Below are 72089 nucleotides of genomic sequence, written 5' to 3'. Positions count from 1 at the left end.
AGGCATGTTTTCAAGCGCAAGCGCCGATCAATGTGTGCCTCAGCCAGCCCACGAGTTACGCCATTCGGCTTCCCAAGCTCGCGCCCTGGCTAAGGCAAGGGCAGATTTGATCGGCCAAATACCTAAGCTAAGCAGCCGATCTAACCATAACCGAAAGCAATAACATTCATCAACATTTTCCTTAGCCAGTTGAGCACAACTCTGGAAATTTTACATACTCAAGTTACCAAACAATAAGCTACAAGATGAAAATTACTAAATTAAAATCGTAAAAGTACATTCAAAAAACAAACACTGACTGTAGCAAAAGATGAAAAGTACTAAATTAAAACTGTAAAAATACATTCGACATCCTAAAAACTGTCAATCGGCCGGATTAGCCATCGAAATCAGACTCCAATGGCTCAACATCCACTTGCTCATATGGTATTGGCACAATCAATGAAGCATTAGCAGCAGCAAGGGCTTTGTGCCAGCCATGTTTGAATCCCCGATTTTCAAACTTGGGGACTTGGTCTACATACTCCGTGAGTCCAGCATTTTTCCCGGCCTTGAATACTTTGGAAGACTCCGATTCGGCTGATTCATTCGCCGTCTTCATTACAGCCAACTCAGCCTCCAGTTTGGAGATTGCTTTCTGCGCCAACTTGAGCGCATCTTCGCTCACGCTCGCCTTCCTCTCGACATCTGACCTCAATTGATCTGCGCAACGAGCCTTCTCCATCTCGGCGTCGGCCCTTGAGGCTTCCTTGTCGGCCCTCAAAGCTTCGACCTCAGCCCTTCTCCTCTGGCCTTCAACTTCCTCGCGTAAATGACCAATCTGTTTGACGGCGTCGCGATGGCGATGACCCATATCGGCTATCCATCCGACGGTCTGTAAAACAAGAATTTAAAATCATAACTTTAACAGTATTTGGATTAAGTGAAGCTAAGTTCGAATATGTACCAAAAGTGCCAATTGGGCGGCCAGTGCTGTCGCATCCAGATCCGTTTCCACCCGGAAGGCCTCCTTGTCAGACGGCAAAGACACAGACGTAGCCAAGCTGAATGCGACTTCTGGATCTTTAAGCGCCGAAGCATTAGAAGAAACCGGCACGTTTTTTATCATCGGCTGAATGACAAAAGGAATGATCACGTCCGATCCCTCTAATCGAGGACGTTTGCCGCCATGTTCTTCTACGCCGGCTTCAAACTCGGCGGAGCGTTTCTCTGCCTCGACTTCTTGGCCGGCCTGCACGATCCAAGTAGATTTGGCATCCTGGTTTTTCACCATCTCCACCTCAATAACGCGGAAAGACTCTGATTCGCTAGCAGGCAGGGAGAATTGAGATATGGTGGCGGGTGGTGCTTCAAACGGAAGGGCCTCCGCTCTTCGCCGCGCGGCCAACCTTTCTGCATTCGCCTTCCTGGCAAGTTTTGACAGGCTTAACTCGGCCATGTCTTCGAGGTTTGCGGCGGGAATATCCTGTAAGCCGTGAAAAATGCCGTCAAGCGAAAGATCCCCTCAGCCCGAAGCGGATGGGGGATCGGCCGAATTCAATACCGCGTCAGATTCGGTTTCGGACTGATCTGATTCGGTAACATTAGCTACACCCCGCTCTGAATCCGACCCTTCAAAACCAACCTGCCTCAAGTTTTTGAAGTCGGACAAAATGAGAGCGATGAGAGAATCTTCACCCTCCGGAACCGGGATATTTTCCGCCGCCGAGAAGGTCGTATATGTTGGCTCGTAACGAAACAGAATGTGGGCCGCCCTGCCTTGTTTCTGAAGACTTCGACGGCCGAAATATTTGAGCGCGACTTTGATATCTGAAAGAATGGCGCTGTCAGTTGAAGACAGAACTTTCTTCAAATTTCTCCTTACACAAACCAAGCCGTAACATTTCAAAAAAGAGGCTTTACAACAAAAACGAACAAATAATAAAAGCGAGAAGCAATTAGCCACCTGGCTCGCCCCTCCGTCTAGGAATATGGTCGACGTGATCCTCCCCTTCGCCAAATTCCCAATTACCCCGGACAACGACCATAGCATCATCAACTCGTTTTCCAGAATTGGAAAGCATATTTATCAGCTGATGGTCGACATCCTTGGCCCTAAGGAAGAAACGCCAATGCCGACCAGAAGACTTAGCCAAGGCATAACAATGCCGGATGGCTGGAATGCCGAGGTTAATTCTTAGGCGACGGTTGAGCGCAATAACCCCCATTATGACCCTAAAGAAATTCACATTAGGTTGGGAAGGGATTAAACCCCAATGGCGAAGCACAGCCCTAAGAAACGGGTGAAGGGGGGAACGGACTCCACCCTCTGCAATTGACAAAATAGGAAAGACAATCGTGGTTTCGTCCTCCCTCTCCATATCAAGAGTGTCGTCTGCCACAAGCGACAAACGGACATCATCAGGAACGGAGAAATGGCGTTTAAAGCCAGTAATACGATCTGACGAGAGGAGGTCTTTTAAATGTTTCTCCATATCCTACAGTCTATGAGAATATGCCAAGGAAGGAATAAACCAGAAAGAGTCCTCGAAGCAAGGGAGGAGAGAACTTACAAAGGACGAACAGGATGTCGGAGGAGAGTTTCAGGGACGATCCAGAAGGCAATCCAGCAATGAGCATCATAAAATATATACTTGAAAGGATCTCGAAATTTTAAATCGCAATAAATAGACACGTACGAGGGGGCGGGAAGTCGACACGACAATCGAAAGGGGTGCGCTTAGATGTCCGCAGGAGGATGAGGCCAACTGCCGAATTTTGGCTCCGACTCTTAGGAACTCAAAACCAAGCACTTCAGCCAATTGTCGTCGGTGAAATGCTTGGGGGGCAATTGTGGGAGCCGAATAAATAGAAGAGTCGGAGAATGCGCACTTCAGAAATTAGATACTATCCGGCTTCATATTGCGTGACCAGGATGCCGAATACGTGAGTAAAGCTGAATAGATGGAGATCAGTAGCTCCGAATGAAAGAAAGGACAATGATCAAAAAGTAGGCCCTGGCCCCGAGGATCAAAAAGAACAGCTATACATACAAGAACAACGGTTATAGAAGGGTAGGTAAGAATCACTTCACAAAACTTAGTAAATAAGCTATCCTGAGTATCTGAACTAACTTGTCCGTCGGAGTGCTAATTCCGGCACCCCTGACCGGAGTGCTTGTATCCTTTCAGGTGACTAGCTGAGGATCACTAGCGTCTCCCGGGATCCGAAGAGTATTTCCAAACCACTTCCCCACATTTGCTAAACTAAAAAAATGTGAATTTTGGTTGGATGAAGTAATCTTTTTAGGACATGTGATCAACACGGAAGGAATTTCAGTTGACCCACAAAAAATAGAGGCAATTGTGAATTGGCCTACACAGACAAATGTAACGGAGGTCCACAGTTTCATGGGCTTAGCTAGGTACTACAGGAGGTTTGTGAAAGATTTTTCAAAAGTAGCTGTGCCTCTTACCCAACTGACACGCAAGTGACAACCATTTGAATGGAATGACGAAAGAGAATCTGCCTTTCATGAACTAAAAACGAGATTGACCACTGCCCCAGTTTTGACACTACCATCAGGTACGAAACATTTTGTGATTTTCAGTGATATATCTTATAAAGGTTTGGGTTGTGTGTTAACGTAGAATGGGCGAGTAATTGCTTATGCCTCCTGACAATTGAGACCACATGAGAAAAACTACCCAACACATGATTTAGAATTAGCCGTAGTTGTATTCGCTTTGAAAATCTAGCGGCATTATTTGTATGGGGCAAAGTGTGAAGTCTACACAGATCACAAAAGTTTGAAATACTTCTTTACATAGAAAGAGTTAAATATGCGACAGAGAAAATGGCTCGAATTGATAAAAGACTATGACCTTAAGATTCAGTATCACCCTGGGAAAGCCAATACAGTTGTTGATGCCTTTAGCAGAAAATCAATGGGGAATTTGGCTTGTTTGCTTATTGAACAGAAGGAAATCTTGCAAGATTTTGAGAAGTTCGAGATAGAAGTGGTATCACGTGAACAGGGCGGATTGATAGCTGCCATTTCAGTTGAACCAGCAATAATCTCTGAAATTAAACAGAGGCAAAAAAAGGATGAATTCCTCAAGAAAGTGATCGATGAATTTGAGACAAGTCTGAAGGTAGAGTTCAGCCTTGAAAATGAAGTGCTGAAATTTTGAAACCGAATATGTGTCCCAAATGTTCCAAAACTGAAGAAGAGAATTCTAGATGAAGCCCATAAATCAGCGTTTGCTATGTATCCGGGCAATAATAAAATGTATCGGGATTTGAAACAAAGCTATTGGTGGCCTAAAATGAAGAAAGAAATTGCAGAGTATGTGTCCAAATGTCTTCAATGTCAGCAAGTAAAAGCTGAACATCAGAAACCGGGCGGTCTATTTCAACCTCTCCCTATTCCTGAATGGAAGTGGGAGCATGTGACTATGGATTTTGTTGTTAGTCTACCTCGGACTCCTCGAGGTATGGATTCTATCTGGGTTATAGTTGATAGACTGACTAAATCTGCACATTTTCTACCTGTTAGAACTACATTTGATGCTTATAAACTGGCTACTATATATGTTGATGAGATTGTCCGTTTGCACGGAGTTCCAGTATCTATTGTGTCGGATAGAGATCCGAAGTTTGTATCTAGATTGTAGAAGAGTTTGCAGAAAGCTATGGGGATAGAACTAAGGTTTAGTTTTGCATTCCACCCACAGACAGATGGGCAATCAGAACGGACCATACAGACGTTAGAAGATATTTTGAGAATGTGTGCTTTAGATTTTCAAGGGAGTTGGGAAGATTATTTGCCACTCGCAGAGTTTGCATACAATAACAGTTTCCACTCCAGCATCAGTATGGCACCATACGAGGCTTTGTATGGTAGAAGGTGTAGATCACCAATTTGTTGGACAGAAGTCGGGGATAGAGCTCTTCTTGGGCCTGAAATTATGCAAGACACTTCCAAGAAAATTAAAACTATTCAGCAAAGGCTCAAAACAGCTCAGGACCGACAAAAGTGTTATGCAGATATTTGAAGAAGACCTCTTGAGTATGAGGTTGGTGACCATGTCTTTATCCGTGTGACTCCGATGAAAGGCCAAGTCAGGTTTGGAAAGAAGGGTAAGTTGTCGCCCTATTACATTGGGCCGTTTTAAATTCTAGAAAGGCTTGGTCCAGTTGCTTATAGAGTTGCTTTGTCACTGGGATTCGAGCAAATCCATAATGTGTTTCATGTGTCAATGTTAAGGGGTTATCTTCGAGACCCGTTTCATGTGATTGAATATCATCGGGTAGCTCTTGATGAAAATATGGAGTATGCCGAATGGCCGGAACGAATCATTGACCGGCAAGTGAGACAATTGAGAAGCAAGTCCATCTCAATGGTGAAAGTGGAATGGAAAGAACACTATGGGACGGATGCTACATGGGAAAAGGAAGATGATATGCGACTACGCTATCCACATTTGTTTCTTGACGAAGGTAAAAGAAGTTTGGAGGACCAAACTTCCTAAAGGGGGGAAGACTGTGATAACCCTGCTCCGTATTATGCTAATTAATCTTAATTACGAATGTGATTATGTGTTTGATATGATTTTGAGTGCCATTTATATGGATATATGTGGTTTTGAATTTCTATCTGTTCATCGTAGGAAAATCTATTTGATTATCTGCTTTAGAATTTAAATTGAAGGCCCTATCGGCCACAAAAACCAAAATTGACTACGTCATTGTGATTAGCGTAATTTTTAGAGCCTACGGTGAAATTTAATTGAAAATTGATTCGAATCAAAATAATTAGATTCATAATGATTAATTAGGGCACTATTATTAACCTTAATCAATTTGATTAAGTGGGGGACTATAAAAAGGGGCATTACACTCACATTCATTTGTTTTTGAGTTCATTTCACTTATTTGGCTGAGATTAGCTCTCTAGAGAGAGAGAGGGCCGAATTTAGTGAGAGAGAGAGAGGGGCCAACATTGAAGAATTGCAAGAGGATTCAAGAACTAAGGGGGATTAGCTCAAGATTTAGATATAATTGGAAGAATTAAAGCCCCTAGGTGAGTGATCAACCCTTGATTCATGAATTTGAGTTTGTGATCATGTAAATTCAAGTAATTATGTGACCAAGAACAAGAATGGAGTTGTAATTGATGAATTTGAAGTCAAAGAATGCATGCATGAAAGGAATTGCCATGAATTTGTATGTTTGAGTATGAAATACATGATCCATGTTGAATCTTTGATTGAAGTTCATGCTTTTGATCATCTCTTCATCTTTTAAATTGAGAATGAGAGCTATATCTCACATGCATGTACAATTCATAAGAGTATGAGTTTTGAATGCATGAACTTGTTATGTTGGAAATGAGTTTTGTGTAATTTGAAGCAGGCATGTAATTAATTCATGTAATTTGAGCTTCATAATGTGGTGAATTGGTGTTGGCATCATGTTAGTAGATGTAAATGAGAATTATGAGTCATAAAATGCAAGACATGTTAATTTGGATGCAAGTTTGAGGCTCAAAATGGTTACTGGAAAACCTAGGATTCGGTATGTCCGCTTGAGCATGAAATGCGAGCTCCCAGAACTTTGGCAGACATGGATGTCCGCTCGAGCGGGAATATTCACGCTCGAGTGGGGAGCCATGTAGTTCGACTTTCAGCTCGACCGCTAGAATTCACGCTGTAAGAATGAGGCAACCAGTAATTTTGCAGACCATGAGGGTCCGCTTAAGCGGCGGAACCCACGCTCGAGCGGGGACCCCTGTTTCAAAAATTTTGTAAAGGTGTTCTATGTTTCGTTTTTCGTTCTCTTTCATTTCTAAGCACTCTTAGGAATGCATTAAGCATTATGAATGAATTAAAAGAATAAGAAAGAAGCCTAAGAGGAATGTATGAATTACGAACGGATTGAATCGTTTGTGACCCATTATGTTCATGGAGTGTGTAGGGTCGAGCTCTAGGGCAAATCATCCCACCGATCACTGTGAGTAATATCTTAGTAAAGATATTTTGAAGTATGTTATTTTTCCAATTGCTTATTCCCATAGAAGTCTTATAAGTTTGTTAATTTGAATTGTGGATGAATGTTTGTTATGACATGAAAGAATGGGCCAAAGGCCGTATGACATGAATGAATGGGCCAAAGGCCGTATGACGCGCATGAATGGGTCGAAGGCCGTATGATAGGAATGAATGGTCCAAAGGCCGTTTGACATGAATGATTGGGCCAAAGGCCGTCGGATACGAATGAATTAGGCCCGAGGCTGTTTGATGTGTTTGGAACCGCAGTCACTTGACCTATATGTATAAATATACTAGATAGAAATATAAATTGGGCCCAAGGCCATCTGATGTACATTGTTCTAAATATCGTTCGTGTATCTTCTTTATTTGATATTATTCACTAGGCTTTCGCTCACGCTCATTCATGTGTCTGTAGGTGAGGCAAGGGAGGTCCAAACCCAACCTTAGTGAAGTTTGTGTGAAACAGTCAAGGTTTTGAAGAGTCAGCCCATACGTCTCACGCACGAGACTTATTTTCGCCCTTTTGCTACCTTGCTATGTTTTGTCACGTTGGCAAGAACTTTGGATTACGGTTGTACATAGTTTTGATTGGCTGACGATGACTTGAATGATCCTGTTGTGTAAAGCTTATGTGTTAACTTCCTTGATGTGAGTTATTAATGTATGTTTGTGAAATGTTATGGCATGCTATGTAAGCACAGCTCTATGGACAAAAGTTTGAAATTGCTTCTGTTTGGCCCCCTTAACTCTGTTAAAATATATCTGATTTGGTTTAAGGCCATAGGTAATCTCGTGATTACTGGCCAGTTATGTCCTTAACCCATGGGGGTGGGTTCGAGTCATGACAAGCTCATCCATTTCCCAACGGAACACAGAGTAAAGCAGATCTCAGGGGATCAAGTTACGTCCAAACATTGCTTGATGGCGGCATTAAAGGCTAAACAACTTTGCAACCGAGTACAGACAGTGGAAGTAGCTGAACAGCCAGTCTTGGAAGATGTAGGGGGAGCCCCAGAGGAAAAGATAGTAGAGGATTTGGAGAAACTCCTGGTAAAGGAGGATGATCCAGAAAAGTACTTTCTTATCGGTACCTCGCTAAGCGCTGATGAGAAACTTCAGCTGCTGGAACTGCTGAGGGAAAATATGGAGGTATTCGCGTGGTCAGCATATGATACTCTAGGGTTGAACCCAGAATTTGCTTGCCACCAACTTAACATCAACCCTTTCGTTCGGCCTGTCGTGCAGAAAAGTCGGAGATCCTCAGTTGAGCACACTGAAGCAGTAATTGCTGAAGTCGAAAAACTCCTAGCATCGGGAGCGATCAGAGACGTTCAGTACCCATAATGGCTATCCAACACAGTTGTAGTAAAAAAGAAAAACGGAAAATAGAGAGTCTGCGTTGACTTCACCTCTTTAAACAGAGCTTGTCCCAAGGACAGTTTTCCTCTATCTCGCATCGATCAACTAGTAGACTTAATAGCAGGGCATGAGCGTATGAGCTTTCTGGATGCTTATAGCGGTTATCACCAAATACCACTGTTCGGTCTAGATCAGGAGAAGACAACATTTATCACTCCAAGGGGTACTTATTGCTACAAAGTAATGTCGTTCGGCCTCAAGAACGCCAGAGCAACCTACCAGCCAATGATCACTCGAATGTTCAAGGTTCAACTCAGAAAGACCATGGAAGCTTATATAGATAATATGATAGTAAAAAGCAAACTCATTACAAACCACCTTGCAGACTTAAGAGAAGTTTTTGGTATCCTGAAAAACCATTAGCTTCGCCTTAATGCCTCGAAATGCGCTTTTGGGGTAGGAACAGGGAAGTTCTTGGGGTACATGGTTACTTATAGAGGAATCGAAGCAAATTCGGATCAAATCAAAGCAATACAGGAGCTTGAAGTACCAACAAAGGCTAAAGAGCTACATAAGCTGGCTGGAATGGCGGCCGCCCTGAATCGATTCATCAGCAAGTCTTGAGATCGGATGAAGCCTTTCTTCCAACTATTGAGAAAAAAGGCAGCGTTTGAATAGAGTCCCTAGTGTACCGAAACATTGCAAAGTCTCAAAAGATACCTCAGTACACCACCTCTTTTGTCCACTCCAAAACTAGAAGAGGAGCTGTACCTATATTTAGCAGTCTCAAATCACGCCATAAGCGCGGTATTGATTTGAGAAGTTAACAAGGAACAGAGGCCAGTATACTATGTTAGCAAGACTCTACCAGATGCCGAGACACAGTAGCTACCCTTGGAAAAGTTAGCTTACGCATTGCTTATCGCCTCAAGAAAGTTGCAACATTACTTCTAGGGCCATAGCATCAATGTCCTCACTGAATTCCCCCCCAGATCTTTATTCAGTCGAACTGATTTCTCTGGCCGAACAGCAAAATGGGCGGTAGAACTTGGTGAGTTTGACATTCGGTATCAACCCAAGACAGTAATCAAAGCCGAGGTCTTGGCAGATTTCGTCGCAGAATTCGCTCCCACCCAGAGTACCGAGCATGAGAATCCCAGTTCGGCACAAGCGCCATGCACCACCGAACAGGGAAAGCAATGCGTTTCGGAAGCATGGAAACTCTTTATTGGAAACATCTGGCAGCTCTATGTCGACAGATCATCCAATAACCGAGGCTCGGGAGTAGGGGTAGTACTTATGTCACCAGAGGGATTTATTTAGAAGCAGGCTCTTAGGCTCGGCTGGAAGGCTTCTAACAATGAGGCGGAATACGAAGCACCATTGGCTGGCTTACGCAGTGCCGAACATTTCAGTGCAGAACAACTTCTTGTTTTCAGCGATTCCCAATTGGTGGTAAACCAGCTTTCTGGGGTCTATGAAGTACGAGACGAAAGAATGGCTATGTACGCAGGCAAGGCCAAGGATCTACTCAAAAAATTTCGATCCATACGAATGGAACGAATCAGTCGGGACAAAAACAGCCATGCTGATGCTCTAGCCTGCCTCTGCTCATCAGTAGATACCAAAGATGCTAGAAATGTTTAGGTTGAGTTTGTGCCAGAACCAAGCATTGCATCTCCAGTCCTCTACAGTAACTTAGAGTCAAGCTGGATGGATCCGATACTTGTTTTTCTAAAATCTGGCACTCTCCCTGAAGATAAAAAGGAAGCCAACAAAATCCGACATAGGTCAGCTCGGTTCTGGGTCTCACCATCTGGGAAGCTATACAGACGTTCCTATCTCGGTCCTTATCTTTTATGTGTGCATCCAAATCTAGTCGAAAATGTTCTCTATGAAATTCATGATGGGATTTATGGATGTCACGTTGGCGGAAGGTTACTGGCGCACCGAGCCCTCACTCACGGGTACTGGTGGCTACGGATGCAGCAAGATGCATAGCAATTACGTTCAGAAATGCGATAAATGTCAGAGGTTTGCTCCACTAATTCATTAACCAGCCAAAACTCTCACTCTACTCACCAGCCCATGGCCTTTTGCGCAATGGGGTCTGGAAATTGTTGGACCGTTGGCACGAGGCACTGGGAACAGGAGATTCTTCATCGCTGCAACCAACTATTTCACTAAGTGGGTTGAAGTTGAAGCACTGGCAAGTATCAAAGAAGCGGACACAAAGCGATTTGTTATGAGGAACGTCGTGGTCCGTTTCGACATCCCGTGGGTACTGATTGCAGATAATGGAACACAGTTTGATGGAAAGATCTTCATAAAGTTTTGTGTTGACCTCAGAATCGAGTATCGGAACTCTTCTCTGGGCTACCCACAAAGTAATGGGCAGGCAGAAGCGTTGAACAAAACCATCATCAACAGAGTAAAGAAACGGCTCAAACATGCAAAAGAAAAATGGGTTTAAGAGTTACCCTACGTGCTATGGGCCTACCAAACCATAGCACGGCGCTCAACGGGGGAAACACCTTACTCCCTAACTTATGGAATGGACGCCATTATCCCACTCGAAGTAGGTCTCCCAACCCTCGGGTCTAAATTGTTTGAAAGCACAAGTAATGAGGAAATTATTGCATAAGCATTGGATATGGCAGAAGGCCGAAGAAAAGCCGCACTGATCAGACTTGTAGCATATCAGCAGTAGCTCATCAAAAGTTTCAACCAAAAAGTCTTCCCAAAGCAATTCACACTTGGAGAACTGGTTTTGAGGAAAGTTATGGATCACAAAAGGGTGCCTGGTGAAGGAAAACTTGGGCCTAACTGGGAAGGTCCGTACAAAGTCACAGTTGTTGATGGAAATGGAGCTTACTACCTAGAGGATCTTAAAGGCCAAGCCATACCTCAGGCCTAAAATGTAGCAAATCTCAAGAAATACTATCAATAGAATTATACCCCAACTTCTCTATCAGAATGCAAAGACATTTATCTTTTGACCAATGCAAATGCCTCCCCACTTCTCTTAAATTTATCAAATTCTTGTAATTAGCTTTGGTGTTCACCAAACGAAAATAGCTTTGATGTTTATTAAACGAAATTAGCTTTGGTACTTACCAAACGGAAATAACTTTGATGTTTATCAAACAGAATTAGCTTTGATGTTTATCAAACAGAATTAGCTTTGGTACTTACCAAACGGAAATATCTTTGATGTTTATCAAATGAAATTAGCTTTGATGTGTATCAAACGAACTCGGCTTTTGTCTTAACCCAAACGGACTTAGTTTCAGAACGACTGAACGAAATTAAATTTTAGTTAGCACTCAAACATGCCAAGTGGAATTACTTGGTAGAATTATGTTTGGCAACTAAATTGAACTTTAGCCAAGTGGAATTGCTTGGTGGAAACCGCACTAACATATTTTAAGTAAACATCTCTGAGTCCACAGAATTTCTCAAGTATCGTCACATCAATACTTCAGTATTGCTACGTGCAACCAAAGTTGGAACAAACTTGGCTAAACTCTATCTGGAGCAAACTTCCAACACTAGTCTTACTTAACTCCAGGTGGGGGCAAACAATTGTTTTTTCAAACCAACCTGGACCCGAGTAAGACACCTCTTCATACCTTTATCCCATTCAAATACACTTATGCTATCAAAGTTGCAGCAAACTTAAGCAGCGCTGCCTAGAGAGCACAGTCTTCAGTACCGATCTTACTTAGCTCCAGGTGGGGGCAAACAATTGTTTTTCAAAACCAACCTGGACCTAAGTAAGACCCTCTCATTTTCATTACAAAACCAAGCACAACCATGCAACATATTCGTTAACTAGACCAAGCATCTGTTCAGCCCTGAGGTCCTAACAGTGTTTGGCCGGGGGAAAACAGTATAGATAGCATTCAGATATAGAAGTAAGAAAACATCAGATTGCAAAATCGAAAGGAAGATTCCATCATCCAACAAAGGCACAGCTGACCTAACAAACAGCAACAAAAAAAAGAAAAGAAAAATTGTGTTGGCAAATATAAGGAGACAACTCGTCAGGAAGACCAAGCCGCAGTACATCAGAAACATGAAAACAAAAGAAAGTCAGAAAAAGCAGAAACTTCGAATCATTCCAAAGAAGACTTTAGCTCTCATCAACAGAAGGAACCTCAGGAGCAGCGTCCACAATCTTGTCCAGGCCATCTTGGGGAGGAAAAGTAGAGGCAGCTCCAACTTCTTGAGAAGTAGAAGCTTCCTTAACCATATCTCCCATGGCTCCAGTCTCCAGGGTTTCACCCCCTTCAACATTCACCGTCTCAATGGCAACGTCACTCTCCTGAGTCTTGTTCGCAAAATCACTTTCCGGGGAAACCTCAACCGAAAGAACTACAGGGGTAGAGGCAATCTTTGAACCCAAGGACCTTGAGGGAACAGGGACATCCTGAAACAAGGGAGACCCTTCAGGACCCTAAGTAGCGGCCAGAGCACTTGACCAACCCTTCAGAAATAGCTTGTCTCGCAGCACCAGCACCTCCTCTTTATATGAAGCCCCAGTCTCATCCCAACCTTGTTGCCAATACTTGGCCTCCAACGCAGAATGTTCAACGGCCATCACCGCAATAATAGCCTCCAACTCTGCCACTTTTCCTTCAAGTTAAACCTATACCCCAATGGTAGCCTCATTTGACTTTTCAACTGAGGCAACAACCTTGTTCAGACGGAATGCCTCCCTCTTGGCAGTTTTGTGTCCTTCTTTCTCGGCCTTCAGGCTCACTGTTAGTCTCTCAACATTCATAGCGGCCTCCAGTACGCCCTTCTCCAGTTCCTTCGCTCTTGTGATGGACAGATGCATCCTCTGAATACACTACAACGGATTGCAATGTATTAAAGGAAAGAAAGCAGTAGCATAACACCAAAAACAAACACACAAAACAAGAATGCACTTACAGCAGTCATTATCTGAAGGGTTGCCTTCAGAACTAGAATATCGCGAGGCCCGTTATGATCAGCCATGTCAGCATCAACAGAGTCTTAGTCAGGTCAAAAGCAAAATCTTTGGAAGCAACAACCGAATCAGAAGAAGAAATGGGCCTACCTTGATACAACATTGGCGGCTCCCATTTCTTAAATGCCTCGTCCATAATAGGATCTTCAAAAGCTTCTCCAACTACCGCCTTACCAGTCTCCCTCCTCATCTTCTTCGCTCTTGCAGGAACCGAAGCAGAGGGTTCGGCAGCAGTAGTATTAATTCTAGAAGCTCCTATCACCAATTTCACATCCATGAGGCTTTTCGCTTCGGCCTTCACCAAAGGAGCCTCTAAAGCATCAGAGGAGCCAAAAGCTTCAGCCTCCAAATCCACTAGCATTCTTCTTTTCGACATAGACCCACCCCCTGCGAAACTGGGGGCAAGAAAGGACATCCTCTCAGACAGTGCGCCCTGGCTTCGACAGCGATTCGTAACCAGAAGGGTGAGGGATGTATCAGTCTTAGTGTCAGAATCTAGAAGGGATGCAGCAAGCATCGCTTTCTTCGGAATGGTGGAGTGGTAAGTTGCTTGGTAGTCCAACAGCTTAGGCGCGGACCTCTTCTTGTACCGCAAAACAGCTTTGATAGCCTCAATGTTCTCCCGGTTCGGCCTACGCTGAAAACGGGAAGCCTCTGCAAAAAACAAGTGCCACATTAAAGCAACATTCAAAACAAGGCAAGAAATACAAAAGACACTAAAGGGAAGGACTCGAACCTGGGTAGCCATCCTTTTGGGGCATCCGTTCGAACTGGAACTCAGTCCCAGCAGGGAACTTCCAGTTACCACCGACTTGCAAAAAATCATTATTATGTTTGTCTAAATCAAGCAAACCAGTCACCAGATGACAATCGATCGAACGAACATGCAAGTAGTACATGTTGTGGTCCTTGTTGTGCGAAAGAGTATAGCAGCCTAAAATGTCCCAGATGTCAAGATTCAAACCCAACCGCTTGTTAAGAGCGAACACACCGCAGACGACACGGAACAGGTTAATGGACACCTGCATTGGGGTAAGTTGAACTTGGTGCAAAAATCGGTGCACCAAAGGGTCGAGGGAAAATCGAACCCCTCCCTCAACAATGGCCGCAATCGGAAAGGCGACAGTACTCCTAGTGTCCATACGCTTGGCATCGATCTTTGCCAGCGAAAGGGTCACATCATCAAGGATATTATAGTCTCGGAGAAACATGGTCATGGCCTTAGGGGTATCAACTAATAAACGAAACTTCCCCATTAAACAAACCTAATGGGACAGGGGTAGAACTCAGATAATAAGACGCCGAAGACAATGGCGAAGGGGCCAAACGAGACGATCAAAACAGAAAAAGATAGGGAAAAAAGAATCACAGGAGAACTTATGGAGATTAGAGCAGCAGTGGCGAGCAGGCAGCGTTGAAATAAGAGCAGCAACGGAACGTCTGGACAGAGCACCAACGAGATTGGCTCAGGGGAACGGAAAGGGTTTTTTGTACTCTCTAAAAGAATTGAAAGCAGATAAAGGGTTTTGGATTGATAGCCCCAGAGCATTTATTGCACCAACCGGCGTGAAGATACACAAAGCACGACCATCAGTAGGGAATCGACACACTATCTCTGTGCACTTATCCCACGCCGCCACGTGTCATCACGAAAGGACACATGGAGGGGGTGTGCGTCAAGATTGAAACGTCACCAAGGCCAAACTGGGGCAGATCCGAAGCGGCGCGACGCTTGGAGTACAGAACAATAGCTCCTCCCAAGGGGAACCTTAGCGCGAGCTAAGGGCAAATGAAGGAGCTAAATATGAAATAGGTCGGATCCAAGCCTTGGGCCAGTCCAATCTCCTAAGCCCAAATCCAAATGGGTCAGATGAGCATGTGGGCAACCCAACTAAGCCCAACTCCATTACTAACAGTCCACCCAAGTCCTCAAGCACTTAGGCTCAACTCGCAGTGGAAAGGCCAGTCCAGCTGCGATACTAGGCTGGGGCCGAGCTGCAGTATTCATTCTATGGGCCGAACTGATGGGTTGAACCCATCATCAGAACCAAAGTGGGCCGAGTCCATACACAAATATCCGAATGGGCCAGCCCATCCCTAAAGTGGTCTCGCAAAGGGTCGAGCTGAAGCACAACGGTACCAAGCTAAAGGAACCTCTCAGAGAAACATAGAAGCTGTGAGTATATGCATGTGCAAATTGCCACCTTAGCTGGTCCCCTACACCTGGAATCACGGAAAACAGTTAAACTAGAAGAATATGGTTTGTTATCAGCATGACCACAATCAGTATACGCACCTCTTTGACAACTACCAGATGGTCCACCACCCTGGGCAACGCTAAAAGGAAACTTGGCAGCACCAGAGCTCCATGAAACTATCTTGGGCAACAAGCAAGGAGTTCTATATAAACCACATAATTTAATTTTTATCGATCATATATTGATTGAAAGGGTTCAGGGTTAGTCTTGTTTTCTCTCATCTTTATATACTGATCTGGTAATTTAATTTTTATTTTTATTTTTTTGTATATCCTCTGCACTATTCAAACCCTAGTGGGTACCAATTTGGTTACAATAAGTTGGATTGTTCTTTCTAGTGGGTGTGAATTTGTTGTTGTTGCTGATGCCTTTGGATAATTGGGCTTTGTTCTATCAGTGATTCCTTTAATGGGTTTGAATTTTTGTTCAAAAAGTAGTTTGTTTTGTTCATCTTTGTACAAGTGAATAAAGTTAGAGAAAGCCAAAGAAATTTTTTTGTTTCAATAATTTTTTATAGTTTGAACCCAGAGGAATTATCTGTGAATAAAGTTAGAAAAATTTCAATTTTTTGTGAACAAAGCCAAAGAAATTTGTGAATAAAACTAGAAAAATTTCAATTTTCTTTGAAATTCTCTAGTTTGAACCCAGAGAAATTCTCCTTTCAGTCTCTCTCTCTCTCTCTCTCTCTCTCTCTCTCTCTCTATGTATATATATAGATTGTTGTTGTTACTTATTTAGTTGATATTGCTTATTTAGGTGATCGATTTTGTGTATTGCACTTCTTGATTGGCAAGGCAGATAAATTTTCTAGTTTGACCCTAGAGAAATTTTTGCAAAAACCAGAGAAATTCTCTGGAAATTCAGAGAAAATCTCTAAATTGGAATTCAGAGAAATTCTCTAGAAGGTCTAGAGAGATTCTCTTAATCGAATTTTCTCTAGATTAATGTTGAGGAACCTTAGATATTATGAAAATATTAGATGTTCTCTATGTCATAAAATCTTAATATTAAAGTTCTTAAAAAAAATCCCTAAAAAAAATTACATAAATAAAATGAAATGTATGAGTGAAGTTGATATGAATAAAAAATAATAATATGAATAATAAATTATTGAAAATTACTTAATTAAAAAATTATTTAATTTTTCAAGTAAAAACGTAGAAATTATAAACAACACAATTATATCATATGCAAGTGAAAAAAAAAAAAAAAACCTAAAATCAAGTGTAATTAATAAAATCAAAAAATAAAGTTTAAAAAACTCATCATTTTTTATATGGTTGCTTTTTCTCTCTCGCCTTTTGTTTTGGGAGTGAAATAAGTTTTTAAAAATTAAAAGAAAATTATCTTTTCATATTAAAAAAGCCAGCGGAGCTAAAGGCCCCCAATTTGCCTCAACAACAATTTTTTTTTTTTTTTTTTTTTTGGGTGGTGGCTGTGTTAGTTTTTTTTTTTCTTTTTCCTTTTTTTTTTCCTTTTCTTTTTTTTTTAAGGGTGGTTAATGTGTAGGAATGTGTCAAAAAATTAGACATTTCACACTAATTCATCGTATAAAATTATATAAAATTAACAAAATTTAACCAACAGCCTAACTGATCAGTCAATTTTATCACTCAACCAGTCTAACCTAATTGACTGATCAGTTAAGCTGCTAGTTAAATTTTGTTAATTTCATATAATTTTGTACGATGAGTTGGTGCGGAATGTTTAGTTTTTTAGCACACTCCTACACATAACCACCTCTTAAAAAAAATTACCAAACAAACATAATCCAACAAATAAAATAAAATAAAATAAAACAAAACTAACATAGCCCAACAAATAAAAGAAAAGAAAAAAACTCAGCCTATGTAGTTTGATAAAATGAGTGAGTGGATTAGACTTTATCAAATCATACTGACTGAATTAGCGCGAGATGCCTAATTTATATAACCACCCTTGCAAAAAAAAAAAACGAAAAAAAATGATAGAAAAAATAAATAAACAAATAAATAAACCAAACACATAGCACCAAAAAAAATAATAATAATAATTAAATTTCAAGGGAATTTCGAGGCCTCAAGCATTAATCTATAAAAATATCTCTACATGCTTCGGGTTGCAAATTCAATTTGTGCCTGAATGAAAATCCAATTTGTATAGAAGTTTATGTAGGGTGCAAGTAGTGGTGGATCTAAGAAAGACTTGGGGGTCACGTCCCCCCCCCCCCCCCCCCCCCCCCCCTTCACTTTCTCAAATTTTTTTTTTCTTTTTAAACTCTGCAAATTTATACAAAATTATTATAAAAATAATATGACAATACCGTTTTTTAAATTCAACTCATCTTTATAGGTGTGTTTTATTTTAAAGTGAAATGTCCACTTTGAACCACATCATTTTATGTGAAATTTTTGTATGAATTTTTTATTTATATATTATTATTGTTACTAAAATTAGAGATTTTGATTTATGATTATTTATGTTAAAATTAAACAGTTTGATGTGTTGAATTAAGAACTTTAATTTATGTGATTTGTATTAAAATTATAAATTTCTAAAGGGATTTTAGTTTCTTTATTTTTAAACAATAATGAAAAACTAATTTTATTTTTAAAAAATCATGAAAAAAAAATATTTTTAGTTATAAGTATTGTGAATAATCAATTACGAAATTAAATAGGTGATCAATGAAATTAACAATAGCTTAATTATATATATTGAAAGAGAATTTTTTATAATATTGATAATGGAATATTATTATAAAAAAACTTTCGAAGCATAAAAGTTTATATAAAAAACTTTTGTAAAGAGTATTTAAGTTTTTATGTTTAAAATTAGCTCAAAATTTTAATATTATTTTTTTATTGATTAAAAAAAATCTACATTTTAGTCAATGGGTGTTCTTCATGAATTAATTTTCTAGTTTCGCCATTGGGTGTAAGTCCTGTATATGTGGAGGTACAATGTGGGGTGCAAAGTGCAAGTTTATTCGATTTGCACCACACACAAACTTGACTTGCACCCTATACAAACTAGACTTCCACCCCATAGTAGAGCCATAAAATCAATTGAGGGACACCTATTGACTACAATGTTGAATTTTTTTATATTTTTTATTTTTTTTAATCAATAGTAAAAAGATAATATTAAAAATTTGAGCTAATTTTAAACATAAAAACTTAAATAGTCTTTACAAAAGTTTTTGATATATACTTTTATGTTTTGAAAGTTTTTTATAATAATATTCCATTATGGATACTATAAAAAATTGTCTCATTTAATAGACATAATTAAGCTATTGTCAATTTCATTCACCTATTTGATTTCGTAACTACTTCTTCACAATACTCATAATTAAAAAAGAAAATTATTTTTTCATGATTGTTTAAAAATAAAGAAACTAAAATTTCTTCAAAAATTTATAATTTTAATACAAATCACCTAAATTAAAGTTCTTAATTTAGCACATCAAACTTTTTAATTTTAATACAAATAATCACAAATCAAAATCTCTAATTTTAATAACAGTAATAATATATAAATAAAAAATTCATACAAAAAATTCACATAAAATGATACGACTCAAAGCGAACCTTTTACTTTAAAATAAAACATACCTACCAAGATAAATTGAATTTACAAAAATGGTTTTGTCATATTATTTTTATAATACTTTTGTATAAAATTATAGAGCTGTAATAAAAAAGAGAGGGGGGATGGGGGGCATGTGACCCCTAGACCTTTCTTAAATCCACCCCCAACAAGCACTACAAGCACCCTACACATACTGGACTTCTATCCTGCACAAATTGGAATTTCACTCCGGCATAGATTGATCTTGGCCTATTTTGGCAACATGGTTTGTAGTCATTTTTTTTGGTTAGTAGTAAAAGTTAAAAGTTGGCTTTTTTGTCTTTTTTTTCATTTGGGATGTTGGTTTTTAGCCAACGGTAAAATTACAATTTTACCCCTCATGAGTCAAAATGTGTTACATAAGTGAAATTATAAATATTTTAAATAAATGGGGGTAGTGTGGTCATTTTATTATGATTTGACATCATAAACAAACATTAATCAAAAAAGTCAAAAGTCACTTTTTACCAACTTCCCAAATCATTTGTCTAAAAAAGCCAAAAACTTGGTTAAAAGTCAAAAAGTCACTTTTTACCATCTTCCCAAAACAACCTTGTACCTCGAAACATGTAGACATATTTTTAACAATAATGATAAGTGCCCTAAAAGATCGTGACTTGAATAGCTGGAAACATCTAAAATATGTAAAATAACGTCGTTTTGATACATTCAAGCAATAAAAATTCGAACCATCAAATATTTCTATTTTTAATACGAAAAGATAATTTTCTTTTAATTTTAAAAAAATTATTTCATCCCCTCTCCCCTCCAAAAAATAAAATAAAATAAAAAAAGAGAGAGAAGAAACTATGTAAAAAATGATAAATTTTTTTAACTTTATTTTTTGATTTTGTTAATTATACTCAATTTTAGTTTTTTTTTTCCCACTTACATCAGACACAATTGTGTTCACTGTGTTTAGTTTGAGTTTTCTGGATTAAATTTTTTAAAAATTGACTTTTTTAATTTTTATGTTTTTTTTAGTGAATATTTTTTAAATTTTAAACATTTTTTTTACTTTTTTTTATGCATCTTACTTAGATGTATCTAAAAAGTAAAAAAAATTGTGAAAAAATATTTTAAAAAATTAATAAATACATAAAAATACAAAAAATGTACTGAATTCTTATATTTTTTTATATTTTTGGTATTTAGTGAATTTTTAAAAGATTTTTTTTACAATTTTTTTACTTTTTAGGTATATTTATGTTAAGTGTGTCTAAAAAGTAAAAAAATTGCTTAAAATATTAAAAAAATTCAGTAAAAAATAAAAAATAACGAAATAAAATTTTCTGAAAAGTGTTTTGGAAAACTGAAAACCAAGCAAGTTTTTAATTTTTACGTTTTTACTTGAAAACTTAATTAAGGCCAAGTTTGGGAAGACTAAATAAGTGCACTTTTTGACTTTTTATGAAATATGGGTTGGATTTTGATTGGGTTTGAAGTGATGTGTTAGAGAGGTAATGTGACTTAAATGAGATGATGTGACTTAAATAGGATAGTGACTTTTTGACTTTTTAAATTTTTTGAAAGATGTCAAATTTGGCCTAAGTAATTTTAAATAATTTATTATTCATATCAACTTCAGTCGTACATCTTATTTTTTTTATGGCGATGTATTTTTTTTTTTTTATCTATTTCAAATTATTATTTTAAAATTTTAAATTTATATATTTAATAGTAGTCTTATTTTGAAGATATCAGCAATATCTTTTTAGCTCAAGTCTCTCAAAAGGATGTTATTTTGGGATTATAAATAAATAAATATATATAAAAAAAATTTTAAAAAAAAGAGCAGCAGAAAACATAGCTGGCCGGCCATAAAACCAGTCGGCCGGCCAAAATTTTGGTAAATGTGGTTGATTTCAATGAAGAAGAAGAAGAAGAAGAAAAAGAAGAGGAAGAGGATGAGGAAGAGGATGAGGAGGAGAGTCGGACTCAGAATCAAAATCAAACCCAAAACCAAAATCAAAATCAAAATCCAAAATCAAAATCAAATCCCAAAAAGCATCGGAACAGTTGGGAAACAGAGTTGTTGCACGCAGAGAGCCAAGAAGACAGAAGCGAAGGAAAGATAGAGCTTCAATGGAGCTCCAATCACAGCCAAATCAGACCTTGCAGACATAAATCTTCTATCCACTGCTCACTCTTCACAGCAAAGAAAAAAATCTTATATCGAAGACATAATCTTCTACCTCTTTGGTCTAACCCATAAAGAAGAGAGAGAGAGAGAGAGAAGAAGAGAGAAGTTTTGAGGCATTCAAGCCTCGAAAATTCAAGTCCCCAAGCATTTTTTTTAAACTATATATAACTTTTAATTTATCAATTTTACTTTTATAACAATAATATTGTTAAAAAGATAGAAAAATTCTAGGGGCCTCGAAACTTTTCTCTCTTCTTTTTCTCTTCTTTGCTGGGTTAGACCAAAGAGGTAGAAGATTTATGTGTTGGATAGAAGATTTTTTTCTCTTAATTTTTTATCTATTTCAAATTATGATTTTAAATTTATATATTTAATAGTAGTCTTAGTTTGAAGATATCAACAATATTTTTTTAACAATATTATTGTTATAAAAGTAAAATTGATAAATTAAAGGTTATATAAATAAAATAGCAATTCAAAAAAGAGAAATAGAAAGAGAGGTGAGAGAATGGTTAGAGAAAGAAAGAAGAGGGAGGATCCTCTCCTTACCTCCTCTCTTTATCTCCCTATTTGGTGGGTTATTAGATTTATTTTTAAGTTTAATTTTAATAATGTGAATTGTTTATGTTTTAGAATTTATTCTGTATATTATATTTGTAAAAAATTAAATTGTATCAATTTAATTTTTTACAAATATAATATACAAAATAAATTTTAAAATATAAATAATTCAAATAATCAAAATTGAGCCTAAAAATAAGCCTAATAACCACTAAGCAAAAAGTGAAGGAAAACATCGAAGGAGAAAATCCATACTCAAGAGACATGCCAAAGAGAGAGAGCGAGGAAAGAAGTGAGAGGCGCGAGTGTATAGGGAATAAATGTCTCATCGTTTCACAATAATCTCACAACTTGTGGTACTGCCCCTCTAGATTCCCTTGAATCTCTTCTCTAGCCTTCTGTTTTGCCCTATACACTTGGAATTTTCTTGCATTCACCATTATCTTTCTCTTTAGCATCGTTTAGAACGTGAATTAGCCTTTATTTGCCATAAGTTAAAATGAGATTTTTTGATTAAAATAATCATAAAAGATAGAATAGATTTTTTATTCTAATAAGAAAAAATGTCACATTTAAACTATAATCATTTTATTTTTTCTCTTATATAAGTCAAAAAAGTCAAAAAACCTATCCCAAACGAGACTTTTAACTCCAGGTTAAAATAGCCACAAAAAAAAAAAAAAAAACCAACTCACATCCCAAACGAACCCTTAGGTGCTGTTTGGTAACACTTAGGTGCCGTTTGGTAACACTTACGTTTTCAATTTTCTGTTTATATTTACAAAAATTTTAAAAACTCAAATAAAAACTTGTTTGGTAAAATTTTTGATTTATAAATCAGTGGTCTCAGTTTATAAATTTGGCCAAAAAATGAAAACACAAAAAATGTGTTTCCATTTTGAGTTTTCAGTTTTTTTTTTTTTTAACCACCCAACACTAGCCACCACCCGCCACCATTTTCCACCACCGTCTTCCGCCACCACCACCCACCTCCCACCCCCCACCCCCCACCTGCCACCACCACCCACCACCCGCCACCACCACCCACCTGCCACCCACTCGCCACCACCACCCACCCCTTGCCACCACCACAACCACTACCACCCACCACCCACCTGCCCTCCACCACCTACCACCCGCCACTACCATCCACCGCCCGTCACCACCACCCGCCACCTACTTGCCATCACCACTCACTACCCACCTGCCACCACCATCCACCACCTACCACCCGCCACTACCATCCACCGCCCGTCACTACCACCCGCCACCTACTTGCCATCACCACTCACTACCCACCTGCCACCACCATCCACCACCTACCACCACCAACCACCTGTCACCCACCCACCCTCCCCCACCACCACCACCACCACCACCACCACCACCATCACCCACCACCCACCCGCCATCTACCTGCCACCACCACCCGCTCGCTACCACTTACCACTCGCCACCGTCACCCACTCACCCACCCACCACCACTACCACCCGCTACCTACCCGCCACCATCCACCATCACCCGCCATCCGCCACCCACTTGCCACCACCATCAACCACCCGCGGCCACCACCGCCACCACCACCACCACTACCCACTTGCTACCACCCACCACCCGCCACCGTCACCCACCCAACCACCATCACCACCCACCACCTAGCACCACCCGCCATCCGCCACTCACCTGCCACCACTACCCGCCACCGCCACCACTACCACCACTACCACCCACTCGCCACCACCCACCACCCGCCACTGTCATCCACCCACCCACTACCAGCACCCGCCACCTACCCGCCACCACCCGCCATCCGCCATCCGCCACCCACCTGTCACCGCCACCCACCAGTCACCACCACCCGCCGCTACCACCACCACCACCACCACCACCACCCACTCGCTATCACCCACCACCCGCCACCGTCACCCACCCACCCGCCACCACCCACCACCACCAAGTACCCACCACCCACCGTCACCACTTTCCACCCGCCACCGTCACCGCCACCGTCACCGCCACCATCACCGCCCACTCGCTACCACCCGCCACCATCACCCACCCACCCGCCACCATCACCCACCCACCCGCCACCACCCACCACCACTAGCTACCCACCACCCACCGTCTTTCGCCGCCACTTACCACCACCGTCTTTCACCGCCACTTGCCACTACTTGTTATTTTTAACTCTTTTTATATTTTTTAAATTTTGTAAACATTTTGTCAATTACCAAACGCGTTTGTAGTTTATGTTTTTCTAAAAATAAACAAAAAATAAACAAAAACCAGTTTATAAAATTTTTGTAAATATAAACTGAAAACGTAAACGTTACCAAACACACCCTTACGTTTTCAGTTTTCTGTTTATATTTACAAAAATTTAAAAAACTCAAATAAAAACTTGTTTGGTAAAATTTTTGATTTATAAATCAGTGGTCTCAGTTTATAAATTTGGCCAAAAAATGAAAACACAAAAAATGTGTTTCCATTTTGAGTTTTCAGTTTTTTTTTTTTATCACCCAACATTAGCCACCACCCACCACCATTTTCCACTACCGTCTTCCGCCGCCACCACCCACCACCCACCCTCCACCACCACCTGCCACCACCACTCACCACCCACCTGTTACCACCCGCCACCACCAACCACCAGCCACCACCCACCTGCCACTCACTCGCCACCACTACCCACCCCTTGCCGCCACCACCACCACCCGCCACTTACTTGCCACCACCACTCACCACCCATCTGCCACCACCATTCACCACCTGCTACCACCAGCCACCCATCACCACCACCACCACCACCACCATCACCCACCACCCACCTGCCACTACCACCCACCACCCACCACCACCACCACCACCACCACCCTCTCGCTACCACCTACTACCCACCACCGTCACCCGCCCACCCACCCACTGCCACCACCACTCGCCACCCACCTGCCACCACCCACCACCACCATCACCACCTACTCGCTACCACCTACCACCCGTCACCGTCACCCACTTGCTACCACCACCCACCACCCGCTGCCGCCACCACCACCATCACCACCACCACCTACTCGCTACCATCCATCACCCGCCACCGTTACCCACCCGCCACCACCACCACCACCACCACCCCCGCCACCACCTACTCGCTACCACCCACCATTCACCACTACCACCACCCGCCACCCACCACCACCCGCCATCGGCCACTCACCACCCACCACCACCCGTCATTCGCCACCCACCTGCCACTACCACCCACACCTCCCACTTACTACCACCCATCACCCGCCACCGTTACCCACCCACCCACCGCCACCACCCACCCGCCACCACCAGCTACCCACCGTCGCCACTTTCTACCACCGTCTTCCGCCGCCACTTGCCACCACTTGTCATTTCTCACTCTTTTTTATATTTTAAATTTTTTTAAACATTTTGTCAATTACCAAACGCGTTTGTAGTTTATGTTTTTCAAAAAATAAACAAAAACCAGTTTATAAAATTTTTGTAAATATAAACTGAAAACGTAAACGTTACCAAACATACCCTTAATTTTTTGACTTTCTAGCTTTTTACTCTAGGGTTAAAATAGCATCCTTTGTAATAGATTTTTTTAATTTTTTTAGCTTTTGTAAAAGAAAAAATAAAATAATTATGATTTTGATGTGATAACTTTTAGTCTGAGATTAAAAAACCTATTTTATTTTTTTGTGACTATTTTAATCCTAATTGTTAAAAATTGAGCGTCCATGTGGCATGACCCTTTTGAACCTTATCCATATAAGTTTGAATTTGAATTTAAAACTTATTTGGATAACCACTCATGATATCTATATTTATCATATCAACTAATATAGATAGATGATATATTTATCCTATATATCTGATATGATATATAGGATATGGGCATAAGGAAACAATGTATGTTTTTCTCATACTGACTCTCTCCCATTAATAACAATCAAGCCATTTTGCACTGTGACTTGTATGGGTGATACTTATTTTGTAGTATCACTCCACTGCTGGGTTTGTTGTTCACATTCTGGAAGTACGTGATTTACCCACGAGATTTTTCGCTTCAGGCTCTGTTATTAAGGTATGATCTATTTTTTTTTATCCGCTGCGTTATACTTTAATTTACATTGGTATCAGAGCCTATATGGGTATTTTCGTACTTATTTTTTAAATCATGTGTATAAATTTATATAAATATATACACATTATATGCATGAAAATTAATGAAAGAGGAAGATGAAGTGCAGGGTTTTTGCACTTCCACTCTCATTAGATTGAGAGTGTAAAATACCTCATTTTTATGTTCATTAAATATTTTTTTAAGACCATAAATGTATTTATTTTAGAAAATGGAGTCCGACAGTACTGAAATTGGACTAAGAAACACCCTGGAAGGCAGCGCGTGGGCCACACGCGCCATCTGACGCTGTGAGCAGCTTCCACGTGCTTTCATACGCTGCCACGCGCTTCCACACGCCAGGCGTGCTTCCTATGCGCCTACACCAGCCATCACATGCGCGTCAGTCGCGCTGTCCACGCGCGCGCCGTCCGCGCTATGCACGCGCGCCGCGTGCGGAGCCGCCCGCTGAGCCGTGTGCTGAGCAGCCTTCTGAGCCGCACCGTTTTCCTCCGCCGGCTTGACTGCTGATGTTAAGGCACTATTTGTTTTTTTAAAATTCTGAATCGCGTTAAATGGTCATAAATAATTCGTTATATATTTGTTTTATGCGTGGTTGGTACTATTAGACTTAGAATTAAATTTTCTATCTTCTGTAAAATTTTAAAAATTTTATGAAAAGAAAAAATATTTTTTCTATGATAATAATTCATTATTTCTGCTTTAAAATGCTTCTGGTGTTGATTGATTAATTTTCTAGGGTTGAAATTTTTATTATAGACTACTGCAAAGTTTTACCATTTACTGGTATATTTGTTTGAGTTTATCAGATTCTGAAATATTTATTTCTAATTTTATGTGTGTTTATTAGTTATTTAAAATTTCAAAAAATTTCAGAAAAAATTTCAGAAAATTTCAGAATGATGTACATTCTATTATGGCATAATCTGAATATTAAATACAATATATTTTTTTTTAGAGTTTGTAATATGTTGCAATTAGAGAAGCATGATTAGTTTTTATTTATTTATTTGAATTCCATTATTAAATGAATATAGTATGAGTTATTTGTAAATTTACATTAAGATGCTATTGTATGGAATTTATCATGCTTTGTACATGCCATAAGTATTGGGAGATTGATTTTTTTTTTTTTTTTGCGCATGGAATTAAGTTAAATTTTGATAATTATCACTAGAGGCGCAAGAGATGATTACGAACATAGCAAATTTTCAATCTTGAGACATGTGTAAAATTATCATTATTTAATTTAGATTCTTTTGCGGCAAAATAATTTTTTGTGTTGCTATCATTAATATCCCCTGCGCATTTGTTTACTCTGTATGTAGAAATGGCTGCTAAGACAGTGGTGGCAGACTTAACTAAGTGAGAGAAATTGGATGGCGACAATTATGATATATGGCGTCGTAAGATCCAATACCTCCTCAATGAGCAAGAAGTGTTGACCACACTTGAACAAGTGATGGTTGAGCCAGAGCAGGGCGATATAGCTCAACATCGTCGTGATCTTGAAGTCTTTCAGACTTGGTGTAACAAACATCAATATTGTAGACGTCCCCCGAACGCCCCGGGAGGGTTAGCTCCCGTTCTGTTCATTTGGGGTCACTACAGCTCGGACTCTCGAATGTTACGGTTCCTAATCTGAACCAAAGAGTCCAAATCCGGCAAATCATTTTGAGAAACTGATTTTTGAAAAAGTAGTGCCAAACATGGACTGCTTTGCCAGATACAGAGTCGCCACCTAAATATTTTATTTTGGGAAATTTAGGAAACCCTGACTCGGTGCCAAGAGGCCACGTGTCCGTCATCACCAAAGTTGCCTCGGCTCGGGAACTTGGGTACGATTGGGGAAGGTCACTTCGTGAGCACCCCCGCTCGCCCGGTCATAGACCGGCCTCTACTAACCATGATATCAATTTTTGAAAATATTGTATGTTCTTATTCCGGTTATTAGCCTAGGTTACTATGTGATGCTCACAGCATACAAGTATAGACCGGGTCGCCTAAATTGGAACGAAACATTTCATGTTTGTTTTTGAAAATGGTTTGCTACCCGCAGGTAGGCTTGAAACATTTGATGATTTATTCCAATTCAGATAACCCAACCTTCACCCACAGACATTCAGGCAGTTACATCAGATAAGCACATAGCCTCATGGTAAGCATGCTATTCATGGCAGCACTCACACGCATGCAAGGATGCTAAAGCATAAAGCTTACCAAGTACTCCAAGCCAAAATAGAAACTCATTAGAAATCATGCATGATCCTAATTATACAGAAATGCCTAATGCAACACATACAAAATGCAATTATGGCAGGCTCGGCTATTCTAAGATGGTATATGAAATGCTACAGCTATTATTTATTCAATTTGTAATTGAAAGTACAATGCAGTTAGTATGATGCGCCGAGCCCGGTGCATGCAATACAGATGAATGAATGCAAACATGCTGTCATACTGTATGTTAATTTAAATATGCCCTAATCTAACCATCGTAAGCTGGTAAATAAAAGGGAAGAAAGACGTGGGGTTGGAAGACATACATCACACTCACGCACACTTATTACAATTATGCCCTTACTCGGAGGGTCCGAATAAATAACACAGTCCGAATATTACAGTCCCAAATAAAAGAATATTACAGTCCAAAATATTACAAAATTCTAATTAATTAAAGAATTAACTAAGAAAGCAAATAAAACTGGCGTGCAGGCCAGGGACTGCCTTGCTTCTGATGGATGATGCATGTCCGGATTGTCTTGCGCAGAAATCCACCGGAATGCCCCAATTAGCCTCTGTTTACACCTGTTCTTGAAATGCATGCCAAGCCCCAAAAAGTTGCTGATTCCTGATTTTGCTGCAACAGAGAGCAGAAAAGGGGCATAGCAATGTATTTGCACAGATATATGCATGTCTCGATCCTCGTGCCACCAATCACGCATACCGAGGCATGATGGCCGAGGAGTCGAAATGCACAACTCAATATAGGATGAATGCACATGAAACTACAGCTAAAACCTAACTCCATCATGGATAATCCGGAGTGTCGGTGACTGGGGAATTGAGACACATTCCGTCACTCGGAGTACGAAATGCACCTCGTTTCCCGTGCCCGGGCTAACTCTTATTCCGGACATGATGCAATATGCATGATATTCGTGAAATGCAACTAAGATACAATCCTAAAGTATACAATGCTACGGAAATAAAATGCCTCGAAATGCATGCACACAGGCACGCAAACCTAGATGCCTCGAAATACGTGCACACAGGCACACAAATCGAGATGATACATGAATGCAATGAAAATGAGACGTCTTGAAATGCGTGCACACGGGCACGCAAACCGAGGCAATGGTAAATGCAATGAAAATGAGATGCCTTGAAATACGTGCACACGGGCACGCAAACCGAGGCAATGGTAAATGCAATGAAAATGAGATGCCTCGAAATGCGTGCACACAGGCACGCAAACCGAGGCAATGGTAAATGCAAATAAAAATGAGATGCCTCGAAATGCGTGCACACGGGCACGCAAACCGAGGCAATGGTAAATGCAATGAAAATGACTAAAATGGCATGGAAAACATAACATGGACTTATACTAACATGAGGGAACCTCAGCCACACTCACATAAGAAGCCGGTTGATGAAAATGAAGTGCCTCGAAATGCGTGCACACGGGCACGCAAACCGAGGCAATGGCATACGCAATGCAAATGACATGGAAACATGATATGGGCTTGTACCAACATGAGTGAGCCTCAGCCACACTCACACAGGATGCCGTTGGATAAAAATGAAGTGCCTCGAAATGCGCGCACATAGGCACGCAAACCGACGCAGTGGCAAAATGTGATGAAATGATATGAAAACATGATATGGGATTATACCAACATGAGTGAGCCTCAGCCACACCCACATAGGATGTCGGTAGATAAAAATGAAGTGCCTCGAAATGCGTGCACACGGGCACGCAAACCGAGGTAATGGCAGAATGTAATGAAATGACATGGAAATGAATGGCAATCATTCTAACAGAATTTCAGCAACTAAATATGGGGGGAAAACAGTCCCGAAATGAAGCGAAATGATACCAAATGCAAGGAATTGTCCCGAAATGCAACATTAGGCACCCAAAATGGCCTATAGCTATGCCAAACATGCACAATATGGACATGCAATGCAAAGACAGAAGCTAGACAGTCCCAAAAAAGGCACTTTCACAGTTATAAACATGGCCAAACAGCAAACATAGGTATGGCAAAAATGGCATGCAAGAATAGGGGCCAAAAGAGGGGTAATGAAGCAAGTGATATAAGCAAAACCCAAACTGAAAAAGTTCCTGCTACAACACTAAAGAGGGACCAAAAATATGAATATTTACAGTTTATGGCAGCCTTAAAATCAGTATACAAACATGTTAAAAGTGTGATGCAAAATTAGGCTCAAAAGTGGCTACAACATGAAGTATACAAAATAATCACCAAACAGCCAAAGACCCTTAATAAAACATGTATAATGGACCAAAATAAGCACTTTTCCAGAACTGTAAAATGGCCAAAAACAAAAGCATGGTAGGCTAACTAAACATGCAAGAATGGGGAATAAAAGAGGGATATAACATGAAGTGACCTATGGAGGCCCCAAACCATGAAAGAACCTAAATGAAAAATGAAGAATGGACCAAAATAAGGACTTTTTCAGAACTGTAAAATGGCCAAAAACAAAAGCATGGTAGGCTGCCATTGCATGCAAGAATGGGGAAGAAAAGAAGAGTATAAAGGTAGGTACAACATGGAAGTCCCAAATGGTGTTGAGCCCTTCTTCAATGTTGAATAGGGGCTCAAAATAAGCCTAATATCAGTTTACAACATGCTCGAAAACAGATTGCTCATGGGTCAAAAATAGCATGCAAAACTATGACATACAAGAGGGTCAATGAAGCAAGTGTGTCATGGAGGGCTCAAACAGGGTTGAGCCCTTAATGAAAAGTGAAGATGAGCTCAAAAGGAGGCCCTTTTCAATTAGGGCCGGAGCTTGAAACAAAAAGAAAGTGGGGCTTAGAAATAGATCAAGAAAAAGGGTCAAAAGGGTAAAAGTATTACTTACCCTTGAAGACTCAAACTTTTGTTGCTTCTTGGATGAATTTGCAGCTTCTTTGGCCTTTGAGAAACCTTCCTTGTTGCTGGAAGTGAGGTGGTGGTGGTAGAGCTTGGTGGTGTAGAAGGAATGATGGTTAGGGACTTAGGGTTTTTCAAAGAATTGAGAAGGATGAAGATGGAGTTGTGTATGGAGGCTTGAAGGAGAGTTTTTCTAACCCCAAAATACTACAAGGCTTGCTTGCTATATAGGCCAAAGAAGGGGTGTAAAGGTGGGGGAAAAGGAGAGTAATATTCCCCCACGAAATATCCCCCAGATAAAGATCTTGTCTGGGGGAAACAGCTCCACAGCTGTAAAGTGTACAGTGCAAGGAAGCAGGCCGGCCTGGTACTTTTGTTGCAGGTGGCCGGCCGGCCACACCCCCTAGCCGGCCGGCTAGGGGTCAAAAGGTTCAATGAGATTTTCTGGCCGGCCACCAACTGGTGGTGTTCTCCTATGTGTGTACAACACAACCATGTGGTTAAAATTCCAAGAAAGTGGGTCCAAGGGGTTCAACATTGGCCCGGAAAGAGGGGTTCAAAAGGGTCAAGTTGAATTACTGGCCGACCATGAACTTTTAGGGTCCTCTCATGTGTGTACATCACAAATATGTGGTTCAAAGTTCAAGAAAAAAGGTCCAAGGGGTTCAACATTAGCCCGGAAGGAGGGGGTCAAAAGGGTCAAGTTGAATTACTGGCCGGCCATGAACTTTTAGGGTCCTCTCATGTGTGTACATCACAAATATGTGGTTCAAAGTTTGAGAAAATGGGCCCAAGGTGTTCAACATTAGCCCGGAAGTGCGAAAAACGGGCGCCGGAGGGCGTCAGAGGATGTATAACTGGTTGCTGCAACAATTGCTGGCCTCTCACCCTTCAGTGACCTCCCCGGTGATAAAACAGAGGTACCTGCCAAAAATGTACGAAAACCGTTGCAAAACGAATGCTCGGGGACCAAAACACGCAGTTCAGGGTCCCGAAAATGGGCTGTTAAACACCGAAAGTGGTGTTCGGCCACGAAGTGGGTTTCTCAGACCCCAGTGTCCCTCAAAAGGGATTAAATAAGATGTATGCCAAAAACCGGAGCAAAAGGAGATGGTTAAGCGGTCCCGAACCGGGGCACATGGCCAACGATCCCGAAAAACCGAAAACCGGACTCCGAAATGGGCAAAATGGCCTGCGGCCACAAAATGTAGCCCACGGCCACTGAGAGATGGTCTACGGGACCTCTCCTTTCCCTCAGGAAAAGAAACAGAGAAAACCGAGTCTGGTTCGCAAACCGAGGCAAGGCACAGAAGAGGGTTCGGAAGTCCGGAGGCAGGGCTCGCAGCCGCGATTCTGAGACTTCTGAACAAGCACAACATGTAATATCACCAAGCACTCAATCGGTGACGTCTGAGTCTTAAGGTCGATCAAAAATGGGGTGTCTACAGTTGCCTCTCTTTGACAGAACTCGGAAGTCATAAGTGACGGGAGTGAATGTCAAAGCCTAGAGACGACCCATTTTTGACAAGGCCGAAGACTTAGACAAACAGACAGGATAAACAGAGATGTGCCCGCAGGCAGGGGGCAAAATGCAAATGATATGCAAGAAGCCGAAGGTAACCCAATGATCGTGCAAATGCAGCAAGCTGTAATGAAGCAAGTATTCGCAAATAGATGCAACAGTTTTAAGCAAGAATGCAAAGCAACAACTACATTTCATGCAGTTAAGAATGCGGAGGATCATTCAATCCCCGCCACGTCTCACACGGAGAAGATACGATACCTGTGCGATTCGTCTGGTCGCACCAGCCTCAATTGAACCGTACATACAATATCGTGCCTGCAAAAGAGAGAAATTGCAACAAGTACAATATGCTACCAACATATATTCAATGTGATTCTGAAAGTTTGACACACGCAGTGCCGGTGAGTGTATGCATCGCAATGCAAGAGTGGAACATGCGTGACAACGTATGCTCAAACATGGAGGCATGCCAATACCAAGAAATGTACGTGACAAGGCAAGTATGCTCATGAGAACGCAAGATAATGTGCACGATAGCGCGAAACGAGCATGAATCAGGGTGTTCACTTGTCATGAAACAACGAGTACGGAAATGCGTGTTTCGGCGAAGGCAACCCAATTACGGCCTCCGATCCGCTTCCCTGAAAGGTTACAACTCATTCAAAAAGGATACACTTTGATTTCGATGAATAATGATGAGACATATGTCAGAACTTGAAGCTGAAGTCCCGACGGAGCAATTTCGCGACCGAAAGTGTACTTTTCTTGAACTTTTTCAGGTCCCGGGAACTCCGATCTTCCTCAAAATTTGCAGAGAGCTAGGTGGGCATGTGGGGGACATGGCCGGCCGTTCATCTTCCCAAGGGGAGGTGGCCAACCGGTTTCCAATAAAGCTAAAGGCTGGCCGGCCATTTCTGTAAAAAGCAGATAGCTGGCCGGCTAGAAATAGGGGCCGGCCGGCCATGTGCTTTATCCGGGGGTATTTTGGTCTTTTTCACTCCCTTTTTGCATGCTTCTTCAACCAAGACCTTGAGCCTATAAAAGGCAGCTGAGGCCCCCTTCCTTTCTTGCCTTCTACAACACTTTCCTCTCCAGATCTGAGTTTCACGCGCGTTTTCCAATGCCCCGTGCAAATTGTTTTCGCAAAAACACTCAGTTTCAAGCACTTTGAAGCGATTAAATTCCGGCTTCGGAGCTTCTTTTTGCATTTTCGCCACTTGAGGTAAGTTTGTCTCAATATTTGGAATATTTTCTCGGGAGTTGACTTTTGTTGACTTTTCATTTCCCGAGAGTTGACTTTTGTTGACTTTTTCCAATTTTGGCCCATTTTGCTCATTTCTGCTCCCTTTTACAGATTCTTTGAAAATGGCGGGCAATTCTCCCCACGGCGGAGGTTTTCCAGGTGCCGGAGATGATTTCGATCCCATGACTCTACCCTCGAGGACCCGACCTTTCATTCCCGGGAGGTACCGTCCGCCAGCACACGTTCTTCCGCGCGCTGTCTTCCGTCACTTTACCAGTTTTGACGAGCGAGCACCCGGGGATCTGCTTCTCAGAGAGCCGGAGCAGCATCTCTCTCACGAGGCCCGAGAGGTATTTACCTCATCTTCTGTATTTTACATTTCGCACCTCTGCCATGCTTGAACATGCAGTTTAGCTTATGACATAGTACTTTGCTTACATCTTGAACATGTAGTTTCAACACTTGAATTTTTGAACACTTGGCTCACCAATTAATTGTGAACGCACTGTACACATTAGTTAAGAGGCGAACACACGGTTCAAACACTGATTTGTCGAACACACAGCCCGAATTCGAAAGTGAACACACAGCCCACACTTTACATTTTCTGAACACGCAGCCCAGATTAGATAGTGAACACGCAGCCCACAATTTAACTGAAAGTTGAACACGCAGCCCAAATTTCAAATTTTCTGAACACGCAGCCCAGATAGATAGTGAACACGCAGCCCACAATTTAACTGAAAGTTGAACACGCAGCCCAAACTTCAAATTTTCTGAACACGCAGCCCAGATTAGATAGTGAACACGCAGCCCACAATTTAACTGAAAGTTGAACACGCAGCCCAAATTTCAAATTTTCTGAACACGCAGCCCAGGTAGATAGTGAACACGCAGCCCACAATTTAACTGAAAGTTGAACACGCAGCCCAAATTTCAAATTTTCTAAACACGCAGCCCAGGTAGATAGTGAACACGCAGCCCACAATTTAACTGAAAGTTGAACACGCAGCCCAAATTTCAAATTTTTTGAACACGCAGCCCAGATAGATAGTGAACACGCAGCCCACAATTTAACTGAAAGTTGAACACGCAGCCCAAATTTCAAATTTTCTGAACACGCAGCCCAGATAGATAGTGAACACGCAGCCCACAATTTAACTGAAAGTTGAACACGCATCCCAAACTTCAAATTTTCTGAACACGCAGCCCAGATAGATAGTGAACACGCAGCCCACAATTTAACTGAAAGTTGAACACGCAGCCCAAACTTCAAATTTTCTGAACACGTAGCCCAGATAGATAGTGAACACGCAGCCCACAATTTAACTGAAAGTTGAACACGCAGCCCAAACTTCAAATTTTCTGAACACGCAGCCCAGATAGATTTTGCATGTAGCTTATTTCACTTCATCGGCACACAGCCCATTTCATTTCATTGGCACACAGCCCATTTCATCTCATTGGCACACGGCCCTTTCATTTCATTGGCACACAGCCCATTTCATTTCATTATTGACACATGTATTCATTCTGAATGCAGGTTGGTTCTCGCAGTGTGCGGGGGTATGGTTCCACCATCGCGCGGGACTGGTATGCTGAGCTCCCGGAGGCCGTCCGAGATTTGGTAGATTTGGCAGGATTCGGGCCCTTCTGCGTCGGGTTGTCACGTTGTCCTGCCAGGAGGACACTGATGGCGGCCCTGGTAGAGAGATGGTGGGACACCACCAATTCCTTTCATTTCTCTGCTACCGGGGATATGACCATGACCCCTTTTGACTTCGCTGTATTGACGGGCTTAGACGTCGGAGGTTGGTCCATCCCCTACGATGAGGATATGGGCGAGTGGGAGGCCGCCTGGATGTATCTGTTGGGGGCTCGCCCGCCTGTTGATAGGGTTTCAGGGAGAGTCCGATACACTTGGTTCTCTTCCCATTTCCGGCGGGCGGAGATGGTGCCTGAGACTCCCGAGGAGACGGAGCAGTATGCCCGTGGTTTCCTGATGTTCCTCTTCGGGACTACCCTGTTCACCGATAGAGGGAACACCGTTGGGCTATACCTGCTGAGCGCTCTAGTCGACCTATCACAGGTCCATCGATATGACTGGGGTGGCGCCGGCCTGGCTACCCTTTACTTTTATATGAGCGTGACCTCCCACGGGCGGGGCGACTTACTTGGCGGCTACTGGAGAGCCTGTGAGGTACTTTTCTGTCCCCTTTGATTTACATTTCTGCTTTTCATTACTTGTACATTGCACACCCAGCGCACTTTTACAGTCTGTATTTTGCTCTCAGCATTTCGTACTTGCATTCTGCACTGTTTTTCTCAGCTATGGGTCTATGTATACTTCCCATCATTAGCCCCAGAGCTGGAGGTGGTAGGGATTCCCATGACCCCATATTCATTGGTGTTCGAGGGCCCACACCGGCCGAGGCCTCGAGAGACCCTCCTTCTCCTGCGACAGTACTTTGACACTGTGCGACATTCAGAGGTACCTCAGAACTTTCAATTCCTTTCATTCTCATCTTTGATTTGCTCTGTATATTCTCGATTTCTGATTGGTTTATGCATTTATCATCCGCAGATTACATGGCAGCCCCGGGTGTCCCTGGGTGACGGTCTCCGACTTCAGTATACCGGAGCGTCGGGCATTTCCCAGTATAGGGTCCTGCTCGAAGGGCCGGTTGGCAGGGTATGGTTCCTGGGGGAGCGCTTTCTGCGCCAGGTATGGGGGTATCTTTCTCAAGATATTCCCGCAGTACCCCCAGCCAGTATGCGGACTGCTGACAGGCTCTCTTACTCAGAGGTAGTCGGCGCCATGCTGGGCAGTGATGCTTTACTATATGTTGAGGAGGGGGACTACGCCACTTACCGTCACATATATTTGATGCCTCCATTGACGGGAGCTCATATCCCGATGATGAGGCCTGCCGGTATGTCATCCTCGGACCAGGCTCGGGCTCGGGCTGCAGACGCCCCTTCTACTAGCAGGGCCGGTACATCTAGAGGTGGGAGTAGACCGATTCCTCCGGCTCCGTCGGTTCATCCTCATCCCGGATGGCCAGATATGCCTACTGAGTTGATGGCGTGGCAGTATGGGGCTAGCTCTCCGACTCCGATTCCACTAGAGCCTCCGATGCCCTGTGATCGATACGCCATTGATCCGGACTCACCGCCGGTATGCTCCACTTCTTTTCATTCATCATTTAGATGTTTAGACACTCTTCTGTTCACTGATGATTATGAGCTCATTTTTGCAGCCATCGCGAGGGTACATGGAGGAGGTGGTTGGACTGGTGGCCACACTCGAGGGCATGGTCCTGCGTAGGGAGGCACAGTTGTCTGTCGCGGGCATTCAGGTACCCTTCAGTTTTCTGGCATTTATCATACTTCTGATGACATGCTGATTTCTACTGCATCGATAGACTATTTGTGTAGAGCACATCTGACACACACCCCACTTGTACACTGTATTAACATGCACACACTTTACGTATCCTTTGCTTGTATCTGCATCTGATGTATATATTTGGACTGATGTATTTGAATTGAACTCTTTGTTTTCAGATGCCTTCATGGTCCGGTCAGCCGCAGACCAGGCCACCTGGGCCTCATTGGGGAGCTGGGCCATCTGGGCCTTTTCAGGGGGCGGGGCCATTTCGGCCTTCCCGAGGAGCCGGGCCATCTAGGCCTTTTCGAGGAGCTCGAGGGGGGCCTGTCCGCAGACGCAGGGCTCACGTTGTGGAGGTGGAGCCTGATGAGGAGGAGGAGGATGCTGAGGAGGAGGAGGAGGCTACCGACCGTCAGTCAGAGACATCTGCTGAGGAGGGGGCTCCGGTTTTGGCTCGGGGAATAGAGGCGAGGCTGAGGGGAATCCTGAGGATGACAGCTCTGGCTCAGATGATGGTGTGGAGATTGTCCCGTAGAAGAGGATGAGGCGTGCTTCTCGTTCCCGCTCCCGAGGACTTTGATGTTGTTATTTCCTGCTTTATTTTTCTTTTTGCTAGTAGTTTGTAGCACTTTGCACATTGTTAGGCAGTTTTATTTTTTGTAAAACTTGTACCTTCGTTTGTTGTAAAGCATGATGGAATGAAATAGCTTTTGAAAAAAGTGTTTGTATTTTAAACTTTTAGCATCATATCGCATCATTTTATTTTGCACAAAAGTGAAATTGAATGGTAATGTGCATTGTGTAATCACCAAGTCAGGTAGTGAACCGACGCAACAAACTAAGCAACTCAACTTACTAAGATATAACAGGACCTTTAGCAAGTTTACAACTTGATAAGCAAAATGCAACAACGCAAATAATCAAGATTTTAACAAAAATGGCTTAAACAGAGAGCAAAGACTCAAAAACTCAAAAACATGTCCGCTCGACAAACAACTCGATAAGCAAAACAACAACTCGATAAACAAAACTCAATAACAACAGAGTGTTCTTCTGACAATCTGGGCATCGAAACGCATCCGAAACGGAGGGAGATAAAGGCCTTTGACTTTCCCGTTGCATGGAAATGCTTGGAACTTTCCCTCGAAGAGTAAAACAGGGCCAAGGAGATACACTGCAGCATTGCCAGCCATCCCTTGGAGCCGGCTGGCCATTTTTGTGGAGAGAGACAGCTGGCCGGCCATTTCTGAAAAAGTAAATGGCTGGCCAGCCAGAAAAGGTGGCTGGCCGGCCACTCAGTCCTGCAGCCACCAGATTTTTGACACGTGTCCCCGTGAATAGTGTTTTTCCCTCTATAAAAGCTTCAACTTCGGGAACATTCATTTCATCTTAGTTTTAGCCAAAGATGGAGGCGTTCCTCGCAGAAAATATCACATCTTGGATCTCTTCTCTAGATGGCTCGGAAAAGCTGAATTTCCGGGGTTTCGGCTTGAATGCACTATTCATGCTGAGCCGTACTCCGTTACATCTTCCTTTTCTCCATGCCGCGGCAAGGTTCTGGAATCCAGTGACGCATGTTTTTAGCTTTGGCGGCCAAGAGATGTGTCCCACTTTCGAAGATTTTCAGGTTTTGATGGAGTCTGAATGCTCTGAAGTGATCTTGCCTCAGCTCCGTTTTGGCCACGCTCAGGCTTTAGGGCAGATGTGTGGGCTCACGGCGCATGATGCTCGATCTATGATCTGCAGTGGGGAACTGGACATCCTCGGCTTGATCCGTCGTTTTTCCGATGCTGGTGACCGTAGCAACCATTATTGGCAGGGTTTCCGGCAACACGCCCTCTGCCTATGTTTGTTGTCCCATTTTCTGCTTTCCTCGGGCTTCGGCGGGGCTAGCATTCGCTTGATTGAAGTCGCCCAAGGTTTGAGAGAAGGAAAGAGCTGTATTGCCATGACCTTGGCCGAGACACTGATGGGCTTAGATTCTGTCGCCGGGAGGTGACTAGGTTTGCCGGGAGTCCACTGCTGCTGCAGGTAATGTTTCCCACCCAACCTTACATATATATTTGCTCACATCACTCGACCCTCAGGCTCGTTTTTTTCTCACAAAACCCTTGTCTTACTTTTCTCTCATCGTACATCTCTCTGTTCTTTATTCTCTCATTTTCCATCCCTCCCCTAGGTATGGTTAATGGATAAGTTGCAGGTTGTGGACTCTTGCCCGGCTTATTCAGCTCGAGGCTACTTCTTTCGGCAGCGCCTAGTCAATGCTCTTGACAAAAGGTGGTGGTTCGATTGGATGTGCAATTTGTCCGCAGACGGCATTGCTTGGCGTTGTCCTTGGCTCAACCTCCCGGCAATGAGCTATAGTATGTCTCGGCTGATTGGGATCCAATTGATTGGTCTAACCCACTGCGTATTTTATTTTCCGTTCCGGTTCTTGCGTCAGTTTGGCCATGATCAGACTTGTCCACCGGAGGGGATCGAGTACCCAGCCGCTTTCCCGATCCGGGGTGCACAGCTTGCCCGATATGCCACGGCATGGAGGACTAGAGAGCTCCTGGCCCCTGCTTCAACTTTCAGTTGCACTTTGTCCGACGAGTGCTTGGATTGGCTCAACGAGGAGGCACAGGTTGGGCCTAGCTTGGCATCAGATGCTCCGTCCAGCTCTGGGAGGGGACACAGAGATACTTGATTCAACTATGCCCCAAATTTATTGCTTATTTAGCATTTTCAAGTTTTCGTTATGAATGTACTAAAAAAGCAACCTCGATTGTAATGCAAGAGCAGGAGAACTCAGTTTTGAAATCAATGAAATTGAAAGTTGTGGTACTGAAAATTTTCCGCTTTTGGTCCAAAAATGGTCTTAGTCGTAAAAAGATTAATTTGAACAAAGTCAACTTTTATTAAAACTTTTCAAAACTATTTTCGATGTGGATCAGAACTGGACACGCCGAAGATCTGTCTCTGAGATGCACAACCCCAGATCCCTTCAACTGGAAAGTTGCCCCTAGTCTGAAGAACAATGCGGCACTTCAAAGCAACGGAAAGTTGCCCCTAGTCTGAACAGCACTGTACCGGAGATCGCGATAAATGCTGGTGGATAAAGATGACTGAGATGATCAGAATGGACAGAGTTGATCGGGGAAATGTTTATGGCTGAACTTCAAGGCGAAGTTGCCTACGTATCCCAAAGATGGGAATCAAGCCTTACGTAGTTCAGGCGAAGGTTCACTCGAGTATTTTCACTCTCCTTTTGCGCTCTAACTTTTGCCAAGGCCGCCCTTTGCGGGTTTTCAACCTTGCGAGCTCAGTTTTTATATTTTCTAATTTTTTTGTGCTCTGACTTTTGCCTAGATCGCCCTTTCGGGTTTTCGGCCTAGCGAGCCTCTCAAGGATAGTATTTCTTCAACTTGTCCATATTGATCGGTTGTAAGAACTCCAAGCCATCTAGATCCATCAGAACCACAGCTCCACCTGACCAGATAGCTTTGATGATGTAAGGACCAGTCCAATTAGGTTTGAACTTGCCCCTTGGGTCGTGGATGGGAGCTCGGTTGTCTTTGAGCACCAAATCTCCTTCTTTCAGATTCCTGGACTTAACCTTCTTGTTGAAAGCCCGGGCAATTCTTCGTTGATAGCCTTGGATGTGGTACAGTGCTTTCAATCTTCTTTCATCAAAGAGCATGAGTTCTTCGAATCTGCTTTGCTGCCAATCTACTTCGGCTATCTGGCATTCAGCCAATACTCGTAACGACGAAACCTCAATCTCAATGGGTAGAACAGCCTCCATTCCATAGACCAATGAATATGGAGTTGCTCCAGTAGAAGTTCTGATTGAAGTCCTGTAGCCCCACAGAGCAAATGGCAGCTTGTCTGGCCAATCCCAATAGGTTCCCACCATCTTCTGTAGTATATGCTTGATATTCTTGTTGGCGGCCTCAACCGCCCCGTTGGTCTGCGACCGGTATGTAGATGACTTATGGAAAGCCACATTGTATTTCTCCAACAAGTCTATCACTTCTTTCTTGAAGTGGGAACCATTATCTGAAATTATTTCGTTTGGCACCCCGTAGCGACAGATGATGTTGTTCCTGGTGAACTTTGCGACGAGCGACGCCTTCAACACCGCGTATGATTGGGCCTCGACCCACTTTGTGAAATAATCTATCGCTACTAGGATAAACTCATGCCCGTTTGACCCTTTCGGGGTAACAGCTCCGATCACATCAATTCCCTAGACTGAAAAAGGCCATGGCGAAGTCATGTTGTACAGTTTTGACGGCGGGATGTTCATGCGATTTGCATGGATTTGACACTTGTGGCATCGCCGAACAAAGCTAATACAATCCTCCTCCATGGTTGACCAGTAGTAGCCCTGTCTGAGGATCTTTCTGGCCAGCATTACTCCATTCATGTGTGCACCGCACTCTCCCCCATGGATGGCTTCCATCAGGCGTTTTGACTCTTCAGCTTCTACACAGAGCTTATGCATTCCCAGATGACCCCTTTTGTACAGCTTTCCCCCGCAGATAACGAACTGAGCAGCCATTCTTCTGACAGCCCTCTTATCTTTGGCATTTGCCCCTAGTGGATATGTCTCCTTTTCCAAGAAGTTCCAGATGTCGTAATACCAGGGGTTGCCGTCTTGAACCTCATCTATGGCGGAAATCGACTCGTATGCTGGCGTGAACTTCTGATCAATAATGACCGGACGCATCCGGACTCCGGACGGAATGTCTATCATAGAAGATAGAGTTGCTAATGAATCTGTAAACCTGTTGTTCTCTCTCACGAGGTGGGTGAAATTCAGCTTCTCAAACCGAGGGATTAACAAATCTAAGGTTTGGTGGTAAATTATCATCCTTTCCTCCTTGACTTTCCAATCTCCTTTCGCTTGAGACACAACGAGGTTCGAGTCCCCAATGATGTCCAACCGTCTTGCCCCTAGTTCCAGGGCTGCTTCCAGGCCAGCAATACATGCCTCATACTCTGCTTCGTTGTTGGAAACTTTGAACCGGAGCTTGAATGCTAAAGGAATACGGGAATCGTCAGGCGCTATCAGCAACACCCCTATCCCATACCCATACTGGTTTGACGCTCCGTCAAAGTACATCGTCCAGGTTTCATCTTTGACGTGCAGAATGGCTTCATCTGGGAATAGATACTCAAACGCTTCATCCCCCTCAACCGGGTGGTCGGCAAGGAACTCCACTACCGCTCTCCCTTTTACTGACTTGCGCGTTACATACTTCAAATCAAATTCGGAGAGCAACAGCAGCCAACGAGCTAGCCTACCTGTAAGTGCTGGTTTCTCGAAGAGATATTTGATGGGATCCAAACGCAAAACCAACATTACAGAGTGGGCTAACAGGTAGTGCCGCAGCTTCCTGGTTGCCCATACCAAGGCCAAACAAGCCTTCTCCAGCGGTGTATAGCGGGTCTCATAATCCAGCATCTTTTTGCTCAGATAGTATATGGCCCTTTCCACTTTGTCTTCTGACTCCTGTGCGAGCATGCAGCCCATGGTAGTTTCAGTTACCGAAAGGTACAATATCAACGGTCTCCCCGGCTCTGGCGGTGACAGCACGGGTGGGTTCTGTAGATACTCTTTGATCTGCTCAAAAGCTGCTTGACATCGGCCGTCCCATTGGAATTTCTTTCCTTTCTTCAAGAGACCAAAAAGTGGTTCACAAGTCAAGGTTAATTTAGAAATAAACCGTCTTATGAATTGCACTTTACCCAGAAAGTCTCGCACCTCCTTTTCAGTCCTTGGTGGTGGCATTTCTAAGATGGCCTTGATTTTGGAAGGGTCGACCTCGATGCCCCTTTGTGTGATCAGAAACCCTAGCATCTTCCCTGCTGTAACACCAAACGTGCATTTCTGGGGATTCAGTCGCAGCCGAAACTCTTTGATCCTCTGAAAGAATTTTTGTAAGGCGGTGTAGTGGCCCTCTCTATCTTTGGACTTGACAATCATGTCGTCCACGTACACCTCGACCTCTTTATGGATCATATCATGCAATATTGTAGTTGCTGCCCGTTGATACGTAGCTCCAGCATTTTTCAACCTAAATGGCATCACTCTATAACAATATGTACCCCACGGGGTAGTGAACGCAGTCTTCTCCCAGTCTTCGGGTGCCATTACTATCTGATTATAGCCTGAGAAACCATCCATAAATGAAAGCAAGGCGTGTCCTGCCGTGAAATCCACCAATTCATCGATGTGCGGCAAGGGGAAGTCGTCCTTCGGACTGGCCCTGTTCAAATCTCTGAAGTCTACACAAACCCGAATTCTGCCGTCCTTCTTTGGCACCGGAACTATGTTGGCCAACCAAGTTGGATATTCAGATACCAGCAGGAACCCTGCGTCAATTTGCTTGGTGACCTCTTCCTTAATTTTGAGAGCCCAGTCCGGGTGAATCCTTCTGAGTTTCTGTTTGACAGGACGGGCCTCGGGGTCAAGAGGGATCCGGTGCTATACAATCTCAGGATCGATTCCAGGCATGTCTTCGTAGGACCACGCGAAAACATCTTTGAAATCTTTTAATAAAGCGACTAAGCGCTCGCGCTCCTCCGAAGACAACGTGGACCCGATCTGGACCAGCTGCGGGTCCTTCTCAGTACCAACATTCACAGTAGTGATTTCATCCATTAAAGGCTTAACAAATCTTTCCTGCTCTTGATCAATTAATCGTTGCAAAACTGGGGGAATTTCTCCCTCGCTGTTTTCATCAAAATTTTGAAAATCCTGATTTAAGCAATAAATCAAAGGCACAGAAAAATACTCGGAAACCACATCCACATCATTCTCATTAAATATTTCCAAGTCGTCAGATTCCTCTGTTACAACAGACTCAAAAGAAAATGAAAAAGACGACCTAGACAGGACTGTGGCATCCGGGTTATCACCCCCAGGAATACCGGACTTAGACTCAGTCGAGCTGGAATCTGATTCCGACGCACAAGATTCGGTAGAATCAGATTCCGGCTCACTACCTGACCCGGAACTGCTAGATAAAAAGCCTTCTTCATATTGCCAGATGAGAGAAGGTGCGATAGATGCATCCAAGATCGGCGCTGGAAAGCCCGTAGCTATTTCATCTCCAATCACAGAAACCGAAGAGTTATCCCCCAAGCACTCTTGGCTGATCGGAGGATCTGATAGTAGACTCGCCAGTGCTACCCCCATTTCAAGCTCTGTGCTCTCAGGATCCACTGCTTCACATTGCTCAACCTCAGTTGGTGGGTCTGTCTGCGCTTCGGCAACGTCATCCCTAGATAATTGTATGTCGAAGAAGATTTCAAAACCAGGCACGCGCGTCCCCTCCGCGTTTAGCCATGGCTCCGGGAAGCCGCAGAATGGAAAATCTTCCCCCTTCCGGACGAAACGTCCGTTTAGGGTACCCCAGATGGGCCTGTGCATTAACTCAAATGGCTTCCTAGCCTTCTTTGCTCTGGCCCTTCCGGCCATTTCTTTTCCTTTCCTCACCCAATCTTCCTTGGTGGGCAGATAACCCAGTCCAAAAGCGTGAGGGTTGTGTGGCACTTCGGCCAACACTGAGACGCCTTTCCGGCCGCTTCTCCCTAATCCCATCCCGGGGGTATGTTTTAGCTTGTTCATAAGGTAGATAGATTGTGCACTAACATACATTCCCTCATTCACAGCCATGACATTCTGCACTACTTGAGCCTCGGCCAAAGTGAACCCCGACAAAAACACATCCTCTGTGCCGTGCTCAATCTCCAAGACAGGTGTAGACACCTCCGGCGGCGGATGGATTGATGAATTCCCGAAAACTATCGCTACCCCTTTAGCATCTGATGTAGAGTGGAAGAGACTGCTTTGACCTGGTGCAACCACGGTCGCCCCAAAAGTAGGTTAAAGGTTGCAGGAACGTCCAAGATATGAAATTCAATGCTGTGTTGTCCTGGACCAACCCTGGTTTGAATTTTAACAGTCCCCATCACTTCTCTGCTGGTATTGTCGTATGCTCTGATCACTTGGGTGGTTGGGACGAAGTCCACGGGTTTCAACCCGATTGTATATGCCGTTCTGGTTGGGCAGACGTTAATCGCAGACCCGGTATCAACAAGTACCACCGGTATCCACTTATCTCTACATTCCACAGAAATATAGAGGGGTTTGTTATGACTTGTGCCCTCAGGCGGTAGCTCCTTGTCCGAAAAGGTTAATGCCGGGGAACCTCCTCCCGGAAAAACCAGCCCAACCAGCTGTTCAGGCGTGGTGTCTATGGAGAGTTTGGACTTGTCCATAGCAGATAGGACAGCTTCTCTGTGTACTCGTGATGCCATTAGCAGTCCCCAGATGGAGATGTCTGCTTGTATCTTTTTTAACTGTTTCAGCACGGCTTCATCCTCAATCTGCTTCTCCTTCTGTCTCTCCGCTTCTCTATCCTTCCCGGATGCCTCGGGTTGGTCCAGATGTGGGGGCTTGAAGTACCGCCCACTTCTTGTCATATGGTCCACTTCATCAAGATACCAAGTATCATCCGGCTGGTTATTCCCCCAGTCTTCATCCGTGTGGGCAAGACACAAGTCGTCATCTTCCCACCACATTCCGCTGGCAGCCAACAGACACCTGTCTGGCTCCGGTCCACTCGCACTCTCAGCGCTCTCTGTCCATATGCTCACGGCATTGTCTGTCTTCGTGCACACAGCACTTTCAGTCCCCTTAGGGCCTTTTGCTTTCCTAATTCTCTCAGCCTCCTCGAACTTTCCTTGTTCCAGCTGCGTCAGTACAGCTGTTTGTTCAACAGTTCCCATCTCCATAATGCCCATGTCTCGAGTGGAATTCTTAGCACCGGCGCTCTCCGGCGATACAACTTGACTTTCGGCCATTCCGGCCACAACTGATATTTCTGCCCCTGCCGGGTTCTGTTCTGGTTGGGCTTCCCCCACTGCATCCGGTTGATCCTCGAGCCACCCAGTGGCCTCCTCTGATGCCTCATAATCGTACCAATTGATTGACGCCTCCCCCAGTTCCTGGTAGTCGAGAAATTGCAGGTTGGCAAAGTCTTCCTCTGCGGTTGTCAAATCATCTGCCCATAGCCCAGATCCATCCCCCCGGATCACGCATAGCTCTCCTGTCTCTGGCAATTCTACGCTTAGCCCAATTCGGCTCGTTGATAGGATGTGCTTGCTTGGATCATAGGCTCTCCCAGCAAAATTCTGTCCAGTCTCAGATTCAACAATCTCATTCTCTCCCGAAATCTGCCCTGCCCTGTCTTCGACGGTCACCACCATCGGTTCTGGTTGGGTTTCAGAGATGTCCACCATGCACAAGAAATCAGTGCAATCGGGGAGGAGCACCTCTGGTTTGGGTAGATGGGTGGGCGTAATATAGATGCTAGGATCGTAAGATACGACCCCAGTCTGGATAAAATTAATTCTTTTGGGAGGAGGAGCTTGGTTATGTGGTGGGAGAGGGTTGGTGGTGACATTGGGTTTATCAGGAGGTGTGATCACTTGTTTGTCAATAAGATCTTGGATTTCATGACGCAATCTGTAACAACGGTCGGTGTCATGACCGTGTTGTTGGTGATACGCACAGTATTTTGACGGGTCGTAAGAGGGGGGGAGTGGATTCGGTAATGGCTTTGGTTCCAGGGGTTTTAAATGATTTTTTCTGATCAATATTCCCAGAACCTTGGTCAGAGGCATATATAGTGGGGTAAAGGTTCTTTGGCCTCGTGGTTGGAATCTGTTGGCTTGTGTGTTGCTTCCGGACGCGCCGGAGAAGGGTGTGGCAGTCATGGGCCTTGGAGGGGGAGGGGGAGTGGTGGTGACCATACTAACTTCCGAGGCTCTCGTATTTGCAGCGCCACTCGGGCCCGCATTGTTGTTACGGTTGAGCGTCCTCCTCGGTTGTTCCCTGTCGTGGTCAAACAGACCTTGTCTCATTGTGTCTTCGATTTGCACCCCCATATCATGTAAATCTGCGAAAGTAGGGAAGGGGACTACAATCATTCTCTGCATCAGTTTTGGGTGGAGATTGCGCACAATCATCCGGATTTGATCTTTGTCTGTGGGCCTTAAAGTCATTGTTGACGCCTTTGCCCTCCATCGGATCACAAAGTCCGAGAAAGATTCCTTGGGCTCTTGCCTTGTCGTTTCAAGATCGCGGGTTGTGATCTCGATCTGAGTGTTGTACGAATATTGCGTGACAAAGGCCTCAGCCATTTCATCCCAATTCTTTTTCACTTCATCTTGTAATCTTGCATACCAATGGCAGGCCACACCCGACAGGGTTCGGCCGAATAGTGAGAGCTTCTGTGGTCGTGTTAGGCCCATTGGCCGCAAGACGTCTGCAAACAGTCGGATATGGACCATGGGGTCGCCGGTCCCGTCAAAGCGGTCGATTTGTGGCATTTTGAACCTATCGGGGAGTGTTACGGCCTCCTCGGTATATCCATCTTCGATATCCGGCATAGCCTTGACCCCTTGGGATTTCTTGAATAGCTTCTCCAGTTTGTTCAATTTCAGAGCTGTATGATCAACCTCGACCTCGAAGGGAGAGTCCGGGTGATTGGGTGTATGGACCTTGGACAGTTGTGGTGGAAGCGGGGGCGGAGCTGGCCCCGTTGGAAGATTTGTGTCCTCTTGCAGATTTTGGATAGTCGGCACAGTATTCTGGGTGTTTGGAGGAGCGTTCTGAACAGCAGATGCCTGCTCAGGTAATGGGGCTTCTGCTGGAGGAGGAATTTGGTGTGAAGCAGATGCTGTACTCTGTTGTTGCAGTCTGGTAATCAGCTCAGCCTGCTGGGTCATAATCTCAGCTTGTTGCTTAGCGAGTTCATCCCGATGAACGGCATCCTGTTGCATGGCCCGCATGGTTTCCTGCATTTGGCGCATCATTTCCTTAACTCCTGTTGGTGCCGTCATACTGTTTTGATTTGTTGTTTGAACTACTGGCAGATCTGTCTCAATGGGGATCTCAATCCAACTGTCCACTGATGGGGGATACCACTGTTCTGGTGCTCTTTGTTCAGATACACTGCGCTTTTTCTGCTTCCTTCTTGTAACAGGGGGTAGAGAATGGAACACTGGCTGTCCGTCGATTAGATCCTCAGATCGATGGAGTCGACGACCTCGTGTCCAAAGTGCTTGGGGAATGCCTGCTGGGTTGGAAGCAATCGTGCTAAAACTGACCTAGCAAAAGATAAATAAAGCGAAAAGGAAATAAATAAACAGATAAACGGACAGCATAACAGCTTAAAATAAAATGCATGACACACAGCCGGGCATAATCAACACACAGTCAATAAGCTGAATAACACACTGTCCTCAAACACTGATTATTATCCCTGTATCACTGTCCCCTAAAACAGAATCTGATACCCGCAGATAGCTAATTCTCAAATACTGGCTGATGCCCGCAGGCCTGATACCCATAATACTGAACGGATGCCCGCAGGCCTGATGCTGACAATACCGAACTGATGCCCGCAGGCTTGATACTGACGATCCTGAACTGATGCCCGCAGGCCTGATACTGACAATACTGAACTGATGCCCGCAGGCTTGATATTCAAACTCATATACTGATACATGCATTCCTGTAGAGACGCACTCTAAAGCACATAGCAGATAAATGAGAGCCAAAACACCCCTATGTTGGGGTAGGGTTTCCCTGTCCTATTGTGTCAGGAGCTAGGGTTTCATTACGCACGCAGCGGTTTCAAACAACCTATAAACGGGTAAGCAACCTGTCCTAATTTGGAATGGTCACTATGGATCCGAATATGCACTAGGTCGAATGGTCAAAGAGGGTGCCCCGGTAAAACCGGGGTTTGTGTTCCCATACTGGCAGATCCCACAACCGGTCAGCCTTATGGTCATGCCTTGACAAGACAAGCCTCCGGCAAACCGTTCAGGAATAGCAGATGGCAAACACGGTGTCCTAGGCGCACCAATGCAAATGCAATGCAAAGAAACACACAAGTGTATTCAAAAATAGATATCATGAGTTCGAGTCAAGTTCTCTAAATCTCCAGCAGAGTCGCCAGAAACTGTAGACGTCCCCCGAACGCCCCGGGAGGGTTAGCTCCCGTTCTGTTCATTTGGGGTCACTACAGCTCGGACTCTCGAATGTTACGGTTCCTAATCTGAACCAAAGAGTCCAAATCCGGCAAATCATTTTGAGAAACTGATTTTTGAAAAAGTAGTGCCAAACATGGACTGCTTTGCCAGATACAGAGTCGCCACCTAAATATTTTATTTTGGGAAATTTAGGAAACCCTGACTCGGTGCCAAGAGGCCACGTGTCCGTCATCACCAAAGTTGCCTCGGCTCGGGAACTTGGGTACGATTGGGGAAGGTCACTTCGTGAGCACCCCCGCTCGCCCGGTCATAGACCGGCCTCTACTAACCATGATATCAATTTTTGAAAATATTGTATGTTCTTATTCCGGTTATTAGCCTAGGTTACTATGTGATGCTCACAGCATACAAGTATAGACCGGGTCGCCTAAATTGGAACGAAACATTTCATGTTTGTTTTTGAAAATGGTTTGCTACCCGCAGGTAGGCTTGAAACATTTGATGATTTATTCCAATTCAGATAACCCAACCTTCACCCACAGACATTCAGGCAGTTATATCAGATAACCACATAGCCTCATGGTAAGCATGCTATTCATGGCAGCACTCACACGCATGTAAGGATGCTAAAGCATAAAGCTTACCAAGTACTCCAAGCCAAAATAGAAACTCATTAGAAATCATGCATGATCCTAATTATACAGAAATGCCTAATGCAACACATACAAAATGCAATTATGGCAGGCTTGGCTATTCTAAGATGGTATATGAAATGCTACAGCTATCATTTATTCAATTTGTAATTGAAAGTACAATGCAGTTAGTATGATGCGCCGAGCCCGGTGCATGCAATACAGATGAATGAATGCAAACATGCTGTCATACTGTATGCTAATTTAAATATGCCCTAATCTAACCATCGTAAGCTGGTAAATAAAAGGGAAGAAAGACGTGGGGTTGGAAGACATACATCACACTCACGCACACTTATTACAATTATGCCCTTACTCGGAGGGTCCGAATAAATAACACAGTCCGAATATTACAGTCCCAAATAAAAGAATATTACAGTCCAAAATATTACAAAATTCTAATTAATTAAAGAATTAACTAAGAAAGCAAATAAAACTGGCGTGCAGGCCAGGGACTGCCTTGCTTCTGATGGATGATGCATGTCCGGATTGTCTTGCGCAGAAATCCACCGGAATGCCCCAATTAGCCTCTGTTTACACCTGTTCTTGAAATGCATGCCAAGCCCCAAAAAGTTGCTGATTCCTGATTTTGCTGCAACAGAGAGCAGAAAAGGGGCATAGCAATGTATTTGCACAGATATATGCATGTCTCGATCCTCGTGCCACCAATCACGCATACCGAGGCATGATGGCCGAGGAGTCGAAATGCACAACTCAATATAGGATGAATGCACATGAAACTACAGCTAAAACCTAACTCCATCATGGATAATCCGGAGTGTCGGTGACTGGGGAATTGAGACACATTCCGTCACTCGGAGTACGAAATGCACCTCGTTTCCCGTGCCCGGGCTAACTCTTATTCCGGACATGATGCAATATGCATGATATTCATGAAATGCAACTAAGATACAATCCTAACGTATACAATGCTACGGAAATAAAATGCCTCGAAATGCATGCACACAGGCACGCAAACCTAGATGCCTCGAAATGCGTGCACACAGGCACGCAAACCGAGATAATACATGAATGCAATGAAAATGAGACGCCTTGAAATGCGTGCACACGGGCACGCAAACCGAGGCAATGGTAAATGCAATGAAAATGAGATGCCTCGAAATGCGTGCACACGGGCACGCAAACCGAGGCAATGGTAAATGCAATGAAAATGAGATGCCTCGAAATGCGTGCACACGGGCACGCAAACCGAGGCAATGGTAAAATGCTATGAAAATGATATGCCTTGAAATGCGTGCACACGGGCACGCAAACCGAGGCAATGGTAAATGCAATGAAAATGACTAAAATGGCATGGAAAACATAACATGGACTTATACTAACATGAGGGAACCTCAGCCACACTCACATAAGAAGCCGGTTGATGAAAATGAAGTGCCTCGAAATGCATGCACACGGGCACGCAAACCGAGGCAATGGCATACGCAATGCAAATGACATGGAAACATGATATGGGCTTGTACCAACATGAGTGAGCCTCAGCCACACTCACATAGGATGCCGTTGGATAAAAATGAAGTGCCTCGAAATGCGCGCACACAGGCACGCAAACCGAGGCGGTGGCAAAATGTGATGAAATGATATGAAAAAATGATATGGGCTTATATCAACATGAGTGAGCCTCAGCCACACCCACATAGGATGCCGGTAGATAAAAATGAAGTGCCTCGAAATGCGTGCACACGGGCACGCATACCGAGGTAATGGCAGAATGTAATGAAATGACATGGAAATGAATGGCAATCATTCTAACAGAATTTCAGCAACAAAATATGGGGGAAAACAGTCCCGAAATGAAGCGAAATGATACCAAATGCAAGGAATTGTCCCGAAATGCAACATTAGGCACCCGAAATGGCCTATAGCTATGCCAAACATGCACAATATGGACATGCAATGCAAAGACAGAAGCTAGACAGTCCCAAAAAAGGCACTTTCACAGTTATAAACATGGCCAAACAGCAAACATAGGTATGGCAAAAATGGCATGCAAGAATAGGGGCCAAAAGAGGGGTAATGAAGCAAGTGATATAAGCAAAACCCAAACTGAAAAATTTCCTTCTACAACACTGAAAAGGGACCAAAAATATGAATATTTACAGTTTATGGCAGCCTTAAAATCAGTATACAAACATGTTAAAAGTGTGATGCAAAATTAGGCTCAAAAGTGGCTACAACATGAAGTATACAAAATAATCACCAAACAGCCAAAGACCCTTAATAAAACATGTATAATGGACCAAAATAAGCACTTTTCCAGAACTGTAAAATGGCCAAAAACAAAAGCATGGTAGGCTAACTAAACATGCAAGAATGGGGAATAAAAGAGGGATATAACATGAAGTGACCTATGGAGGCCCCAAACCATGAAAGGACCTAAATGAAATGAATAATGGACCAAAATAAGGACTTTTTCAGAACTGTAAAATGGCCAAAAACAAAAGCATGGTAGGCTGCCATTGCATGCAAGAATGGGGAAGAAAAGAGGAGTATAAAGGTAGGTACAACATGGAAGTCCCAAATGGTGTTGAGCCCTTCTTCAATGTTGAAGAGGGGATCAAAATAAGCCTAATATCAGTTTACAACATGCTCGAAAACAGATTTCTCATGGGTCAAAAATAGCATGCAAAACTATGACATACAAGAGGGTCAATGAAGCAAGTGTGTCATGGAGGGCTCAAACAGGGTTGAGCCCTTAATGAAAAGTGAAGATGAGCTCAAAAGAGGGCCCTTTTCAGTTAGGGCCGGAGCTTGAAACAAAAAGCAAGTGGGGCTTAGAAATAGATCAAGAAAAAGGGTCAAAAGGGTAAAAGTATTACTTACCCTTGAAGACTCAAACTTTTGTTGCTTCTTGGATGAATTTGCAGCTTCTTTGGCCTTTGAGAAACCTTCCTTGTTGCTGGAAGTGAGGTGGTGGTGGTAGAGCTTGGTGGTGTAGAAGGAATGATGGTTAGGGACTTAGGGTTTTTCAAAGAATTGAGAAGGATGAAGATGGAGTTGTGTATGGAGGCTTGAAGGAGAGTTTTTCTAACCCCAAAATACTACAAGGCTTGCTTGCTATATAGGCCAAAGAAGGGGTGTAAAGGTGGGGGAAAAGGAGAGTAATATTCCCCCACGAAATATCCCCCAGATAAAGATCTTGTTTGGGGGAAACAGCTCCACAGCTGTAAAGTGTACAGTGCAAGGAAGCAGGCCGGCCTGGTACTTTTGTTGCAGGTGGCCGGCCGGCCACACCCCCTAGCTGGCCGGCTAGGGGTCAAAAGGTTCAATGAGATTTTCTGGCCGGGCACCAACTGGTGGTGTTCTCCTATGTGTGTACAACACAACCATGTGGTTAAAATTCCAAGAAAGTGGGTCCAAGGGGTTCAACATTGGCCTGGAAAGAGGGGTTCAAAAGGGTCAAGTTGAATTACTGGCCGGCCATGAACTTTTAGGGTCCTCTCATGTGTGTACATCACAAATATGTGGTTCAAAGTTCAAGAAAAAAGGTCCAAGGGGTTCAACATTAGCCTGGAAGGAGGGGGTCAAAAGGGTCAAGTTGAATTACTGGCCGGCCATGAACTTTTAGGGTCCTCTCATGTGTGTACATCACAAATATGTGGTTCAAAGTTCGAGAAAATGGGCCCAAGGTGTTTAACATTAGCCCGGAAGTGCGAAAAACGGGCGCCGGAGGGCGTCGGAGGATGTATAACTGGTTGCTGCAACAATTGCTGGCCTCTCACCCTTCAGTGACCTCCCCGGTGATAAAACCGAGGTACCTGCCAAAAATGAACGAAAACCGTTGCAAAACGAATGCTCGGGGACCAAAACACGCAGTTCGGGGTCCCGAAAATGGGCTGTTAAACACCGAAAGTGGTGTTCGGCCACGAAGTGGGTTTCTCAGACCCCAGTGTCCCTCAAAAGGGATTAAATAAGATGTATGCCAAAAACCGGAGCAAAAGGAGATGGTTAAGCGGTCCCGAACCGGGGCACATGGCCAACGATCCCGAAAAACCGAAAACCGGACTCCGAAATGGGCAAAATGGCCTGCGGCCACAAAATGTAGCCCACGGCCACTGAGAGATGGTCTATGGGACCTCTCCTTTCCCTCAGGAAAAGAAACAGAGAAAACCGAGTCTGGTTCGCAAACCGAGGCAAGGCACAGAAGAGGGTTCGGAAGTCCGGAGGCAGGGCTCGCAGCCGCAATTCTGAGACTTCTGAACAAGCACAACATGCAATATCACCAAGCACTCAATCGGTGACGTCTGAGTCTTAAGGTCGGTCAAAAATGGGGTGTCTACAAATATGCGCGCTTTACTATGTTGAGTAGCATACACAACGACTTGATTATTGAGTTTGAGCATTGCCCGACTGCATTTGAGATGTGGGAAGCTCTCAAGCAAAAGTTTTGTATTACCTCTTTGGCAAAGCTACGTGGGCTGACTATGAAGTTTGACTCCTATCAGAAAATGGTGCATCACTCGATGAAGCAGCATTTGAGGGTCATGTCAGCCATGATATGTGAGCTTGCGGTTGCTGGGCACAATTTGACTCGAGCAGCAAGTACAAGCTGTGATTCGCTCTCTGCCAAATTCTTGGGGGTAGATGAAACAGAACATGATGCATAATGAGAGTGTGAAAACATTCGAAGGCATATCGCGTCATTTGGAGCTAGAGGCTGAGTGCCTTGAGGCGGCTAAGTCTGATGGTTCTGCTATGGTAGTTGAGTCGAGCTCACGTAGGACTTCTCAGTTCAAACGTGGAAAAGTAAAAGGTGCCCCTAAAAAACAAGCAGCAGTTGCGCTAAAGCCTAATGGCGCTAGAAATTTCAAGCGTGGGGGCAAAAGAGGTGGCACGAAGGTAAAGACTAAATTGACATGCTTTAACTGTAATAAAGAAGGACACTTTGCTCGGGATTGTCCTGAGAAAAAGAAGGTACTCCCTTACTTAATTTCTCGTATTCAATGCTTTGTTTCTAGTCAAGCATTAATTGCTCATTCTCCTCATTTTTGGGTTGTAGACTCTGGAGCAACAGACCATATCGCGAGGGACAAAGTAGGGTTCGTTGAGTATCGCCGAGTACCTGTTGGCAGCAGAAAAGTTTACATGGGGAACGAGTCCAGTGTGGAGGTGCTTGGAAGTGGCACATACAAGCTGGAAATGCGACGAGGGTGCACCTTGTATCTTCGTGATGTTCTTTATGTTCCGGATATTCAGTGAAACTTAGTTTCAGTTATTAGCATAATGAGCCTTGGTTTTAGCTTTTGTTTTGAGAATAATGGTGTTAGCATTTATTTGGGAACAATTTTTTATGGTTTTGGTTATCTTTCAGATGGTTCTTTAGTTTTTGATGTAGATGATTGTAGTTATAATAAAAATGCCCATGGCTCTGTTTCTAATATTGCATCTTTTTGTGATAATGATTCTATGAGATGGCATGCTAGATTAGGCCACATTGGGCAAGACATGATGACTAGATTGACTAGAGAAGGTCTTTTAGGCCCACTCGCTAGAGTCATTTTGCCTACTTGTGAGCACTGTCTTGCTGATAAGGCAACAAGGAAACCATTTGGGAAAGCCATAAGGGCATCTATCTCATTACAACTTATTCATTTTGATAAATGTAGACCAATGAATGTGAGGGCAAGGCATGGAGCCCCTTATTTCATCACATTTATAGATGATTGCACGCGTTTTGGTCATGTCTATTTGATTTCTCACAAGTCAGAAGCATTGGATTGCTTTAGACAGTATGTTAATGAGGTTGAGAATCCATTAGACAAGAGCATTAAGGCTCTAAGGATTGACCAGGGACGCGAGTATCTATCTTAGCAATTTAAAGTGCTTTGTGAGGAAAAAGGAGTTATCAGGCAATTGACAATTCCTAGGGCTCTGCAGCAAAATGGTGTAACGGAGAGAACGAATCACACATTGCTTGACATGGTTAGATCAATGATGGTGCAAGCTAATTTTCCCATTTCTTATTGGGGAGATGCTTTGTTGACTGTTGCCTACATCCTTAACTGTGTGCCCTCCAAATCAGCTCCTTCCACCCCATATGAGATATGGACTGGCAAAAAGCCTGATTTGGGCAATTTGCGGCCTTGGGGTTCGACAGCTTACATACACAACGCTTCTCATAAGTTTGGGAAGTTGGGCCCTAGAGGAAAGAAGTGTATATTCATTCGCTATTATGAGCATTCTAAGGGCTATGTTTTTATTATGGAGCATCCGGATGGAAGTGTGATTGAAATTGAGTCACGAGATGTGGATTTCCTAGAGGAGGATTTCCTTAGCAGAGGTGAGATAACTAGAGAAGTAGAACTCTATGTGATGGAGGATCTACTTGAAAGCGTACCTAGTAGCCTAGTAGAGAATGAGGAGATAATCCCTCAAGCTCCTAGGGACAATGGGAGCGATCTACCTGCCCGTGGATTAGATCCAATGGATAAGAATTCTCAAGATTCTCAACTACGTAAAAGCAAGGTGGCGTTATACCCCGTCGTCGTTTTGAGATTGAAGGGGAAGCATTCATGATTGCTTTGAGTGATGAGATGGAGCCTAAGAATCTCAAAGAGGCTCTCTCATCCCCTACTAGTAAAGAATGGAGTACTGATGAGACAACCATTTCCCAGTCACATCCTCGTCAAATTCTGAATCAGCTTTATTTTCACTGATGAGCATTATTTTCAGCCTCATTTATGTTCTCATGTTGAGCCCCTTGATTACCATCATTTGTGGGAAAAATATTATCCTTTCCTGGACCTTCTAGATCTTCAAAAAAACAAACTAGAATCATCACTGTTGCTTCAGCTGTGATCATTTTCAGAAGTGTCAACGTATACCCAATGTCATCAATTTTAGTAGAGCCCTCGAGCCAATATCATTGTTTTCCACTTGTTTTGTATGACTTTCATTCACATCAATAGGTTGTCCCGCAATGTTCTTGTAGAAGGTTACATTTTTTTTTTTATTGGCAAAAATGTTAGGCTCCCTTTGGTTTAGTTTTAAAATCATGATTTAAGTGTGAATTATGTTTTAAAAGATAAATTTTTGAAAAAAAATAAAATAAAATAAAATAAAATAAACTTGTTTGGGTATGAGTTTTTTGAAAAGAGTTTTGAATTTTGAGTTTTATTTTGAAATTATTTTGGATTTATTTTTTAAGGTAAATATTTTATTTTTTTTAATGTACGTTATATTTATTACATTTGTGCGTTGTATTTTTTTATGAATATTATAAATTTTTATTTTAAATATTTAAAAAATTTTATTTTTTATTTTAAATATATAATTTTTATTTTAAATATTTTTATTTTATTTTTTAAATATTTTAATTTTTTAAATATTTTTAATTTAAAAAAAATTTGGATCTCTCATATATGTCTAAATCATAACAAATTATTTGGCCAATATTTAAAAAAATAACAAAATATTTTTTTCAAAAAAATAAAAAATATTTTTCTTCAAAAATAAAAAAAATCTGAAAAAATGTTTTTCCAAAAAAATAAAAAATAATTTTAAAGAACAAAATAAAAAATATTTTTTTTGAATTTTTTTAATTTTAAAAATAGAATTTTGAAAAGATTTGATTGTGAGTTTTAAATTGAGTGTTTGACTCTGAGTTTTAAAAAGAGTTTTAAATTTTTTTTATTAGAATCATTATTTCAAAACTCAACCAAATGCTATCTTAGTTGTTAATTGTTAGATTAACATTAATGGAAGAAAGCTTTCATACTCTTAGCAAAGCACCTAAATATTTTCGCTTCCTTAATTTAACTCCTTAAAAAAAAGTTAAACCCATAACCTCCTTAGTAATTAAGCCCTAAAAAAGGTATAGTGGTCAATTAAACCTAACCTAGTTGATTGTTATAAAAGGTTACATTATCCTCCAACAAAAACTCATAATCAGTTAAATCAACATCAATTGGTGCACTTAGCTTGTCCTTTGTGTCACCCTCACCAACAACCCCTTCATCTCCTTGAACCCCAATCTCTGTATCATCTTCAACACATATTGCTAAGATCTCATTATAACCTGAAGCGATATTTGTTTGGGTAGATATGAGCTTGGGATTGGATCAATAGTCCAATAAAATTATTAATTCGATGTTTGGTTAAACAATTGAAGTACGGACTAATTATTTTAAACTCGACTATTAATTAAGATAGGATACATAATCCAACAGATTCGTAGTTCTAGAATTATTAGTCATAAGAATGTTAATCCAGTCCGCCTAAACAAACATGGCCCGAGAGTATTTCACCTTCTACTGAAACAACCATCAGAGGATCATCACCCTTTCCTACATAATTGACTATTACTGGCAAATCCTCATATAACTTAATTTGATGTGATTTTGACCACGCCAATGTCGATTTGATGTCATTTTCAATGTCCAAAGGATACCAACCACCTGTAAAACATTTCAATGTTGGTCCCACTTCCCCCAACTTCTACATGTATATCTCTAGCATCAAAGAATGACCCTGTTTGGCAAGTTGGGCTTGAGATTTTTTTGAATTAAAATTCACAAAAAAGATAAAAATAAGTTAAAATAGTTAATAAAACAAAATATCACATTAAATTCATAATCATTTCATTTTTTCTCTCATAAACATTATATCAAATTATTAAAAAAATTAACTATCTTCCCAAATATAAATATTTTAACCTATTAAAATAACTAAAAGAGTAATGTTAGGCCATGTTTGATTCACAATACTAATAGTGAGGTATTAATAATCCTATCAAATTAGTGTGGTATTAACTATCCCACCCCTATCCCATTACTAATTATCCTACAAATTTGTTGGATTAATTATCCATTAGATTAATAGTCCTAAACCAAATGTCAAAACAAACATAGGATGGTTGGGCCCACGGATTAATAATCCTAATCCCATACTTTAATCCTTCCAATCAAACATGCCCTTAGAGATCATGAAAAAAATATCATTAAAATGATCATGAAAGATTCTTCACCTTTAGATTACACACACTAATCAAAGAATAAAAATTCTTCATGATACATTTCATGATTTTTTTTTCATAATCTCTAATATTATTCTAACTAAAAATTAAAATACCCTACTAAAATGACTAACTTCCCAAACAAAGCCACTGTATATATCAATTGTCAATATAGCTGACCACAATTCCACTACCACATTCATAAAATTTGCTGATACTCAAAAACAAATATGAAACACAATCTGGGGATCACAATCTAACTACTAGTGATAATAAATGACAAAAGATTACCCTCGATGCAAGCACTTAAAAATTGTAACAATAGATGCAAGCAAAGCATATAACTATAAAATAGTCACACACAGCCGAGGTCGTTAAAATCCATCGTTAAAATCGGAATATTATGTGAGATTGTTGGAAAGTATTCGTTGATCAGATCGTAGAATCGGATAAAAAATTATAAGATTCTATTTTTAATGTAAAATAAAATAAAAAAATTATGAATAATGATAATATATGTTACGTAATATTAAAAAAATCAAAGAAAAACAATACTTTTGATATAATACATTTTTGAAGTCAACATAAATTAGAAAAGAAGCTTGATAAAAGAGTTTATAGTTAATTTTTTTTGTATATATATAGGAAATAAATAATAACAAAAAAAATGTATAGGATCGAGATCGTCATAGAATTAGGATCTTATGCGATTCTACACAATTTTATGAATAGGATCGTAATCACTTTAAGATCGTACTAAATTTAAGATTCTAGTGCAATTTGAATCGTTTGGTCCAACTAAAATCGTAAAATCGTAATATCTTGCATTCCGGATTGAGATTATAATAACCATGCACACAACACATGCAAAACCTAGATAAAAAATAACCATACAATTTTTTACCTTTTCCCTTCAACATTTTAGAGATTGTAATCACAACTGATGAGATTTCACTATTACCAAACCTGTGTAGTGATCTTGGTTGTATTACTCGAAATCAATTCACTTCAAATTTCGATCGGTAGAACACCAAGTGGAGAAAATGATGGGAAAAAATGGCTACTAAAAGTTAAATATTTAAATGATGGTACAATTGTCTTTTTTATGTTATGATTAACAGAGTTATGATTTGCAGTTTAATCCAAAACTATATGAGAGTCCATCACATATATATTTGAAAGTCAGGAAATAAACTACTCAAGAGCAATACCACATTAGGGCAGTACCACAGAGGTCTAGTTCAGGTCAGTGTGAACCCTTAGCGCTTCGGATCTTCCGAAGAATCTGACTTAAATTATCAAACGATAATATATTGAACATTAAGCCTCCATTTTATTATCTTTTGGTTCATTCGTGTGGCGTAGATAGAAGACTCCAAATAGTCAAACACAATGTATGAAAAAGCAGGTTAACAATAAAAATATGCAATGCATATAAATATGTGACTAAATAAGCCTTCACCACATATAACTAAATAAATAAGATCACTGTCATTTTGACATGTTGGTTATGACGGGTTGTATTCACCAAGGATCCTCTAGAATTTTTTTTTTTCTAAAGTTTCTTAAAGTGGTGTATTGTGTGGTTGAGATTTAATGCTAAAAAATTGATGTGACTTATCATTAAATCTCAACCATACAATACACTACATTAGGAAATTTTAGAAAAAAAAAACTCTAGAGGATCCTTGCTCGGTTGTACTGGGCAATGATCTTATATATATATAGTATTTAATGTTTTGCGAAATATGGCGACATGAAAGAATAATTTTAACAGAAATACGATATTCACACAATTATTTCTCCTCAATTCCCTCCGAATATGAAATTTTCTTAAGTCATTTTTTTACCGGTCAGAAACACATTTTGGGGGGATTTGCAAGAGAAAATTGTATAGATGAATTATTAATCTAATTTTAACTCTATTATACTATGAAAGTCTAAATTAAATGAATATATTAATAATTTTCATTAAAATTATTTAAAAATTACATTGCGACATATACAATGCAATAGAATAATCTTTTATCTATAACAAATTGAATAAAAAATATATTGTGACATTTGTATAGTTCAAAAGAAAATTCTTAAACACTATGCTATAGAAAACGCAACTAAAATGAATAGATATGATAACTTTATATAATATTAAATTATAACATTGTAAGTTTTATTAGCTTGTAATTGATTAGCTCATAAAATTAATGTTTAAACAAAAAATTAAATATACGGAAAAAAAAGCTTCAGTATATGGGAATGAAAACTTATTAACAGAATTAAATAATTTTAGTTTAATAGATGGTTAGATTAGGAAAATTGTAAGGTTCTTTAAAATTGGCTATATCTATATAAATAAAAAAACTTAATTTGATAAGTAAGGACTTTCACTTCTCTGTCCAGGACTTCCTGACCAATTTGAGGCAAATCAGATGATGTTTGAGGAGTAAATCTATAATGGGCGACTAATATAGATCTCTCTGTTCTACAGGTTTTCTTGTAGGAGTTCATTTGTTGGTGTCTTACCAACTTCGGTGGTGCTAGTAAATGAATGGACATGTTTGTCGGTGTCAATCTAGTTGAGAGCAGATTGTCTTGTTATGATACTCTTTGCATCCCTTTTTTTTAGGGTAAATTACATTTACCTCCCCTGAGGTTTCTGACAAATACAGGGACCTCCCCTGTGGTTTGAATAATTACAGTAACCTCCCCTACTTTACCTGACAATATCAAGATTCCCCCCTACTGTCAAAAATCACTAAACGGTGTCACTTTTTCCTTCAGAAATTACTTTATTGCCCTTCCCTTTAAAAATATTAAAAAATGTTTTTGGATTGGAGGATAAGTTTAGAGTGTTTGGAATAGTATTTTTAGATTTATTTTTTAAAAATATTAAAAAAAAAATTAAAAAAAAATTATTTTTTATTTTAAATATATAATTTTTATTTAAATATTTTATTTTATTTTGTAAATATTTTAATTTTTTAATTTTAATATTTTAAACTCAAAACACAATTTCACACTCAAATCGTAACCAAACACATAACTCAAAACTCAATTCAAAAATTATTTTCAAACCTCATAACCAAACACATAACTCAACCCTCCACACTACTTTCAAAACTCTACATTCAAATCGTAACCAAACGCATAACAAAAAAATAAAATACTTAAAAATATATTTATAAAATAAAATAAAATATTTAAAATAAAAAATATATATTTAAAATAAAAATAAAAATTTTAAAATTTTTTAATATTTAAAAAATATATTTAAAATATTAAAAAAAATACAACACATAGATGTATGAAATATAATGCACATTAAAATAAATAAATAAATATTTAAAATATGAATATGTATCCTAAAAAAATTAATTCAAAAAATTTCAAAATTATAACCAAACAAATTTTTTTTTTCAAAACTCATAACTCAAAATACGACTCCACACTCAAATCATGATTCTAAAAATAATCTTAAAAAATAAAATAAACTTTTTTTGAAATTTTTTTTCTTTTAAAATAGAGTTTTTGAAAAAGTTTGGTTTTGAGTTTTGGAAAGAGTTTTGAGTTTTGAAAAAAGTTTTGAATTGAGTTTTAAGTTTGTGTTTGGTTATGAGTTTTGAAAATAATTTTTGAATTGAGTTTTGAGTAATAAAAACATGTTCCGAATTTTTGTTTTTTTAGAAACATGTTTGGTTCTCTTTTAGAATCACAATTCCAATTACAAATTTTCAAAAAAAAATTCAAAACTCATAGTGTTGACCAAATACACAATTCTAATTAGAAATTTTCAAAAATCTTTTCAAAGCTCATAGAATCACAATTCAATTAGAAATAATTTCTTGAATTTACTTTTTTAGGGTAAATATTTTATATTTTAAATATTTATTTATTTATTTTAATGTGCATTATATTTCATACATCTATGTGTTGCATTTTTTTTGATATTTTAAATATATTTTTTAAATATTAAAAATTTTAAATTTTTTATTTTATTTTAAATATATAGTTTTATTTTAAATATTTTATTTTTTGTTATGCGTTTGATTACAATTTGAATGTAGAGTTTTAAAAATGGTGTGGAGTGTCGAGTTATGTGTTTGGTTATGAGGTTTGAAAATAATTTTTGAATTGAGTTTTGAGTTATGTGTTTGGTTACGACTTGAGTGTAAAATTGTGTTTTGAGTTTAAAATATTAAAATTAAAATATTAAAATATTTACAAAATGAAATAAAATATTTAAATAAAAATTATATATTTAAAATAAAAAATAATTTTTTTTAAAATGTTTTTTTAATATTTTAGAAAAATAAATCCAAAAATACTGTTCCAAACACTCCAAACCTATCCTCCAATCCAAAAACATTTTTTAATATTTTCAAGAAAAGGGCAATAAGGTAATTTCCAAAGGAAAAAGTAATACCGTTTAGTGATTTTTGACAGCAGGGGGGAATCTTGATATTGTCAGGTAAAGTAGGGGAGGTTACTGTAATTATTCAAACCACAGGGGAGGTCCCTGTATTTGTCAGAAACCTCAGGTGAGGTAAATGTAATTTACCCTTTTTTTTATTGATGATTGTCAATGTATTACTGCTGGATTATTTTTGGTTGTTTCAAAAAAAAAAAAAAAAAAAGAATTGGCCAACTTTAATACACTAACGTGCCATTTTAAAAGTTTAACCAATGGAGATGTTTTGTTATATTATTTAATGGTGAGTGTAATAATTTTTTTAATTTAAAATAATTATAATTTTGTATTTTTATTTCATAACCATTAAATATGTAATGAAGATCTTCCATTACATATATTGAATGGTAAGGATCAAAGTCTAACAAGATATGCAATGTCAAGTAGGGAGAGGGAGAAAGCGCTCAAAATTACTTTTAATACTATATATATATGATTATCATAATTTTTGGAAATAGATTGCCTCTAGTCTATAATGAGAGCTTTGTTTAAGCTTGTGGAGTCTACAGTGTGTTCCGTTTTGATAATTTGAACTGTTCATTATGTCTAGAACTTCATATATATTATCTACACAAAAATTAGGTCAATCCAATACTTGTAGCCTATACAATTTATCGTAGTTGTCACCACAAAAACGAACGATAATTGTGTTTTTAAAAATAGTCCATTCATTTTTTTTTTTTTTGGTGACAAATGTGATAAATTGAATATGTTACAATTATTAGATTGACTTAATTTTTGTGTGAATGACATACATGAAGTTCTCAACAAAATAAATAATTTATATCATCAAAACAAAACCAATAGTGAGTCTCACCGGCTCAAACAGTGCCCTAAACTAGAGGCTATGCACCTCCTAATTGTTTGTATTTCATTCCTAAACTATTAATCTTATCTATTTAATTTTTATAAGTTTCTAATTTTAGTTCATATAATCTAATTAGAGACCATTGTACCAATTAGTAATTGTAAAAACATAATTTAATAAGGAAAAGTTCCAAAATTTGAATAACTTAATCATATATTTAGAGACATTGACGTGAGTTAGGGTAATATTTTAGTATTCTTCGAGCTCACTGTAGTATCTTTGAGGTGGGTAGCATTACATGGCCAATCACAAAATCAACAAGCTCTGATCAACCATAAGTGGATCATTCATTCTTCTGGTGTTCATCAACTTCATGGAACAGTCCAACCAATATGATGAGGATCTTTCGTATGATGTGCTGCCTATCATCCACACACAAAAAACAATTAATATTAATGTTAACATTAATGAGACCAGTCACCCTCTCACACATGCATCGCTCTAGACCAGTGTTGTGTTGTGGTGATAATAATGTATAATCTATGGTTCGTCTCATTTTAATATATATATATATATATATATATCATGTGTTGCATTCTATGATGTTTTTCATATATTATACACATTCTTCTTATGTTTTTATGATTTTCGTAACCTTTCATTATGAGTTATTATAAAGTCTTAGTTATAACTTATTTTATAATATTATTTTTGTTATCATTCAAAAAAAATTTTATTATACTTTATGTAGTTGTTAGTAAAAATATGGTGTAGAGCAAATATTTTATTGTGCAAACAGTAGTATTTGGTTATGATTTATTTTTTAATTATGATTAAAAAATATAATTAAGACAAACAAAATCTTCATAAATATGAATAGACTTTTTTAATAGTTCAATTTTTCACAAGAAAAATTATTACTTTTATCCCTGAAGAAAATATCTTTCTTTGATAAAAATTTTCTTTATAGTTGGAATTAATTGGTCGTACTTATCCAATAATCGAATATGAATAACGCGCTATTCACTCGGTTTTGGGGTCATAATCATGAAAAAATTATGTAGGAGAGATGGCCGAGTGGTCATAAATTATCTAGGAGAGATGGCGGAGTGGTCATAATTTGTATATGTATACCTTTTAAGTGTGTATAGCTAACATGATGTCTTTTTATATAAAATATAAATATATTATAAGGATAAGATCAAGATTAATTAATTGTATAATGTATACTATATGAAATTGTATGATATAGAAAGGAAAGGGAACAATACAAAGCAAAGCGCTTTAAGCTTTGAACTGACAATCTCACATCATATAAAATAGTATTACCTAGCTATTAAAATAAAACCAAATACGATGATACGGTATCCATTTTGTATATGGTACAATTCTTACAAGACTGGGTCTAATTATCAGGACTGTATGAGGTTAAAAAAGCAGACACACTCCCTCCATTCTTCTTCTACTCTATCTAAATCGTGTTCTCTCTCTATCTCTCTCTCCGTGTGAACTTTGCCATTGAACCTATATTCATTCCTCTCTTAAACCATGCCTCAATCAAGCAACTTGTTTAAAACATTCTTCAAACCCACAAAATCCAAGAAAGGTAAATGATTTTTGTTATTTTATTTTATCGGATTTATATCTGAGTCGCCAAATATGTTATTTTCATCTTCTTGTGCTCAACTCGTGGCTGCGTTGTAATTGAAGATGCAGAGGAGATCCTGGCAGAACAAGGACCCAAGCAATTCAGTTTCAAAACCCTTTCTTCTGCGACAGAAGGTTTCCATGCCAAAAACAAGCTTGGCAAAGGTGGCTTTGCTCAAGTGTACAAGGTTAATCGTCTTATGATCCAAACACAATCTTAGTGTACTGAAGTAGACCAAAAAAAGAAAATATTTTTTGATCAGGAAAAATAAACTTTATTGATAAACGAAGAATGAACAACGTACATCAACAAAGTGGAAGGATGTACAAGCTTCAACACAAAGAAAACATATTGTTTTGTTGTAAAAAAATGAGTAAAATAATTTCAAATTATGAGAAGTTTTATATGTTTTAATCCTCCTCTAAAATTTGAATCTTGGATCCATCCTTGACTGAAAATGTTTTGTAGGGAAAGTTGAATGATGGGAGAGAGATCGCAGTGAAGAGACCTTTGCTGATCTCAGACAAGGGAACGGAACTTGTCCTGAACGAGATGAAACTGCTGCTGGGGTCTGCACACCACCGAAATATTGTCAAGTTTCTGGGTTTTTGTTCACACCGTGAAGAGATGCTGCTTGTATTTGAGTTTGCAAGTAATGGCAGCCTTGATTCCCTTCTTTTTAGTAAGTACTAATATCACCTACTGTATTTTTAATTGCAAGTTGAGTTATAACATGTAAGGTCTTCGAAAATCAAAAAGATTCATTCTAAATTTATTATTTTAAAATTACACATGCCTTACTGTCACACAAATTCTCAATGTTATTTTCCCAACTATAAGACTAGGCAAGTTTTACTTTAAATTCAATTTTATGAAATTTTTCTTCTGTAATTGAGAAATTATTCAAATTCCTACATTAACTTTCATATAACTTTTTGAGAAGTTTTTCATCTGTATTTTTTTTTTTTTTTTATTAAATAACCTATATGATTGATTAATATGTTAGACCACCATTATTATCTTGCGAAGATTGCGATAAAAGACTCTCACATAGACTTGCAATTTTAAATAATCTGAAGTTATTAAAATAACAAATAAATAAATATTTGTTGTAATTTAAAATGATAAGGGTAAGTAGACGTGGGATCAAAACATGAGGAACAATAACAATCATTCATTTGATCTAAGAATAAAAATTACACATAAAGTCAATACACTTTCTGGGAAGGATATACTCATAGATTCACACATCTGTCCTTTCCTAATTTGCAGTGAACACAAAATTATTATAAATTAATGGGTGAATTACACTAGTAGTCCCTATAGTTTGAGACTTGTGTTACTTTGGTCCCCGACTTTTCACGAGTTCCAAACTATATGGACTATTTGTGTAATTTGTCCTAAATTAATTGTATCTTACTACAATTTTTTTATTAAGTCACCATTTTCAACGCAGTAACTAATCTCAAACTTTTGTACTATTTTTGATGGTCTAGATTCAAAGACTGGTAGAGCAAACGCGCTTGACTGGAAGCGAACATATGCCACAATCATAGGTGTTGCCCGGGGCTTGCTTTACATTCATGAACGATCACACAGTGTAATTATCCACTGTGACATCAAACCCGCCAACATCATAATAGATGAAAATTGGGTCCCCAAAATTGCTGATTTTGGCACGGCCAGGCTCTTCCCTCAAGATCAAACGCATGTTAATATTAGTGAAGCTGCCGGTACCGTGTATGTGTTAAGCATATAATTTTTCTTATTTTTCCTATTAGTTATTTGATTTAGGATATAATTTAAATTCTATTTATGTTGTCACTAAATCCTACTCTTTTTTCAAAGAAAAAAAAAATTAAATCCATCCGATCAGTGTTTTGTTGAGTTTTCAAAAACCTTTTTCTGTTCTTTTTTTTTTTTTTTTTTTTTTTGACCAAACCAAACATTTTAAAACTTGATTTGTTGTATATATATATGCTTGTACATGGAATCAGTGGGTATGCGGCTCCCGAGTACCAGAATTATGGACACATCTCTCCGAAGGCGGACATATACAGCTTTGGGGTAGTGGTTTTGGAGCTGACAAGCGGTCAGAAGTATTGGCTTTCCCATGCCCAGTCTTCCAATGCTCAAGGTCTACGGGATAGTGTAAGCACACCTTATCCACATTTTTAATTTGAACTTTGATTTGCAATTAGCCATTATCATACAAGGGAGGTGTCTCTGATTAAGCTTGTTGCTGAATTGTGACATGATTATTCGTTGTTGACGAAGGCAAATGAGCTCTACAAGGAAGGAAAGGTGTCACAGTTTATGGACCGGAAATTGATACCATCGGCTGTCCTTGATCAAGTACAATTGTGTGTACAGATTGGGGTGATGTGCACACAATTTGATCCAGAACTACGACCCACCATGGGTCGCGTGTACTCAATGTTGTCAGAGAACTATAGCAGCAGCAGCAGCACCCTAGTTGAAGAACCGATGAGAGATGGATCATCATCATCATCATCCACAGCTGGAATTTCGGGTGAGTCCAATTCCCATAAGAATTTCTACTTCCAAGGGCCCTTTATGTTCAATGATTTTCCTATAAGAATTTCTTTCCAGTTGACAAAATCAGGACTTCCTAGTTTTATCTAGTCCAACTGGTTGTTCTGCACGAGTGTTTGTTGAATCCATTGCCATTGCATAGCAAAATTTTCACCTTTTGAACCTCAAATCAAAATATTTCTAAGCTATCTTATATTAAATCAAAACATTCGTATATAATTTATTATTCTCCTATAATGCACCCTACCACAAAATATATAATTTTACTACAAAATTTCTAATATCAATCACAAAATGTGTAATCTCACCACAAATTGACTTAACAAAATGTTCAAAATTTTGTTATTGATGTCGCAAAAATTTGTGGCTTAGTTACAATATTTTGTGTGACATCAATTTCTGGCGAGATTATGCAATTTAGAGTTGATGTTACGAAATTTTGTGATAAAGTTACACATTTAGTGATAGGATGCATATGGTATGCACACCTATAGAAGAGTACACCATAGCATTTTTCAAAAAAAAATTATTATTTCTCATGTGGTGTTTTGGTATGACTCATTATTCTTTTTTAGCTATAACTGAAAAAGATTTATTGATGACATTTGTGATAATAAAATGAAAAAATCATAACTTTTATATGTGTATTCTAACCTAACCCTATATATATATATATATACGCACACACATAGACCTACAAAATAAATAACTACTTTGATAGGTTTCACAAGCCCAACTGGAGTAGAGAAAAGAAGCTATTTCCATACATATAGGGGGTGTAATTTTGGCCCGGCGTGACTTTCAGGCGTAGCAAGCTAGGTTAGGCCACTCCCGCAAAATCTCAACCTAGGCCCAAGCCCTAGGAAAATTTGCCCCTGGGCCTGGCCCGATAGTTTTTTTTTTTCATTTTTTTCACCAAAATAGCTTTAAAATAAGGTTGGACCTCAGTTGGGTCGAGCAGGCTAAGCCTCAGGTGGGCTTCAGAGTGGGCCCAGAGTGAACTGAGCCAAAAAAATACATAGCCCAAGCCCAGGGGTTCAGGCTAGGCTCGAGCCTAGTCGAGCCACGGCAAGCTTCAGGTGAGCAGGCCATTTTTACACCCCTACACACATTATACACTAGCAGTTGACACACGATACATGTGTAATTTGAATAAATGATAAAAATAAATAAATTAATTAATTAAATTAAATTAAATAGTGTAATAATACGTATATCACTTTAAGTGTTATGAGCTTTCTTCTTTACACTCAAGGTCAAGGTTTCAAGTCTTATGCATATTATTTTATTTATTTTTTTCAAATATAAAAGGACACGTGACATAAGGAGAATGCCTAAAGTATAGATAATGAATAATTCTATATATACTAACACTCTTACTAAAAATACAAGAGGCCAAATGCGATTGGTTGTCGAAAAAACAATGACATTTAAAAATTCAAAGATATTTGGACATGAATGTTTTTAGTAAGATTGTTAATAAATTTTAAGTAGATATAGCATTGCTCATAGATAAATCCTAAAGTCCTGTTTGCATCAGCAACTACAAACATGATTTGTATTCTTTTTTTGCAGGTCAAAAAGAGCTCGGTAATAATGGATCATCATCTGGGACAGACATTCACTTGGAGAACGAAGGCCTACCCATACGCAGACGACTAACCCGTTCTCGACAAATCCAGCCAGAGGATGTGCAATCTTACATACCCTCCATTTCAGGCTCCTCATGTAGTAGTATAGGTAGTATAGATAATTCCTATAAGTCCCATTTGCATCATCAACTACAAACATGATTTGTATTATTTTTTTGCAGGCCCAACTGAGCTCGCTAACAATGGATCATCATCTGGGGTAGACATTCACTTGGAGAACGAGGACCTATCCAAACACCGACGACTAACCCGTTCTCGACGAATCCAGCCAGAGGACGTGCAATCTTACATACCCTCCATTCCAAGCTCCTCATGTAATAGTAGTGGCAATGGTACTCAGATTGAGCCTGACGAAGGTCCTGTACAAGCAACCATACAAGAAGTAGCAACAGCACCAGAAAAAGATGAAGGCGGCATACCCATTCCAATGATTACCAAGGAGGATCCAATTGAGACTATGGGGAAGCTCTGTTCCATAAAGACTTCAGCCAGACAATCAAGGGAGAAGACTCCTCTCCCACCACCTCATATGACCAAGCAAACAAAGGAAGCAATGAAGAAGGTGGCCAAACAGCAGCAGACGGTGGAGGAGGAGGTTGATGAAAAACGCCCCACCACCTTCAATGATACTGAAGAGCGGCCAGTAAATTCGACTCCAGAAGACAGGGTGGTTGTGGATAGGCCTTTGCCCCTTGTCCTTTCTTTTCATCATACTATTAATTCTGATATTTGTGTATCTTTTCTATGAACAGATAATGCCAGAAATTAAGATGGACAAAGAAAGGCTGGCTACTAATGATAAGGAGGACTTCTGGCAGGCTATTACCAAGCCGAAAAGCTTGGAAACTAGTTTCAAGAAGAGCTTGAATGATGAAGGAAACAAATCCTCCTGGTGTGAGGAAAGCTTTTTTGAGGAAGGTGAGGAGGGGAAATACAAGGATCAACTGACCAACCCACAATATGCCATCTTCACGAACAATGGGGAACGAATTTTGAGGAAGGTTGGGGTGGCAGAGGACTCTCTTCTCTTCTCCGAAGTCCCACTCCCTGGCCTTGTTGAGCAGCAGCTGCCCACTACTGAAGAAGCTGTTGACGATGGTGACCATGGTGGAGGAAGTGTTGCAGACTCCAATGGATAGCAAGAGGCTATTAAGAAGAAAACTTTAATAATAATGGTGCATGTTCTGAGACTAAGACACATTTTTCTTTTCGAATAATACTCCCAATTTATCCACAATGATATGGCATGTTACATGTCAACTTTTGATTTATCACAAACTCAACCATTGCCATGTCATTGTGGATAAATTGTGAATTCTATATTGTAACACATTTCTTGTGTACTGAATCTTATTAGAGGTTTTAACAATAGCTAGCTTAATACTTAAAAGCTAAGTTCCATGTAAGGTCTAACTTTTGGTTTTTAGACCCTTTATATATATATATAATCAGCCTTAAAGCTAAGTTCCCAAACGAAACCTTAATGTCAAATATATGCAATTCAAAAATTCACATCCATCCAAAAACACCCTACAAGCACCTAGATATAAAGGTTCATCGATCAATCTGGGTTAGTTTGGATGCTAAGATTCTCCAAATGGAGGTTTTAATTAATATTAAGAAAAGTCCTTTTTTCAAATTTGAGAACTGCTACAGTTCCGTAACAAACATGTTATAACTTTTCTCACCAAACTAGTTCATACTATTTTAGTAAGGAAATTACTAATTAAATTTGTATAATCTAGATAATCTATCATTAACATAATTAATCTATTCAATCTTTCCTGTGACATAGTCGGAAAGTAAGATTTGATCAATTCAAG

General features: G+C 40.6%; 2 protein-coding genes across 4 annotated transcripts in view; one reads left to right on the top strand and one right to left on the bottom strand.

The window, feature by feature from the left end:
* Positions 1-36241: 36241 nt before the first annotated feature.
* LOC145794642 (uncharacterized) lies at positions 36242-38124 on the top strand. Its single transcript, XM_082877053.1, has 4 exons — positions 36242-36505; positions 36599-37192; positions 37275-37373; positions 37582-38124. Exons 1-4 carry the CDS (start codon positions 36404-36406, stop codon positions 37948-37950), a joined length of 1164 nt encoding a protein of 387 aa, XP_082733179.1. The 5' UTR covers positions 36242-36403; the 3' UTR covers positions 37951-38124.
* Positions 38125-64569: 26445 nt separating this feature from the next.
* Positions 64570-72089, bottom strand: part of LOC114307623 (uncharacterized) — a 15205-nt gene continuing 7685 nt past the window's right edge. The window contains exon 4 of one of the 3 annotated variants that reach the window (XR_014335282.1): positions 64570-64832. The gene's annotated coding sequence lies outside the window, so the exon portion shown is untranslated. Of the gene's footprint in view, positions 64833-66308; positions 66630-70144; positions 71413-72089 lie in introns of those variants that run through there. The other 2 variants (XR_014335281.1, XR_014335280.1) reach the window with 2 other exon arrangements.

The sequence above is a fragment of the Camellia sinensis genome, chromosome 7 (assembly GCF_055761805.1).
Source record: "Camellia sinensis isolate YWXY chromosome 7, ASM5576180v1, whole genome shotgun sequence".
Taxonomy (NCBI): domain Eukaryota; kingdom Viridiplantae; phylum Streptophyta; class Magnoliopsida; order Ericales; family Theaceae; genus Camellia; species Camellia sinensis.
Note: the sequence above shows the minus strand (reverse complement) of the source record. Positions and strands in the feature narration are given on the sequence as shown.

Excerpts from the sequence above, each read along its gene's own strand:
- LOC145794642 (XM_082877053.1), top strand. The coding sequence starts at position 36,404 with ATGACCCCATATTCATTGGTGTTCGAGGGCCCACACCGGCCGAGGCCT. Across the intron at positions 36,506-36,598 it reads ACACTGTGCGACATTCAGAG|ATTACATGGCAGCCCCGGGT; the intron begins GTACCTCAGAAC and ends TATCATCCGCAG. Across the intron at positions 37,193-37,274 it reads TTGATCCGGACTCACCGCCG|CCATCGCGAGGGTACATGGA; the intron begins GTATGCTCCACT and ends TCATTTTTGCAG.